The sequence below is a fragment of the Trichechus manatus genome, unplaced genomic scaffold (assembly GCF_000243295.1).
Source record: "Trichechus manatus latirostris isolate Lorelei unplaced genomic scaffold, TriManLat1.0 scaffold00214, whole genome shotgun sequence".
In the NCBI taxonomy this organism is placed as follows: Eukaryota; Metazoa; Chordata; class Mammalia; order Sirenia; family Trichechidae; genus Trichechus; species Trichechus manatus.
The window spans coordinates 1120595-1174233 of record NW_004444150.1 but is presented as its reverse complement, the minus strand read 5'-3'; the positions used below and the strand labels follow the sequence as shown (position 1 = coordinate 1174233).

At 51.1% G+C, this 53639-nt stretch overlaps 1 protein-coding gene across 1 annotated transcript; it reads left to right on the top strand.

The window, feature by feature from the left end:
- Positions 1-25637: 25637 nt before the first annotated feature.
- PAEP (progestagen associated endometrial protein) lies at positions 25638-43230 on the top strand. The gene is made up of 5 exons (XM_004388697.1): positions 25638-25733; positions 27184-27323; positions 27987-28060; positions 41563-41673; positions 43169-43230. The coding sequence occupies exons 1-5, from the start codon at positions 25638-25640 to the stop codon at positions 43228-43230; spliced, it is 483 nt and encodes a 160-aa protein (XP_004388754.1).
- The last annotated feature ends 10409 nt before the right edge of the window (positions 43231-53639 follow it).

Here is a 53639-nt window from a genome sequence, read left to right as displayed (position 1 = left end):
AGTTGTAGGGTTAATGTTTTGATTTGGCTCTTTCTTCTTTTTGGATGTGTGCATTTATTGCTATAAATTGACCTCTGAGCACTGCTTTTGCTGTGTCCCAAAGGTTCTGGTAGGATGTGTTTTCATTCTCATTGGATTCTGTGAATTTCTTCATTTCATCCTTAATTTCTTCTATAACCTAGCAGTTTTTGAGCAAGGTGTTGTTCAGTTTCCATGTGTTTGATTCTTTTTCCTTGCTTTTTCTGTTATTTTTTCCACTTTTATGGCTTTATGGTCAGAAAAGAAGCTTTGTAATATTTCAATGCTTCAGATTCTGTTGAGGCTTGTTTTATGGCCTAGTATGAGGTCTATTCTGGAGAATGTTCTATGTGCTTTGGAAAAGAAAGTATACTTGTCTGCTGTTGGGTGGAGTGTTCTATATTTGTCTATGAGATCAAGTTGGTTAATTGTGGCATTTAAATCTTCTGTGTCTTTATTGAGCTTCTTTCTGAATGTTCTGTCCTTCACCGAAAGTGGTGTGTTGAAGTCTCCTACTATTATTGTGGAGCTGTCTATCTCTCTTTTCAATGCTGTTAGAGTTCATTTTATGTATTTTGGAGCTCTGTTGTTGGGTGTGTAAACATTTATTATGGTTATGTCACCCTGGTGTATTGACCCTTTAATCATTATATAGTGTCCTTCCTTATCCCTTGTGGTAGGTTTTACTTTAAATTCTATTTTGTCAGAGATTAATATTGTCATTTCTGCTCTTTTTTGAGTGTCGTTTGCTTGATATATTTTTTCCATCCTTTGAATTTTGGTTTGTTTGTGTCTTTAAATCTAAGGTGTGTCTCCTGTAGGCAGCACATAGACAGATCATGTTTTTTTAATCCATTCTGTCACTCCCTGTCTCTTTATTGGTACATGTAGTCCATTTACATTCAGCGTAATTATTGATAGGTATGCATTTAGTGCTGTCATTTTAATGTCTTTTTTTGTGTGTGTGTTGTTGACACTTTCTTTGTTCCACTTAATTTTCCGTACTGAGTCATTTTTCTTTATGTATTTTCTCATCTTTTTCCTTTTTTATTTTGTGTTTGCTGAGTCTTTATGTTTTTCTTGTTTTTTATTTTGATGTGTAGGATAATTAGTTTCTTTTATGGTTACTTTAATATTTAGCCCTATTTTTCTAAGTTTAAACCAATCTTTTATTTCTTTACATTGCCCTGACTTCCTCTCCATATGAAAGATCTATGACTACATTTTTTAGACCTCTTTTTTGTTTTAATGTTGTCATCTTTTACATATTGATGTCTCTGTTTTTCCATTTTCAGTGTTTTAGCTTTGATTTGTTTTTTTGACTTCCCTATCTTGGTTTATATCTGGTTGCTCTGTCCTGTGTTCTAGTCTTGGGTTGTTATCTGATGTTATTGATTTTCTAACCAGAGGATTCCCTTTAGTATTTTTTGTAATTTTGGTTTGGTTTTTACAAATTCCTTAAACTTCCGTTTATCTGGAAATGCTCTAATTTCACCCTCATATTTGAGAGACAGTTTTGCTGGATATATAATTCTAGGCAGGCAATTTTTTTCCTTTAAGGCTTTATATATGTCATCCCATTGCCTTCTTGCCTGCACGGTTTCTACTGAGTAGTCAGAGCTTAGTCTTATTGACTCTCCTTTGTAGATGACTTTTTGTTTATGCCTAAACGCTCTTAAAATTCTCTCTTTATCTTTGGTTTTGTCAAGTTTGATTATAATATACCTTGGTGACTTTCTTTTGGGATCTACCTTGTGTGGGGTTTGATGAGCATCTTAGATAGATATCGTCTCATCTTTCACAATATCAGGGAAGTTTCTGCCAATAAATCTTCAAAAATTTTCTCTGTATTTTCTGTTATCCTCACCCTGCCCCCATTCTGGTACTCCAATCACTCGTAGGTTATTCCTCTTGATAGAGTCCCACATAATTCTTAGGGTTTCTTCTTTTTTTTTTTAATTATTTTATCTGATTTTTCCTCATATAAGTTGGTGTCAAGTGCTTTATCTTCAATCTCACTAATTGTGACTTCCATTGCCTCAGTTCTGCCTATGACTTTCTATTGAGTTGTCTAATTCTGAAATTTTATTGTTAATCTTCTGGGTTTCTGTCTGCTGTCTCTCTATGCATTCTTGCAGCCTGTTAAATTTGTCATTGTACTCTTCCATAATCTTCTTAAGTTCCTCTATTGTTTTGTGTGTTCCTTGGCTTGTTCTGCATTTTGTCTGAGCTCCTTCCTGAGCTCATGAAGAGTTCTGCATATTAATCTTCTGTATTCTACCTCCAGTAATTCCAAGAAGTTCTCTTCCTCCAGAAAATTTATTGACTCTTTATTTTGGGAGCCTGCTGAAGCGATCATCGTCTGTCTCTTTATGTGATTTGATATTGACTGTTGTCTCGAAGCTATCAATAAGTTATTATATTTATTTATTTTATGTTTGCTTACTGTGTCCCAACTTCCTGTTTTGTTTTGTTTTGTTTTGATATGCCCAAATATGCTGCTTGTGTGAGCTAGTTTGATTATTGGTGGCTTGAAGCTCTAACGTCCTGTCACCAGGTGGTTAAATCTATTACTAGGTATATGAGCACAGGAGTCCATTTACTTTTCTTATATGGATTCAGCTCAGGTGTCCAGATAGTCAGTCACCAAGTGTGTGGTGCAGGCTCTCACTTACAGTCCTAGAAGGGCAGGGGTGATTGGAGTAGACACAGGTATCTTGCTGCAGTAGAGTGTCATGCACTGATCAAAGCAAGGGGCTGATGGCTGCCCCTGTGTGTCTGGGAGGAAAGCATGTCCCTGTTCCCTAGAATGCATAGATGGATGGGTTTTGCAGCTGGACTATGGGTACCCAGTGCTGTTGGCTGTAAGGACTGGGAGGCACCACTTATTCTTAGAACCCTGTCGCAGGTGGCTAGGTGGCATGGGTGGAGCCACCAGTCCTCAGGCCCCTGATGTGGGTAGGTGAGAACCCTGCTTAATGGGCAGAGGGGTATCAAATGTCACAAAACTGCCACTCCACCATATAGCTGATACAGTGAAGCTAGGCTTCAGGTATATATGCTGTTATACTGTGGTAATGAGGGTCTACACTGTTGAAATGGGCCCAAACAGGACTTTGCAGGAGTGAAAGCCATTCAAAGTCTGTGGACCCCTTATGCCTGTGCCTAGGCAAAGGAGCTGTGCCTGCCCTGAGTCCCTGGCTTAGGGGAGCTGACAGATTATTTTTTCCTCTTTGTTAATTTGTTCTCTCTCCAAGGCCAGGAGAATGGCTTAGGGCACAGGATGGATTCTACTTCTGGCCCAGGGGATGCGGCAATCACTGAAGCCTACCAGGGACCCAGTGCAGAGGGGAGAGGGAGCAAGTAAATGGGAGACAGGTTCTTCCCAAATATGGTGTTTTTTTGATCTGCACAGTAGGTTAAATGCACATACTTATCTTTTGCTGATGAACACCACTTTTTACTGTCTCTGGAGGCCTGAGCAGACTCTCCACCACTTAGTTTCTCCCGAGGTCTAAAACCTGCATTCCAGCCAATCCAGCCCACAAGGCACCGGCTCTTACCATGTCAGGTCTGGCAACTCCTCCCTGCTTCTGAATCATCTTTCCCTCCCCTTGCCACTTAATTTTGCCTTTGATATTCAGGGCTCCTAGATTCACTTGTTTTTTCTGGTCTTTGTTGTAAGTCTGACTACTCTGCCGTCTTGACCCCTCCTCCACCAAGTTACCTTTGACCTCTAATCTGTGCCCTTGACTCCTCCCAGCACTGTGATGAGATAGCCATTCATCACCATTCCCTGGGCCACCCTGTCAGGTGGTTTGTGCCCCCAAAACAGAAACAGGCACCCTTCATTCCCCCAAGAAGAACTAATTCAAAGCAAATGCTGGTTTCTGATGGTTCACAAATTTAAGAAGAAATGGTACGGGTTATGCACAAGACAGGAAGCTTCTAAAAATTAAACATGAGACACTGGCCATTGGTAGAAGACAAGTAACAGGTAATTAGGTGTCATCTGTAGGGTTGTCCTGAAAGCTTATAGGCATGGCCCCACAACTGCAGAAATCCTGATGAAGATGTGGTGCCATAATGGAGATATAGGCTCTTGCAGGGAACACAAAAAGGCAGTGGCCAATCCCGCCGGGAGGCTGCAGGGAACATCCGGAGGCGGGAATGGGTATCCCGTGCTAGGGGGCAGGAAGGGATTTCAGCAGAAAGCAGCACTTCAAGTCTCCGTGGGCCATGGTGGGATTAAGAATTGCAGGTATATGGAGCAGACATAGACTGTGGGGATTAGGCTGGAAGGACTGGAAGAGACACCTGAGGGGCTGCACATTCTAAAAGGGTCCTTGCCAGCACATTGAAACCATGGGGCATTGTTATGAGTTCAGACTCTCTCAATCCCCACCTGGAGAGATTCTGACCCAGCAGGTCTGCAGTGGGACCTAGGTTAGCACACTTTAATTTTTTTTAATAAACTTTCTTATTTTAAAATAGATATAAATTTACAGAAAGATTGTGAAGATAGTATAGAGTTCCTACATACCCTGCACCAAGTTTCCTCACTAATAACATCTTATATTACTATAGCACTTTTATCACCATTAATGAATCAACACGGATACATTAACAGTGACTAAGAGCCAAACATTATTCAAATTTTCTTAGTTTTTACCTGATGTCCTTTCTTTTTCTGTCCCAGCATCGCTCCAGGACACCACATAACATCTAGTTGTCATGGCTTCTTAGGCTTCCAGTTTGTGCTTGCCTTTCCCTGTGTCTATGCTGCCCCTTCAATACCATCGGCTCTTGATCATATGCCACCTCCTGTAATGGTTGAATGTCAACCAAATATTTCTGGTACAGTGACTCTGTGTATTCCTTCCATCTTCTTTTGGTGCTTCATGCTGTGTTCAGTATTTTGCCCATGTTGTTCTTAGATGTCATCAAGTCAGTTCAAACTCATAGTGACCCTATGTACAACAGAACGAAACACTGCCCGGTCCTGTGCCATCCTCACAATCGTTGTTAAGTTTGAGCCGATTCTTGTAGCCACCGTGTTAATTCATCTTGTCAAGGGTCTTCCTCATTTTCCCTGACACTCTCTACCTTACCAAGAGTAATGTCCTGCTCCAAGGACTGGTCCCTCCTGATAACATGTCCAAAGTATGTGAGACGAAGTCTCACCATCCTCACATCCAAGGAGCACCCTGGCTGTACATATTCCAAGATAGATTTGTTCATTCTTCTGGCATTCTGTGGTATATTCAGTATTCTTCACCAACACCATAATTCAAAGGTATTTGCAATGGAGAAGTCATTGGTCTTGCAAAATTCTGTCATGCAATCTCCAGCGTCATTTCTATCACAAAGGCCATATTTTCCAAGTACCAGTCCTTCTTCTTTGTTTCCAACTTTTGCTTTCTAGTTCCCAGTAATTATCATGATTGCATGTTTGATCAATTTCAGACTGCAGAAGTTGGTAAAAAATCTTCAGTTGCTTCATCTTTGCCTTAGCAATTGGTGAGCAAAATTGAATAATAGTAGTATTAACTGGTCTTCCTTGTAGACATATGGACATTTTCCTACCACTGACAGCGTTGTACTTCAGCATAGATCTTAAAATGTCTTTTTTGATGATGAGTGCAACACCATTCTTTTTCATGTTCTCATTCCCAGCATAGTAGACCGTATGATTATCTGATTCAAGATGACCAATACCAGTCCATTTCAGCTCACTAATGCCTAGGATAGTGATCTTTTTGCATTCCATCTCATTTTTGACAATTTCCAATTTTCCTAGATTCATACTTCATACCTTCCATGTTTTGATTGTTAATGGATATTTGCAGCTGTTTCTTCTCATTTTGAGTCATGTAACGAGCAGATGAAGGTCTCAAAAGCTTGGCTCCACCCACGTCATTAAGGTCGACTCTACTTTGAGGAGGCAGCTTTTCCCCAGCTGTATTTTGAGTGCCTTCCAACCCGAGGGGCTCATCTTCCAGCACTGTATCAGGCAATGTTCCGCTGTTGTTCATAAGTGTTTCACTGGTCAAGTTTTTTCAGAAGTAGATGCCAGGTACTTCTTCCTAGTCTGTCTTTGTCTGGAAGCTCCACTGGAATCTGTCCACCACGGGTGATCCTGCTGGTATTTGAAATACTGGAGGCAAAGCTTTCAGTATCACAGCAACATGCAAGCCACCACAATACAACAAACAGATGTGTGGAGGGAGTGATTGGGTGGGACTGTGCAAATGAGGTAATTGTGGCCCACCAAGGGGATTGGACAGTTTGTGCCATCTCGCTAGGCTTCTGGTGAGCCATCCCAGACGCCGGAATGAGAATACACTACCACCAACAAGGAAGAACAGCCAGCGCACCCTTTGGACCCAGGATCCCTGTGGTGAGAAGCTCCTGGAACCAGGAGACAGAGAGAGAGCGAGCTGTAAGTCTGAAGACAGTAAGAAGTGGTGGCAGGAGAGACCGGTTTCCCAGCCCACTGAGCCAAAAAGCTGAGTGTTTTTGGGCAGAGGCTTACCGACAGAGTGGTGTGCCTCAGGGTACTTACTGGCAGAGCTAAAAGAGCTTTGTAACATTTACCTGAGCAAGGCAGAGGCCCAGGGCAAGGGAGAGGCCTACTTGCGAGCATAGCTGGAAAGAGGCTGTCCTTATGAAGAACTATATCCTGAGTGTTCCTCAACCTGAATTGTAACCTGTTACTTCCCTAATAAACCCCATAGTCACGAGTATTGTCTGAGTTCTGTGTGACCATTGCAATGAATTATCAAACCCAGCAGAGAAGTAGAGAGTGCCATGGGAGGAATGGTTTGTGTCAGAAGTGGTAAAGATGGCGGAGAGAGGAGGCATGTCTGACCTCTGCTTCATAGGAATCAGTCTTGGGCTCTTGATCTTGATTCTCCTTCCTTCTTGTAAAGTTAGAGGAGGTCAGACACCACCCCCACGCCATTTTTACACAGATGAGTAATTGATGGTCTGTTTCACAATCGGCCCCTGGTCTTGTTCTAACTGATCTTACTGAGCTTTTCTATCATCTCTTTCCACAGATATAGCCTGTTTGATTCCTGTATATTCCATCCCATGAGGTCCACATGTATACTCACCATTTATGTTGTTGAAAGAAGGTCCTACAATGAAGAAGTTGTTGGTCTTGCCAAGTTCTATCATGCGATCTCCAGTGTCATTTCTATCACCAAGGCCGTATGATACTGAAGGAAGAAGTCCAAGCTACACTGAAAGCATTGTTGGAAAAACAAAGCTCTAGGAATTGACAGAATACCAATTGAGACGTTTCAACAAATGGATGCAATGCTGGAAGTACTCATTCATCTATGCCACAAAATTTGGAAGATAGCTACCTGGCCAACTGACTGGAAGAGATCCATATGTATGCCCGTTCCAAAGAAAGGTGATCCAACCAAATGCAGAAATTATCCAACAATATGATTAATATCACATGTAAGTAAAATTTTATGAAGATCATTCAAAAAGGTGGCTGCAGTAAATCAACAGGCAACCGCCAGAAGTTCATGTTGCATTTAGAAGAGGATGGGGAACGAGGGATATCATTGCTGATGTCAGATAGATCTTGGCTGAAAGCAGAGAATACCAGAAAGATATTTTCCAGTGTTTTATTGACTGTGCAAAGGCATTTGACTGTGTGGCTCATAACAAATTATGGATAACATCGCAAAGAATGGGAATTCCAGAGCACTTAATTGTGCTCATGAGGAATCTGTACCTAGTAGACCAAGTGGCAGTCATTCAAACAGAACAAGAGTGGTTTAAAATCAGAAAATGTGTGCATCAGGGTTGTATCCTTTCACCATACTTATTCAATCTGTATGCTGAGCAAATGATCTGAGAAGCTGAACTATATGAAGAAGAATGTGTCATCAGGATTGGAGGATGACTCATTAACAACCTGTGATATGCAGATGACACAACCTTACTTGCTGAAAGCAAAGAGGACTTGAAGTATTTACTGATGAAGATCAAAGACTAACCCACCCACCTATTGCCATCCAGTCGATTCCAACTCATAGTGACCCGGTAGGACAAAATAGAACTGCCCCATAGGGTTTCCAAAGAGTGGCTGATGGATTTGAACTGCCAACCTTTTGGTTAGCAGCCAAACGCTTAACCACTGCATCACCAGGGCTCCAATGGATTACACCTCAACATAAAGAAAACAAAATTTCTCACAACTGGACCAATAAACAACATCATTACAACTAGAGAAAGTATTGAAGTTGTCAAGGATTTCATTTTACTTGGACCCACAATCAACATCCATAGAAGCAGCAGTCAAGAAATCAAACTTCTTTAAAGTGTTTAAAAGCAAAGATGTCACTATGAGGACTAAGGTGTGCCTGACCCAAGCCATGTTATTTTCAATCACCTCATATGCATGCAAAAGCTGGACAAAGAATAAGGAAGAATGAAGAAGAATTGATGCCTTTGAATTATGGTGTTGGTGAAGAATTTTGAATATACCATGGAATGCCAAAAGAATGAACAAATTTGTCCTGTAAGAAGTACTGCCAGAATGCTCCTTAGAAGCAAGGGTGGCAAGACTTCCTCTCACGTACGTTGGACATGTTATCAGGAGGAACCAGTCCCTGGAGAAGGACATCATGCCTGGTAAAGTAGAGGGTCAGCGAAAAAGAAGAAGACCTCACAACGAGATGGACTGACACAGTGGCTGCAACAATGGACTCAAATAGCAACAATTATGAGGATGTCGCAGGACTGGGCACCATTCCATTCCGTTGTACATGGTGTCACTATGGGTCAGAACCGGCTTGACAGCACCTACCAAGAGCAACACTCTGCCCCTTATACCGCTCAGCAGTGATTAGGGTTAGGACATGACTGCGCTGATGTGTCCTCATTAACGTAACAAACAAAACCCTTTTCCAAAGTGGGTCACATCCACAGGTACAAGGGTTAGACTTCCAACCCTTATTTTTCACAGACACAACTCAAACCGTAACAGTTCAGAGGGCCATCCCTGTGTCCAGTGCAGTGGGACTTGAGTGCATTGCACACAGCGGTGTGTGGGAGGCGAGGGGCGTGCTGTGCTGTGGGGTGCACTGTGCTGAGGGCCTCGCAGTCCTGTGGGGTGGTGGGAGGTGAGGTGCCATCACTCTCAGCTCAGGCGACTGTGATGAAAAGAGAAAGACGAGGGCTTCAAGTTCCTGCTGGGCAGTGTGGCTTGTGTCCCACAGCAGGGGATGGACCCAAGGACAGTGGAGGGGCTGGGGACAGGCTGTGCCCCTGACTTTGCTCTGCTGCTCTGGGCCAGCAGCTCTCTCGTCTGCTGGGACAGCATTGTCCTCTGGTGCCCTGGGGACTAAATAATAAGATGGAGGCATTCATTCGTTCTGTCCCAACGACAATGGTGGGGTCCCCACCTCTGCTTTGCAATTGTGTGAGCCCCTGTGCCTGTGGGGAGCGTGGAGGGGAGGCGGCCCCAGGTCCACCCAGAGCTGGGATAAAGGGAGGCGGCAGACAGCGCAGAGCATGGAGAATGTGGTTTCTCCCCCTGGCCACAGCGGGCAGGCCTGCTTTCTGTGCTGTGGGGCCAAGGGGCCCCAGCCAATTCCAGCTGGCTGTAAGGAGTGAGGGACTTGGGGGATGGGGAGGAAAAGTGTGAGAGCAATAACCTCTGGTGACGATGCCCCCGCCCTTCTGTGGGTCCCAAGTTTCCGAGCCTGGACAGGGTTGGGCTGTCTGAGGCCCACCGGACAGGCTGTGGTCTGAGCGGCCTGTGGGCCCCCGTGTCCAGCTCTCTCCTCACTTCTCCTCACGTCTCTTGTGCCTTTTGTTGCATCTTCTCAGTGCCTGGGAAATGCACCCCCATGGCAGAGCGGTCGGTCTTCCTGCCCCCTGGGGAGTGTGGCCACTCAGAGGTGGACGGGCCTCTGAGTCTGGCTGAGAGCCTTCTACAATCCTCCCGAGATCCAGGCCGGCTACAGCAGGACCGAGGCCAGGGCTGTGACCCTGCAGCTGCCTGTCTGACCAACAAGCATCCAGCACAGCGTGTCTGAGGAAGGAGCCTGGCACTGGGTGGGAGAGCCCCTGGGTGGAACAGGGCAGGCTGGGCGTTTGACCATCGCAGAGGGGCCTCTGGGGGAGAGCCTCGCCTGCCGTCTGCGTTCCAGGAAGTCGTCAGGTGCAAACAATGAAAACCCCCACTGAAGGAAGGGGGCGCCCTGGGTCCCTATAAGTGGCTGCATTCAGGGTCAGTCTCTAAGCACAGTCAGGAGGAGTCCCCGCCACCTGACTGCCATCCCCGTGTCCCTGCAGAATGGTGGTATGGCACCTCCATACCTTCCTGCCCTGAAGGACAACCTCACCACCCACTTCAAGGGCGGGACAGACAGAACCTCCTTCCAGATGATGCTCACGGCTGGGCCAGCACTCTCCACTTCCTGTGGCGAGTGGACACCTGGCGCGGACCAGGGTGCCCGGTGGGGCTGCTCTCACCCAGCATGGCCAGAGCCCTCCATGCAGGCCCTCAGTGGGGGATGGTGGGCTGGAGAGGGACTCGAAGTTCTCACCCCACCTCTACACTTTGCTGTCCCAGTGCTGGCACCACATCCACCTAGGACCCACCCAGCCCTGTCGCTCGGCCCCAGGCCCTCCTTCCCTGCCTCTGTGAGCCAGGCACTGCCATGGTCAGAGCCCAGACCAGGGGGTCTGAATGAGGCCATTTTGCCCCCAGGAGACACTGTCAAAGTTTGGAGACACTGTGACTGTCATGTCTGTGGGGTGGGGGGCTGCTACTAAACACCCTACAAGGGGCAGGATGGCCAAGCTGGCTCTCCTCCCTGGCCTGGGCGTGGGGTCCCGCCCCCCCCCCCAGACCCATCTGCACCTCTCCCTGTAGGCCACCCCCTCAATGAGAGCCCAGAGGCCCTGAGGATCCTCGAGGACTTGGTAGAGAGTAAAGTGTTGGACAAAATGGAGATCCCCACCTTCCACACTAATGAGACGGCCTTTCTCCTCTCTCCCCTTTTTTCAGTTGTCATTGTCACTGCAGGGGCCACTCCACCTGGCCTTGGTGCCCTTTGTTTGTCACTTGCCCTCATCTGTGCAGCCCGGGGCCACATGCTGTCTGCGCCCTGTCTCTGTTCCTGTGGGTGCCTGTGTTTCCGCGAGGACTCAGTGAGGCCCGGGCAGCTTTGCACACGGAGCCCACGCCGCCCGCCGCCGGTCAGTCCTCGGCCACCCAGGCCGTGCTCTGCTGGGACCACCGTCAATGGCTCTGAGTGCCTTTGGGGTTCCGGCACTCTCCCGTGAGCTCCCCCTGAGAGCACTGCAGCTCTAGCAGCCGGGCTGTGCCTTCCCACACCCTCCACGACCCCAGTCCTGTCTCCCCACACGGCGGTGGGTGGGGGGCCCTCCCAAGACTCTCTGGGTGCCCACACAAGGAGACGGTGTCCACAGAAACTGTATTGCAGCTTCCCTGTGGGGGGTAAATTTGTCTTTTATTATTTTAAATAAATATATTAAAAACATAGATGAGAGTGTTCATAAAACCCAATGTTCCATTTGAAGAAGAAAACCAAAGTTAAGCCCTGTGGATCCACTGCCTACTTAATAATGGGATTGTTAGCAGACGCTCTGCCGCCCCGTCCGCCCCCGCCGGCTCCAGCCCTCTCCTCTCCCCACCGCAGCCAACAACGTTCTGAGTTCTCATTCAATAAACACCTTGCCCTTCTTTCCAGTTTTATGTTTGACTATCCTTACACCGCGTCGCTCTTACTGATCTCTATGTAAATGGAAGTATGCTATCGGTTTTCTTCTGACTTCCTCTTTTGTTTGATTTTTAAAAATTAGTTTAAATAGATAATTCGTTCCGAAGTTTCAAAAATCAAAAGCAGAACACAAAACTCAGGAAGCAGTGGGTGGTCCCACCAGTACCCTGCGCCCCCTGGTCTGCTCTGGTCCACTGCGTGCACCCACTCACTCCTCCTCCCCATCGAGTCTGGCTCCGGAGGTCTCTTACTCAGTAAAGACATGCGTGGGCTGAGTCTAGCCCTGCTCTTTTTCTTACACAGAAGGCAACGCTCACTGTGTTCTGCAGCACCTTAGTTTCCTTATTTTAACTTTAACATTAAGTGTTTGACATATGAAGCTTCTTGCTTTTTTTTTCACAAGCGTAATAGTTCACTGAATGGACATGCCATTATTCATAGAACCTGTTAGAAACTGAGAACACCTTTGCAACGAGAAACCTGTGCATAAGCAGGTTCAGCTGGAGTGCAAATTCCCCAAAGTGAGGCTGATAGGAGGAAGAGACTTCATGATTGTGCAGGTCACTGTAGGCTGAAGCTTGCACTCCGAGCAGGACACCAGGCAACAGGAAGTTTGCTCCCTGCTGGAGGGGCGCACATTGGAACAAGTGCTTTGGCAAATATTCCATGGAATCGACCAGCGGTGAACATTAACATACTTTGGACCCAGTAATTCCACTGGTAGTGTATGCCCAACAGAAATGCATATATACATTGTCATGGATTGAACTGTGTCCCCAAAAAGATCTGTGTAGCAACTTGCCTGGGTCATGATTCCCAGTATTGTATGATTGTGTAATCTGATGATTTCCTTATGTGTTGTAAATTCTATCACTATGATGAGATTATATGTGATCTCCTTATGTATTGTAAACTCTATCACTGTGATGAGGTTATACTGATGAGGTTGACAGGATTAGATAGGGTCTTAAGTCAATCTCTTTTGAGATATAGAAGAGAGAAGCGAGCAGAGACACATAGGAACCTCACACCACCAAGAAAGCAGTGCCGGGAGCAGAGCGCATCCTTTGGACCTGAGGTTCCTGCGCTGAGATGCTCCTAGACCAAGGGAAGACTGATGCATCACAAGGACCTTCCTCCAGAGCCGACAGAGAGAGAAAGCTTTTTTCTGGTGCTGACGCCCTGAATTTGGACTTGTAGCCTACCGGACCATGAAAGAATAAACTTATCTTTGTTAAAGCCATCCACTCATGGTATTTCTGTTAGAGCAGCACTAGATGACTAAGACATACGTCCACCAAGGCATGTATCAGAGCGTGAAGTTGTCTAAATGCCTATCGGCAGGAGAGCAGTAAGTAATGGTGGTATAACAGTGCTGCCGAGGACCACACAGCCAAGGGGACTCAAAATCTGCAGCCACACAGGCATGCAGGTGAATCACAAACACAGTGTTGACCCAAAGACAGCAGACACAAGAGCACTTAGATTAGTTTCCCCTTTATGTAAAGTATAAACACAGCAAACTAGCCATTTGCTGTTTGTGGTCTAGTGGACAACTAGTCACAGTGATCCTGTAGGACAGATAGAACTGCCCCATAGGGGTTCCAAGGCAGTAAATCTTTACAGAAGCAGACTGCCACATCTCTCTCCCATGGAGCGACTAGTGGGTTCAAACTGCTGACTTTCGGTTAGCAGCCAAGCACTTTAACCACTGCACAACCAGGGTTCCTCCTATCCCAGGGCAAGGGCCTCTGAATTCCTGCTTTCTCCCTTAAAGGAAAACCCAGGCCCCTTAACATCAGAAGACCTTCCCTGTGCAGGTCAGGCTGGCCCCCTCTGTGCCAGTCACTCACACCTTAGTCAGAACTGGAGCCTGCCCCGTGTACAGCCTAGAGGGTCTGTGGAGGGTGGTCTGTCCCGACGTGAATACCTCAGAGACCCAGGAGTGATAACTGAGTGCCAGAGTCGGGGTTCAAACAGCCAGCGTTCCTTCGCATCGTAACGTGGGGTGGGTGGGGTGTTGACATGGGCTCCTTGTCCGCGTACTTGGCCTGCAGCAACTTCAGGAGCACTCACAAAGAGGGTTCTGGAGTGTTGCCTAAGAGGCCAGGGAAGGCACCAAGTCAGAGGGAACAGCAGAGGCCGAGGCGTGGGGATCAGGGTGGGCTCCAACACCATGGGGCCGGGTGGTGATGGGAGAAGGGAAGGGCCGGGGCTGTTGGCATGTGGGAAACAAGGCCACGGGTTAGAGGTGGGCAGACCCCGCTGGGGCTCGGAGCTATTTCAAGTCTGGGACTTCCTCCTCTCTCAGGGACTCACCAGGAAAGTCACACATGAGTGATGTGGGATTTATTTCCGATCAAAAAAATATTGGACATTCTCAAATATCCAGAGAAGAGAGAGTGGTGTGGTGAACCCGTGTACTCAGCCCTCTGTAAGCTGTGTCTCATCACATCCCACCTGCTTTCTCTGAGCTTTGTTGGAGTAGTTTAGAGCAGATCCCACACATCACAGTGTCACCTGTCACTACAGTAACAGGCCACTCTACTAGGATGGCCTTTTAGAACAGTGCGCCCTTTGCACCCAGCATTAATGGTGGTTCCTAAGCCTCCTCACACCCAGCCCATAGCCACGTTTTGGACGGTCTTCCACAGACATCCCCGTCCCACCTCAGAGATTCTGATGCAGTGAATCGCTGTGGGGCCCAGGCAAGCATCAGTTTCCAAAAGTTCTCCTGGTGGTTCTGATGAACAGTGGAACAAGAACCACTTTCTCAGTAATGCGGACATCAAGGGGTGGTCCAGTTATGTGTCACAGAGGAGAGCAGTAAGGTCTGAATGGATGAGGGCGTGGGGGCAGGGAGATTGATTCATAGGGCATTTTAATCATCTTACCCAAACAGTATTCATAAGGTCTAGAGTTAGCGGAAAGGGAAGACTAAGACAGGCTAGGAAGAAACACCTGGAAATTTGCTTCTCAAAATGAGCCAGTGAAAACCCTATGGATCACAATGATCAGATTCTGTTGAGTGTGTGCTGGCCTTGATTCGGGGGCCAGCTCGATGGCCCCTCACAACAACAACAACACAGTTAGGGAAATGGCATTGGGAATACAAAAGAGCAGATGGATTTGAGGGACTTCTGGATGAGGAAGTCAAGGCCAAGTGGCCTTGCATGGCAATCCCCCAGGCTCCAGTGTGCCGCCCGGCTGCCTGCTGCTGTAACTGGCCGAGTTGTGGAACAAGGCAGAGAGTCCATTTATGGGGAAGAGATACGAGTCCAGGCTATGGTCTGTTGGGTTGAAGCTTAGAAGGGGCTGGGCATGTATGCCTGGGGTCCAGGAGACCCACGTCCATTATGAAGTTCTGGAGGCCCCAGAAGGCAACTGAGGTAGGGGAGAAGAATGAGCTTACCAAGGAAGCCGAGGAGGTCAGCACTAAGGCATGGACAGGAAGAGAGTCCTGGAGAGCGTGGGGCTAGAGGAGAAATGGGAAAGCAGTTCACGGAGGCAGAGAATGGTCAAGTGAAGGCAGGGGCTGGGCAGGGACTTTGTTGAGTGAGTGAGCGGTGAGGCTCCAATGATCTTCTGAGGACTTTGACTGTGAAGGGAATTAGAAAGCAAGGCGGTGGTCACTGAAACCTGCATGGCTGAGCACTCAAAGCCCCCTCGTCTGCTGCTCAAAGTTCTTCCCATCCAGCCACTCCTATAGGACCAGGGCAGTGCCCAGGACACACAGAGAATCCAGCCAGGTATGTGAGTTGGGGGGAGCAGCAGGGAGGAGGGGACCTGCAGAGGTCACCAATTTTCCTTATTGCTCTGAGACTGACATTTCTTTCCAATCCTTTCACGTGCCTTTCAGAGAAAGTTCCTGGGCATGAGTCAGACATACAAAGAATAAGGCCTTGTTGGGTCCCAGGTGGTTATTATACCAAGTTAAGAACACCTGGTCACTTGGTTCCAACAATAATGATATGATCTCCTCCTGCTTCTTAGAACACTGAGGGCCATTGCTTTTATATTTGCAATGTCTTCCTTATCCTTTCTTGTGTTTATTTTTTTTCCTAATTTTTGTGTAGTATGGCTAATTCATTTATTTTCATTCTTTTTGTTATTAGAATTCTTTTTTAGGGCTACAGATTTTCCTTTGAACACCGCTTTAGCTGGATCCCTCACGTTCTGATATGCCATGTTTTCAACTTTATTTTATGAATATTCTGCCAATTTGGTTTTAAATTCCTCCTTGACTAAAGAGTTGTCCTGCAACTCTCCTCTTCTCGCAAAAAAAAAAGAACCACAGTATTACCTCACTCATAAAGACGGGAAACTCCAATTTTGATAATCCTAAAACATGAGTCAAAGCCTCAAAAAATATCCCTTTACCTGGCTTGTCCTCCTTGCATCACGTCCATCTGGATACATGGAGGGAGGCTGGGGGATAACAGGGACAAGTGTTCAGGAGTCTGAGTTCCACTTTTGATTCTCTCCTTGTAAATATTTATCAGCAACACCCTGAATCCCTAATTACAATCTCCAGCCCCGAGACTGAACTGGCACTCACCTGTTTCCCACCCTGCTTGGTTAATTGTCAGATCTGGTTCTCACTCTCTGACTTCATTTGGGATTATTGGTAAACCCCAGAGGGAGGCAAAAACGGAGCCAGTGAAGAACAAAGATGCTATTGTGGGGCAATCGCCAGGAGGCCTGCAAGAGCTGGCAGCCACTGGGTTCAGCCCTGGGCTCCGGAAGATGGCCCAATGCCAGGACTGGGGGAGGAGTGGGAGGAGGAAGTGGTGTCCTGTGTGGGAAGCATCTCTGGCTGACCTCCACAGCCCTAGTTGTCTAGACCAAGCTTGGCCACTAACTGGGTAAATATAGGCTAGGTATCTTACTCTTGCCACCTGCAAAGGAGGGTAATTGATAAGGGGTCAAGAGTGACAATGGACTTGAAAGCACCCTGAAAAGTTGGAGGGGCCATGAGAATGAGCGGCTAAATGTCCCATCCAATATGAGTGAAAGCCATCTGCCCATTCATTTGTCATCCATTCATCTATCCATCCATCCATCCATCTACTCATCCACTTATCCATCCATTCATCCAACCTTCCATCCATCTACCATCCTTCATTCCTTTTCTCAAACACCATTGATGGTGTTGTGTGCCCTGTCTCTGCTGCCTCAACTCTCCCTCAGGGCTCCTTGAGGAGTCAGCCCCTGGAATGAATTCTGCAGAGTGCTCCTAAATCAACCGCTAAAGACTGCAGGCAACATTCAGAATGCAAAAGCAATGGTTTCTGCTATACAGATATGAATTAAAATGGGGTTGTGGGTGATATAACAGATATATGTGTCAAGCAAGGCTGACAGAATCAGCCAGTAAAGAAACTACGATCCCTTTCATAAATTCAGAAGTTTATTACTTACATAGACAGCAGAAACTATGTCAGCAAAGGCTCCAGCCCAAGTCCCTTGTGCCATAGGATGACACCAAAATACAAGGGCCTAGAAGATAGTACAACACTAGAGGTGTGAGACCCTGCTGCTGAGGAGCCCATTCTGTACTGCTGCTAAGTGGTTTTATAGCCTGCAGCTGTGCTGTAAGGGCGTCTGAGGAAGAAACTCTTATTCCTCCTCAGAACCCAGGAGGAGATGAGAAGAAACTATCTCATGACAGCCTGCTGGGAAAATGAGGTGATGAACAGGAAATGTCCTGTAGCAGCTCCTCACGGTCTCCCCTGTGCTGACACTCCAGAAGATCACAGGACCTTTTGCCAAGATTCCAATGAGCTGAGTGTGAGGGCCTGAGATTCAGGAGATACGCATCCAACATGAGGAGTTGGTGTAGATGAGATCCCCAAATAACAAGCCCAAAGGATGAGCATCTGGGCATGAGGAGAGATGGAGGGCTGGAAAAGGAAATTGCCCAGTTGGTGGGAAGAACCCAGGAGTTGAGAAGTGTTTCCAGGGGAAGGAAGAATGTTCATCAGGGCCTTTCTCCCCTGCAATCCCAGACTTGCATCCGCCTGCCCCCTGCAGTGCCCCCTCCCCCCACCGCAGAGCTCAGGGACAGGGCTCATTCAGTCTGAGGCTCATCCTCAGCATCTGTGCCCAGGGGTCCCCACTTTTGGACTGGAGACACCTGAGGTCAAGCAGTGGAGCCCCGGGGAGGGGGTGGGAGCCTCGGCTGGGGAAGCCAAGCTGGGTGGTCAGGGTGAAGCCTGTTCTCACAGGGTCAGGACAGGCTGGGATGAGCTACCGTTCAGTTTTGGGAGAAAACGTGACGAGTCTAATGGCTAGAGGGTCTGGGGTCCGATAGGAAAGCGGAGCCATGGGCTGGCCTTGGCTGGTCACATGAGAGCTGCAGCATTGTTGTCATCCATAGGGCACTCCACTCCTCCGGCTTGATGGGACAAAGGCTGCACTCTGTCCACTCTGGGCCCTCTCCTCCTCTGGGCCCTGCTGGCTCCTGTCACGTCCCTGGGAGCATGGAGGTCTGACCTACTCCCTGGGCAACTCTTCTCAGCTCCGTCCACACATGATGGATGCAGCTGGGCTCCTTCCAGGGAGCTTCATCCTCGGAGGGGCACCTGCCCGACCCCCTGGCCAGGCTCCCCTTCCCACATCTGCTCCCTCCCCGCAAGTGGACGCGGGATTGTGATGTGCCCGCACTCTTGTATTCTTACCGTCTATCTCTGTCTAGTTTATTTTGCAACAAAAAAAAAGCACGTTCCCTCCTCCCCTCATCCTCTTCACCTCAATTTCTTCTCGTGGCTAATGTCCACGTCGTCAAAGATTTCTTCACGATGTGTGATTGTCTGCTGATATTCTGAGAGGAATTCTGAGGAGAGGTCTGCCTTCCCCACTGAGCTCTGGTTGCCACATATCTCCCCCAGGTGGATGGCGAGTGGCATGCCCTGCGCTGGACTGGGAATATGGAGATTCCGCATGAGAAAGCAACCCACCCCTGCCCCCTTCAGGCTGCAGCTGGTCCACAGAACAACTTGATTTTCAAAATCTGCATCATGTAAGTCATCACAGGCCATCATGGGGCACCTCTCAGACTCTCTTTTCTCTCCCGGACGCCAGCCAAGGAAAGAGATGTCCTGCACCCCACTCTCCCATCACCAGGCTGCAGCCACGTGAGGGAGACCTTCACAGCATCTAATGTTTTAGAGTTAGCACGTCCATTTTTGCTAGACAGATCCCCAAAGACCCCGCTAAGAAAATGTCTACAAAGACCATGGCACTATTTACTGAAAACTCCCTCTGGTTCAGGCTCTGGGCTGAGCCCAGAACCTTTCCTTTCTGTTCTGTTTCTCACTACAATCTCCTGGAACCAAATCTCTCATAGGCAGTGTTTTTGTTTCTTTTCTTCTTTTTTAATTTTTTTTTTTTTTTGTACTTTAGATGAAGGTTTACGGAACGAATAGTTTCTCATTAAAAAGTCAGTACACATATTGTTTTATGACATTGGTTAACAACCCCACGACATGTCAACACTCTCCCTTCTCAACCCTGGAGGACACTTTTTTTGGTGAAAATATACATCGCCAAAGTTACACTATTTCAAAAGTTTCTACATGTATAATTTAGTGACATCGATTACATTCTTCCAGTTAAGCTGCTATTCTCACTATCCTTTTCCAAATTATTCCATCATCATTATCTTTAACTCACTTCCCCCTAGGCTTCCCATCAAACATTTGAGTTGCTGTTGTCAATTTGATTTCACATAGATAATTTTTTTTTTTTTTTTTTGTACCTTAGATGAACATTTGCAGAATAGATAGTTTTGCATTGAACAGTTGGTTCACATATTGCCCTATGACAATGGTTAACAACCCCACAACATGTCAGCACTGTCCCTTCTCAACCTTGGGTTCCCTTTCACCAGCTTTCCTGTCCCCTCCTGCCTTCTAGTCCTTGTCCCTGGACTGCTGTGCCTCATTAGTCCCATTTTGTTTTATGAGGCTGTCCTATCCCCTGCTGAACGGTGAGCTTCGGGAGTGACTTCACCGCTGAGCTAAAGGGTGTCCAGGGGACATACTCTCGGGGTTTCTCCAGTCTGTCTGGCCAGTAAATCTGGTCTTTTCTTTGCGAGTTAGAATTTTGTTCTACATCCTTTTCCAGCTCTGTCCAGGACCCTCTATCGTGATCCCGGTCAGAGCAGTCAGTGGTGGTAGACAGGCACCATCTAGCTGTACTGGACTGAGTCTGGTGGAGGCCGTGGTAGCTGTGGTCCATTAGTCCTTTGGACTAATCTTTTCCTTGTATCATGTTCTCTTCATTCTCCCTTGCTCCCGAAGGGTTGAGACCAGTGGAGTATCTTAGATGGCTGGTCACAGGCTTTGAAGACCACAGGCACCACTCACCAAGGTAGAAAGTAGAACATTGTCTTTACAAACTGTGTTATGCCAATTGAGCTAGATGTTCCCAGAGACCATGGTCCCCACAGCCCTCCGCCCAGAAATACAGCAGCTCAGGGAGTTTGGAAGTGTCTATGGAGCTTCCATGACCTTTCCTTGTACAAGTTGTGCTGGCTTCCCCAGTATTGTGTACTGTCTTACCCTTCACCAAAGTTACCACTTATCTATTTAGTACCCCCCCCATCCCTCATAACCAACAAAGATTGTTTCTTTTTGTGTGTAAACTTTTACATGAGTTTTTACTTTAGAGGTCTCATATAGTATTTGTCCTTTTGTGATTGACTTATTTCACTCAGCATAATGTCCTCCAGTTTCATCCATGTTATGAGATGCTTCACAGATTCATCATTGTTCTTTATCTTTGCATAATACTCCACTGTGTGTATGTACCATAGTTTGTTTATCCATTCATCTGTTGATGGGCATCTAGGTTGTTTACATCTTTTTGCTATTGTGAATAGTGCTTCAGTGACTATGGGTGTGCATATGTCTATTCGTGTGACGGCCCTTATTTCTCTAGGATATATTCCTAGGAGTGGGATTGCATTTTGTAGTGCTTTTTCTTGTGGTGCTGATGTTTTCTTTGTTCCTCTTACTCTCCTGTGCTGAGTTCCTTTTGTTTGTGGATTTTTTTTTTTTTCATTTCTTTTGTTTTTGTAGGTTTTGTTTTTACTGAGACTTTATATTTTTCTTCTTTATTTTGGTGAGTAGCTTTGTTAACTTTCTTTGTGATTACCTTGGAATTTACCCTGATCTTCCTAGGTTTGAACTAGTCTAATATTACTTGGTAACGCCTTGCCTTCCTCTCCATTAGAAGGTTCTATACCTACACCGTTTATTCCCTCTTTTATTGTTCTGATGCTGTTGTCATTTACAGATTAACCTCTCTGGTTCCGTGCTGTAATTCTTTTGGTTTTGCATAGTCCTTGAGAGTACATTTCCTAGGTTGGTATCTGGCTAGTACAACCCTGTGTCCTATATTCAGCCTGTGGTCTGAAGTTGTTTGTTCTCAGATCAAAGGACACCCTTTAATAAGTCTTGCAAGTTTGTCATAGGCACTGTTTTGAGGTCAGAAATCCAACCAAGTCATCAATTTATTAGTTTACTTTTCATTGACAGGAAAGCAGGCATAAAAACTGACAAAGTCGTTTCTGCCAAATAAAACAATGGTGATTTTGTACACCTGTGGGAGTTACAAACTATTGTTACTAGTGGCAACTAATTATCATTAGATGTTCTGAGAGTCAAAGTTTCATTCCACAGAATACTCGTTCATTCATCCATTTATCCATTAATCCATCCACCCGTTCATCCATCCATCTGTTCATACGCCACGCATCCATTTATCCATCCATACAGCCATTCATCCATCCACTCACCACATATCTATCCATCCACCATGCATCCATCCACCCATCCACATATCTGTCCAAATATCCATCCATCCATCCATTCATCCACCCACACCCATCCATCCACCATGCATCCATCCATCCATCCACCCACATATCCATCCACATATTCATCCAAATATCCATCCAGCCATCCATCCACCCACCCACCCACATCCATTCATCCGTCCATTCATCCAACCATCCATCCATCTATTCATTAAGAAATACTCATAGCATGGCTACCATGTGGTGCTTCATTCTAGACTCTGAATACAGCAGCAAAATACACACAAACCAGTCCTGGCCTCCTGGAGTTTGCCCTCTAGAGGGGAGTGATAAAACAGTAAACCCTTGAAGCCTGGCTGTCTGGTTACAGGTACAACTACTCACATGAGCATCTGCATTTGGACACTTTTGCATCTGTAGTATTTCATTCTTGTGGATGATTTTAAACTTTAGTGTGTGAGGTGGGGAGGCAGAGACACGGGGGATAGCCATTTTCAAGGACAAGCCAGCCTCATAGACCAAGGTTTTCACCTTGGATGTTAGGTGATCCCCACTAGGGAGATAGTTGCGTATTCTTTGTTTTATACCAATGGCCCATCAAAATCCTAGACACAGAAGATTTGAGACAGTCTTGTTCACACCACGAGCCTTAGATGTATCTTGGAGATGCCTAAAGAAAAAGGGTCTCAAGTGTCCTGAAAAGAACGGCAGAGCCCTCAGCCTGGCCTCCTGGGAAAAGAAGAGCACCCCTCCCTTGGACGGGCTGGCACCCTAGCCACACCAAGCCTATTCCCCAGGAGGCTGGCTCAGCTGTGCCAGTCCCTCAGGTGTGGCTTTGATGCACTGGGCTCCAGACAGTGATAGACTGCCTGGTGGGCTTCCCTGGAGTCACCAAGGACATGACAGTAGGCTTCATGACTTGTCTACAACTCATGCAGTTTGTTCAAAAAGTATACCTGAGCCCCCCCACGGGCCAGGCCCAGGGCTGGCGCAGCCCAGGCCAGCCCCATCAGGCAGCTTGGTTACAGCAGGTCTGCGCCCAGATGGCCTCAGTGGGGCGTGGGTCCTAACACCGAAGGGCTCCTGGTGGGAAGCGCTCCTGGGGCTCAGCAGGAGGAGGTAGCTCTGAGCCAAGTTTTGAAGGAGGAGAGGGGCATGAAGACCTGGAATACTCCAGGGCAGGTTTTCCTGGCTCGGTACGGAGTTTGTTTATTAGAGGACCAAGCGTGGCAGGTGGGCTCTGGCTCCAGGCTGCTCCAGGGTGGCCACAGTGAAGAGGTGACAGCAGGACAGTGTGGGGTTAAGACGACACCCTGGAAACCACGAAACTGCACTTGTATTGGGTGTGTTGGGCAGGCCAGGGTCCCTCTGGCTGGGGACAACATGGGATCTGGTACCCCCTGTGCTGGGCAAGGAGGGAAGTCGGTCAAGGAGGGGGAGGGGACCATCCTCCTTGGGGGAGAAGCCACATCCCAGGTTCTGGGGACCCAGCTGATGGCTCCTGAGGGGAGGGTGGTGAGGTTAACACGAGCAGGCACTTCTCAAGTTCTCCTTCCAGGAAGCCCTCCGCTGGGTGTGAAGAATTTTTAAACTGTTCCTGGTGCTGATGGAGGACGTGTGAGTGCTGCTCAGCAGGGCTGGGTCCATGTCTGCTAGGCACACCAGACGGGGCGGGGGTGTGGGCGGGTAGTGTCTCATCTCCTGGTCTCCCTCCCCCTCACACCTAATCCTCAATTGGCTCCGGGCCACCTGAGTGAGGTTGTGGCTAGCCTCCCATGCCCAGCCCTCTGCCCAGTCTCAAGCTCATGGGGCACAAGGATCCAGGCGCCCCCCGGTTCAGTCCTGGGCAGTGGGCTTCCCTTGTATTGGGGGTTTGCCTGAAGGCACAGTCTCTTTCCAGTGGTGCCCTGGTGGAGACGTCGGTAGGCTGCAGGGGGTCCAGGAAGCACCTGGGGGGATGCCGTCCTTGTGGTCAGCAGGAGGAGCCCAAGCTCCCGGCCAGGCTGCAACCAGGACCTATGTACTAATGGCCCCCAGCATTACCCACTAGGGGCCGCGGTGGCTTCGCAGCCTGCTCCCCACCCCTGCCCCTGCCCTTCCTGCCCCCGCGCTCGTGTTCCCACTCAGGCTCTGTCATTCCCATTCCCGTGGGCGGCTAGTCCACAAACAAGGCCCGCCGCTCAGCCTTCCCTCCACAGGCGGCAAGCAGGTCTACCTGCCAGCCACGTAGGTGCAAACCTACTGCATCGGGTACTTCAAGGCCAAGAGGAACGGCAAGACGGTGCAGATGACGAAGCTTCGGGGTATGTGTGGCATCCACGCATGCGCAGACTCGGTGGCATACGGATGCGGCCCTGTCAGCGCCCCCTTACTTACACTAGAGGGAGCATTTTGCAGGCATCCCACTGGGTGGGCTCAGATATCGTTGTGGGCACAGGGCTAAGAATCCTACTTGAGGGAGCTGAGGGCCACCGCGATGGGCAACTGTGTGGAGGCAGCTGTTACAGGGGAATACGGCCCCTGATGGGGACTAGGTGGCGGGGAAGCTGGTTTAGGGGGAGGGCGAGAGTAGATGATCACTGTTCCCAGAAGCAGGGCACTGACAGGGTCAACTCCTCCTGCCATGCGGGTCCCCCCAGTGTCATGGAGGGACTTCATCATGAAGAGGCCGCAACAGGGCAGAGCTAGCTCCACAGGCCCAGGACGACTCTCCGTAGGGATTCCATGTCAGCACAGCCCCGCCTCTCTGCTCTGGGGTGTTGCAGTCAACACATAAGGGAGTCCACTCGGCCTAGCGGGTGTCAAGCCCCTCAGGGTCTCCTCCCTCTCAGGTGGCTCCTCCCCCCCTCAAGTGGCTCCTCCTCCTCAGGCGGATCTTCCGCTCAGATGGTTCCTCACTCTCAGGTAAAGGGGGTGGGCTTGTGGCTAGAAAGCCCCAAGAGCCCCCATGGTCACCCAGACACTGTCCCCAGGGCTGCCCCCAGTGTACACAGAAAGCAGAGGTCACCCTAGCACCAGCTAGCTCGGTCTGCTTTTGCAAGGGTATGCAAGCATAATTTGACAATAAAAGTGATTTAGAAAGTGGGGTTCATTTTCCAGAATTTCCTCCATAATCAGCCGAGCAGACCCTCGCAGTTTTCATCTGGCAAAGGAGAACCGTGTCCACTCGGGGCCTGCACCCTGCAGCACGTGTTCATCTATGGGCTGACATTCAGGTTTTCTCGTCCTTCAAGGAAGCCTTTGAACAGGTAGTTATACCAGGGTCCCCGACCCCCTAAATGGCACTCAGAGGCCCAATCCTGGGACAAATATCAGAGAAGGTGGTAAGCATAGACTGCCCTCTGAGAGGAAGGGCTGGTCCAGACACCTCGTGACAGACTCCCTGGAAGATCTTGGGGGCCGGTGCCTTTAGGGGAGCCACTACCACCCAAACACAATGGCCACCACAGAGACCTGCTGTGTCCCAGCTGGTGTGCACACTTGGGACGGCTGTGTGAGGGGATCAGTTAGGGGCGGGTCCACCAGAACAATGTCCATGCTGCCCAAGGCCAGCAGTGGGGCTCCCTGGATGGCTCTGTGGCAGACCCAAGGGACTCCTCCCCACCCAGACACAGCTGTGCTGCTGCAGGACAGTTTCCTGGTGTGTCCTTGACCAAGAGCTTCACTAGGAAGTACCCTGACCCTGGTGGTCAGCCTAGAACTGAATCCCACACCCCTCCCATTTCTGGCTCTATCAGGAACTGACTGGGACTGGGGACACAGTGAGGTTCTTGATGGGCTGGAAGGAAGTCAATGACACTCTACCCAGAAGGAAGGCCTCATGCTGTCCTGGAAGATAAAGTCCTCATTGACCTGCCGAATGAATCACATGGATTCACGGAATCCCATGGTGGGCGGGGCCCAGGCCAGTCCTGGGTTGGGAGAACCTCGCTGCTCTCCTCTTATACAAGGCCCTTAGTTGAGTTGTCTTGGCCTTCTCACTCTCTGGAGCTCAGAAGTACACCACCACTGCCACCATGAAGTGCCTCCTCCTCACCCTGGTCCTGGCCCTTGTCTGTAGCATTTATGCTGTGGACATCCCCCAAAGCAAGAAAGATCTGGACATCTGGAAGGTATGAATGTGTGGAGGTGTACACTGTGGGTCTGAGAGAGGGGCAGGAAGGCCCAGGACCTCAGAAATCCAAAGGGAGCGGACAGTGGAGGCCATAGTGTTAGAGGACAATTTTGTCCCCTTGTGTTGGTCAGGACAGTACAGAGAACCAGAGCTAGTAGATGGAGATATATATATATATATACATCTGGCTCTATATCTGGCTGTGTATATATATGGCTATATATGTGTATATATAGAGAGAGAGGAGCCCCGGTGGCGCAGTGGTTAAGGGCTCAGCTGCTAACCAAAAAGGTCGGCAGTTGGAATCCACCAGCTGCTTCTTGGAAACCCTATGGGGCAGTTCCTCTCTGTCCTATAGGGCTGCTGAGTAGGAATCAACTTAATGGCAACGGGTTTGTTTTTTGTTTTTGTATAGAGAGAGAGAGAAAGATTTCAAGGAATTGGCTTAGGCGATTATGTAGGCTGGCAAGTCCAAAATCCATAGATAGGACAGGCTGGAAACTCAGGCAGGAGGTGAGGCTGCTACCCACAGGTGGAATTCCTTCTTCCTGGGAAACCTCAGTTTTCCTCTTAAGACCTTCAGTGGATTGGATCAGGCCCACCCACATTATGGAAGTTAATCTAGTTAGAGTCAACTGACTGTAGATGCCAACCACATCTAACATCCTAGGTTAGCAGGGACGGATTACTCAGTAAGCAAGGTAAACAAGTACAAGTAGTGTTCACACAGGTTAGTAAGTAAGCACAAGTAAGCCCATGCTTACCTTGCTCACTGGGTAATCAGTCCCTGTCAGGGATCGTAAATTGGAAAAGAGGCTTTGAATCTGTAGGAAGGTGCTGTGGGGTTGGGAGAGAGACAGATGCCAGCAATACCTAAGCAGAATCTTAGATGAGGTGAAAAAGTGTAAAATTGTTCACTACAGATCAGTAAGTAAGCAAAAGTAAGCCCATGCTTACCTTGCTTATTGAGTAATTCTCCCCTGTAGATTAGTGTTTGATTGAATAACATGGTATTCATGAATTGGAATCCACTCAACAGCAACACCAACAACATGGCCTGGCCAAGCTGACATATAAAACTGACCATCACATCCTACCCCACAAATGTTAGAGGGACTTGTTCCAGCTCTGACCACTTGATCCCCCAAATGCAGATGTTTTCTTCTCACTTTTGGGGATGGACTCACCTATAAAGCTATTTGCACCTCCAATGGAGCTTACTTAAAACAGCCCCTGGGTTAAGAGAGAGTGGTTGTTCCAAATATGGAAGAACCCCAGCCCAGGTGTTAGCACAGGGTGGGGGCCCTCAGATATGCCTTGAATCCTAACCCATTGCACTGCCACTGGGAGACCTCGACTAGGGGAGAGTCTGCTTCCCTAGACAGGGTAGGGGGTGCAAAAGACCCCCTTCAGCCCCACTGGGGAGTCCCTAACTGTCCTCTCCTCAGCTGGCAGGGATCTGGCACTCCATGGCAATGGCAGCCAGTGACCTGCCCCTCCTTGAAATGGAAAATGCCCCTCTGAGAGTGTACATCAAAGAGATGAGGCCCACCACAGAGGACAAAGTGGAGGTTGTCCTGCTCAAGAGGTGGGTTTGCCCCCCGGGACTGTAGACGAGGGGCCAGGGGTGCAAAGCTGCTCAGCCTTCCTGGGTGGGCAAGACAGGTCTCCCAGGGACACTTCCTGATGGAACTCGGCCCCAGGTGTGTCTCTAACAGAAGATCTGTTGTCAGCTAGTGCCAGATGCCCCAGGGGTGGGGGTGGGGAGGGCCTCAGGAGGTTCCTGGTACCTTCGGCCCAGCCAAAGGGCTTCCAGCTCAACAGGCTGACTGCCCGGACCCTCCTGAGACAGTGTGCGGGCAGGTCAGGTGGGAGGCCAGGCTGGGCACCGCAGGCTGGGTGGTGGGCTTTCCTGAGATGACCCCTGGCTACCCTGCAGTCTGAGAGGGGGGTTGAGGAGTTTGAGTAGCTGGACCATGATGAGACAGGCCCTGTGGAAGCACCGCATCAAAGCCCCACAAAGACAGGGTCAGTTCTGCCCAGGGGGCCCTCGGCCCTGACCAGCACGCCTCGGTTCCCTGTGGGCACCGTACACCCTCACTGCTGGCAGCTCGAGTCCTTGGCCTCAGGCACAGTGAGTGCAGCTCACTCTAAGGCCATCCCCAGTACTGGTGCCACCTGCAGCGCAGACCTGGCCTGCTCCTGCCCTGACAGGGGGTGCACGAACGACCCCCAATACTTTGCTTTCCAGGGACAAAGATGCATGTGTGGAGGTGACTGTCGTTGCCCAGAAGACAGAGGACCCTGCTGTGTTCACTGTCAACCGTGAGTGCCCACCCTGAGCGTTCCCCTGGTCTGCCTGTCCCTTGGTTGGCCCGGGGGTGGGCGACCTCCCCCTCTGGCAGAGGGGCCCCATCAGGGAGTGTAACGCCTCTGTGGCCTGAAGGCCCCTCAGCATTCCAGTGGCAGGAGGGGATAGGGCTGGGGTCGGTCCTGACCACGGTAGGTCTATCCAGCCCTGGCAGGCTTACCAGCTTCCCTGCTTCTGACAGCCACGTTGGGCATTGTTGAGGGAGGGTGGGCAGGCTTGGGCCCCCGCTAAGCCCTGCACCTCCTGGTTAGGGGGGAAAGGCACAGCCCACTGCCCCGTCGTGATGGCGTCTGGAGTCGGTCAGACGTGAACTGTCTTCCACTGCTTCCTTTCCAGACCAGGGAGAGAGGAAGGTCACCGTGCTGGACACAGACTATGAGCGCTACCTCTTCTTCTGCGTGGAGACAGATGCCGAGACAGACAGCCCCGCGGACACCAAGGAGAGCGGCATGGTGTGCCAGTACCTGGGTACGCCCCTGAGTCCTCGCACTTCCATGCCCTCAGCCCTCATTTTGAATGACAGGCGTGCAGAGTGCACCCTGGCCAGAACCTCTCTCTTACGGGTCACGGGGGCCAGAGGTTGTCCGCAGGGCGAGGTCAGGTTGTGGTTGTCTGTGATTAGGGGCAGGGGCGGTTACTGACATCGGGGACAGGCCAGAGTGGGCAGAGGGGGAAGACGCAGGTTGGTGGCCAAGCCGAAGGGCTGCGCTCAGGGTGCAACTTGTCAGTGTGACTGAGGGAACGCTGAGATGATTCCAGCAGCTGCTGGGGACGGGGATGTCAGTGACCTCAGGAGCCACTCAGTTGGAGAGCAACTTTAAAGGGAGGGCAATTGGGCCTCTGAGCCCCAAGACCACAGCTGGGGAACTACAGGGGGCCAGACGCAACCTCAGGAGGGCAGCCAGAGCCAGGGACTGACCCTACCTCCCCCACAGCCAGGACCCTAAAGGCCGACACCGCGGTCATGGAGAAATTTGACGGGGCCCTCAAGGCCCTGCCCGTGCACATCCAGATTTTCCGGGACATCACTCAGGGCAAAGGTGAGCCCCCACCTGCCAGGCCTGCCTGACAACAGCTCGGGACAGCAGCTTCCATTTATCACTGACCACATCTCAGTCCCCCTGGAGGTGGTGGGTGGGGGTGCAGAGAGCTCCTCTGGGGGGTCCTGCCTCTCTCCCTCAGCTCCAGACCCCTCCCAGGCCCCAAGTCCTCTCCTCTCCGGTGATGACCCATTTCCCCTTTCTCTGGCAGAGAGGTGCCGTGTGTAGGTGAACGCTGCTGGTCCCACCTCATGGGGTAAGGTACTCACCCACCCTCTCGACCGGCAGTGCAAGGGGACAGCTCCCTGTGGGCCCAGACAGACCCCGCCTCCCACCAAGGCCCTGCAGGGTGCTGGGGGCTCCCCTGGCAGTCCCAGAAACCCAGGCTGGCTGAGTGCCAGTGTCTCTTGGGTTGGCCTTTCTCAAGCAGTCATTTCGTGTGTCCTGGGCCCCATCGAGTTCCCACTCATCCTTCTGGGGGTGCTGGGGAAGGAGGACGAGAAGCAGTCTTGAAGGTGACAGGCCCCTCCAAGCTGAAGGTGTTGGCCTCACACAATGAGGGCCCCTCACCACGGCAAGGCAGGGGCTGGTGTGCATCTGCAGGTTCCTGGAGTCACAGGGATGTCACTGTGTTCCCCCAGGTCTCTGAGTGTCCCAGGAGTGAGGCTTCTCCGCTGAGAGGGGAACACATCACCCCCACAGCCCCATCCTCACCAGAGGAACCCCTCCCATCAAGGAGTTAAAGTGGCTGAAGACCAAGGATGGCCACTCATCTTGGGACCCGACCCCTATGAGTCTTGGCCGTGGACTTCCTGTTCTGAGCAGTTTCTCTCAGCAATAAAAGGCCCATGCATACTCTCTTCTGAGTCTGTCCTTTCTGGTGTGTGGGATGGAGCCAGTGTAGGGGTGGAGGGCCGGGAAGCAGGGGTGAGGGTTGAGCTCTAGACCAAGCCTTCCCTGAGCACCAAGCGGACTGGGAGCCTGCACCTCATCTGTGTGGGGTGCGTGGGCTTCCTTCCCATTGTGACTAGTTCTAGCTTCATCATCCTAGCATCACATGAACCCTATTCAGGTCACCCTGAAAATCATCATTTTTCACTTAAATTTCTTGTAAGAACAAATTCTCAGGTGCCTTCTAGGCATCTCCCATCCTTTATGGAGTGGGACGTGGTTGGAACATCTGGTGGGGGGGCACCCTGCTGTGTGGATGGAGAAACCCACAGGGATGACCATTTAAGGGCAAGCAGACCGGCTCACCCTTCAGAGCCCCAGGCCAGGCCTGCTTGCTGACCAGCCCCCTGGAAAACCAGGGCAAGAACAGGTTTTCTGGCATTTCACCTCCCCAAGCCCAGCATAAGTGCCTGGTGCCTGGTCCACTCGCCTGCACTGCATCCTCCCCCAAGCCCCTTGGCAACAGCTAGTCTCCTTACCCACCACCCACAAGAGAAGGAGGGCAGCTGGGAAGTCCGTAATTCTTTAATCCACACACTCAGTCAGCAGCAGAGCTGGACGTGGGAGCCAAGCTTCTAGATTCCAAATCCAGCTCAAAACATCCTCCAAAGGGGACACCCAGTCCCAACTCCAGAGGAGAAAAACAGTGAACCAGGAGGTCACAGTAGACTCTAAGACACAGGGGTTGGAGGTGAGATGGCTTGAAGTGACATGTGTAAGTGCTGAGAGCAGAGACTGCACATGGGCAGTCATTGCGGCCCAGCACTGTGAGGTGGTCAGTGCTGTGGCCAAGAGCACTGCAGGTCTGCCTGAAGCCCTGGCCTAGCCTGCCTGCTGGGTGTCCTGGGGCAGCTGCTCTATCCCTCCTTGCCTGCTTCTTATCTCTAAAGTGGTGATGAGAACTTCAGCTTTATGGAGAATGAAAGGAGAAAATACTATCACCCACTTCCAACAGTGTCTGTGTGTAGGAAGTGTCCAGTAGCTGACAGCTACTAACACTACTGCAGCCACTGCTAACGCCACTGTTAATGTCATCGTGTTTACTATCATTGACCCAAGCCTCAAGCCAGGGGCCGACTGTGCAATAGACCATCAATTGCTCATCTGTAAGTCAGAGTTGGAATTGAAGGAAATTAGAACAAGTCCACGAGAACCAAAGTATGACCTTGAGTATATCCCACCTGAATATAAAGACTGCCTCAAGAATAAATTTGACGCACTGGACACTAATGACTGAAGACCAGACAAGTTGTGAAATGACATCAAGGACATCATACATGAAGAAAGCAAGAGGCTGTTAAAAAGACACGAAAGAAAGAAAAGACTAAAATGGATGTCAGAAGAAACTCTGAAACTTGGTCTTAAACGTTGAGTAGCTAAAGCAAAAGGAAGAAATTATGAAGTAAAAGAGCTGAACAGATTTCAAAGGGTGGCTCGAGAAGACAAAGTAATGTATTGCAATGAAATGTGCAAAGACCTGGAGTTAGAAAACCAGAAGGGAAGAGCACTTTTGGCGTTTCTCAAGCTGAAAAAACTGAAGAAAAAATTCAAGCCTCAGGTTGCAATATTGAAGAATTCTTCAGGGAAAATATTAAATGACGCAGGAAGCATCAAAAGAAGATGGAAAGAATACACAGAGTCACTGTACCAAGAAAGAATTGGTTGACATTCAACCATTTCAAGAGGTAGTATATGATCAAGAGTTGACAGTTCTGAAGGAAGAAGTCCAAGCTGCTCTGAAGGCATAAAAACAAGTCTCCATGAACTGACGGAATACCAATTGAGATGTTTCAAAAAATGGATGCACTGCTGGACTTGCTCACTCGTTTGTGCCAAGAAATGTAGAAGACAGCTACCTGGCCAACTAACTGGAGAAGATGCCTATTTGTTCCCATTCCAAAGTCAGATGATCCAAAAGAACGTGGGAATTATCAAACAATATCATTAATATCACACACAAGTAAAATTTTGCTGAAGATCATTCAAAGACGGTTGCAGCAGTACATCGACAGGGAACTGCCAGAAATTCAAGTCAGATTCAGAAGACAGTATGGAACAAGGGATATCATTGCTGATTTCAGATGGATCCTAGCTGAAAGCAGAGAATACCAGAAAGATGTTTACCTGTGTTTCATTGACTGTGAGAAGACATTCAATGGTCTGGATCATAACAAATTATAGATAACTTTGCAAAGAATGAGAATTCCAGAACACTTAATTGCACTCATGAGGAAACTGTACATAGACCAAGAGGCAGTCATTCAAACAGAACAAGGGGATACTGTGTGGTTTAAAGTCAGGAAAGGTGTGCATCAGGATTGTATCCTACCACCATACTTATTCAAAGTGTATGCTGAGCAAATAATCCTAGAAGCTGGACTATATGAAGAAGAATGAGACATCTGGATTGGAGGAAGACCCATTAATGACCTGTGTTATGCAGATGACAACAACCTTGCTTGCTAAAAGTGAAGAGGACTTGAAGCACTCACTGATAAAGATCAAAGACCACCGTCTTCAGTATGGATTACACCTCAACATAAAGAAAACAAAAATCCTCACAACTTGACCAATAAGCAACATCATGATAAATGGAGAAAAGATTGAAGTTGTCAAGGTTTCATTTTACTTAGATCCACAATCAACACCTATGGAAGTAGCAGTCAAGAAATCAAAAGACCCATTGCATTGGGCAAATCTGCTGCAAAAGACCTCATTAAAGTGTTAAAAAGCAAAGATGTCACTTTAAGGGCTAAGGTGACCCTGACACAATCATGGTATTTTTAATCCTCTCATATGCATGTGAAAGCTGGACAATGAATAAGAAAGACTGAAGAATCGATGCCTTTTAATTACTGTGTTGGCAAGAATATTGAATATGTCATGGACTGCCAAATTTGTCTTGGAAGAAGTACAGCCAGAATGCTCCTTAGACACGAGGATGGTGAGACTTTGTCTCACATACTTTAGACATATTATCAGGAGGGACCATTTCCTGGAGAAAGACAAAATGCTTGGTAGAGTAAAGAGTCAGTGGAAAACAGGAAGACCCTCAACGAGATGGACTGACATACTGGCTGCAACAATGGGCTCAAGCATAACAACGTTCATGAGGATGGCGCAGGACAGGGCAGTGTTTCTTTCTGTTATACAAGGGGTTGCTATGAGTCTGAACTGACTCGATGGTACCTAACAACAACAAGCCTCAAGCCTCCCCAGACTTCAGGGCCAGCCTGGGGAGAATATACACAATGGCCGCTCTTCGTGTTTAGAATGTCACCCCCACCTTCATTGTTAGTGGAAAGCAGCAGGAACCAACTCAAGTTGATTCAACCAACTCATCTTCCTAGTTTAAAGGAAGAAAGTTTATTAAAAGAGTTCAACCAACTCAACTTTCTAGTTCAATAAAAAGAATGTTTATTAAAAGGACATCAGCTGTTGGACAAGATAATGTAGACTCATCTCTCTCTGCTCCTTCTTGCTAAGTATAAACTCTAGAACTGATGCCAGAGGAGAACACTGAAAGGTGGAAGAGGAAGGTAGACTGGTTTGGGACCAGGAGGAGGGTATTTTACATCCCCCAGCCACCAGAACAAGGTGATCCATGCCAGCAGTTCCTGACCTCCAGCCTAGCAACAAGGAGCCCTGGTGGCACAGTGGTTAAGCACTTGGCTGCTAACAAAAAAGTTGGTGGTTCAAACCCACCAGCCTTGGAAACCCTATGGGACAGTTCTACTCTGTTCTGTAGGGTCACTATGAGTCATAATCAACTTGACAGCAGTGGGTTTGGTTGGTTTGGTTCAGCCTAGAAACAGAAGCAACCTGGGTCAAGTGAGAGTCCCATCCACAACACCAGCTGAGCCGACCACGGGCAGGGTGCCCCGATCTGAAGCCAGGCTGACCATAAGCGGCCAAGAGGAGCACTCCCCTTCCCCACCAGGCCTGTGACCCCAATGAGTGACACCACTGGCAGATGAGAGAGCTGGTTGGCACCTGCAAGAGGGACCCTGCCACAAAACAGCCCAGCCTGGGAAGCCTCTTTGGGACTCACCTCCCAGCGGGAAACCCAGGGCTGCCTGGCCTGGAAGAACCCGACCTGGCCCTCGGGCAGCACCGGCAAGGACCAGTGGGAGCCCAGCAGCACCAGGTAAACCAGGCGGGCCGAAATATCACCGCAACAGCTCTGACAACTAAACCACCAGGGGGATCACAGCCCACGAGAAGGCCAGGGCCATTACTGTGTTTTCAAGGCGACCCTAGATCATCCCTTCTACAGTGCTGACCAGCCACTTGGTTGGGTGGTGGGTCTCCCTCTCCCTCCAGGGCAGCTGTGCAGCTCATCCAAGGACTCTTTGGTCTTGGGCCCGAGCACTCTCCACGCTGACCAGCAATGGCGTCGCAGCCTCACCTGCTGGGAGGGCCTCCCCAGGAGCAGCGGATCCGTGTCCTTGTATGTGTGGGTGGGGGGATGCGTGACTCCCCGACATCTGCCTACAGCTCTCAGAACACCCGTCCACTGATCTCTGGGGACCTCAGATTCAGCTCTCTGCCCCCAGGAGCCACCTCTTCCTCAGAGGCTGGAGCTCATGCCTGGACCCACAGCCAGACCCTCGCTGCCTCCCCTCAGCCTCTAGAGGCCATTTCTCCCAGTTCTGCACCACGATCGCTGGAAGAGGGCTCTTCCTTGCTGGACGTGCTCTCTGGGGCAGCAGAGGCTGCACACAGGTGCTTCGGGAGCCTGCACCCTGTCTGTGAGGTCTGTCTACCTGCTTTAACACCGTGGTTTTCAGACTGCTAATAAAGACATCTTCTATGGAAGCCAGTAAGGCAACTGTGCCTCTTTGGGCATCCCTGGATTTCCCTGGCCACTGTTCACAGTGAGGGCTGACAAAAGGTGGGGGCCCCACACCTGAGCAGCATCAGAGGTAACGTGGTCCTGCTCCCTGTCTGGGAGGCCGGATGGCAGCACACTGGGTCCTTTGCTTAAGTTCACAACTCACCTTCCAAAAACACAAGGACATTGAGTTGTGTGACAAAGGAGCGTTTATATTCTCTATGATGGGCACATGGCCAAACTGACCTCAAACTAACCAGCACCCATTATTCAGCAGCCCTCACCCACCGCATGTGTGTCCAGAGTCCTCTGTGACCAGAGGACAGGGACCATGGACAGCAGCAGGGCTACACGGGGCCTGTGTTACACGAAGCAGCATGCATTCTAGTGGGGAGATGTTAGATGATGAAAGACAGACAGACAGACAGGTGAGAGATAGATAGGTAGACAGATGATTGATATAGAGATAGATGATAGACAGACAGATAGACAGATGATTGACAGACAGATGATTGATAGATGACTGAGAGATAGATGGTGCACAGACAGATTTGTAGATAGACGAGGGGACAAACGGACGAACTGACAGATGGACAGACAGACAGGTAGATAGACAGATGATTGATAGAGAGATAGATGGTGCACAGACAGATATGTAGATAGATGGACGAGGGGACAAATGGATGGACTGACAGATGGACAGACAGACAGATAGATGATAGCTAGATGAGAGAGACTGGATACCAGCAGGGCTAAAAAGAAAAGGTAAAGTGGGTCGGGGAAAAGGATATGTGGGAACTCTCTGTACTGTCTACACAATTTTTCTGAAAACCTAAAACAGCTCTAAAAAATAAAGCCAATTATAAAAAAATAATGAAATAAGATAAATAAAGTGGCGTGAGGGGACAGGACCAGTGGGGAGGGTGACATTTCATGTGGAGTAGCAGTCACTTGAATGAAGTGGGGAGTGAACTATGGAGACCTCTGTTGGAAGAATGGCGTTTTTTCCAAAGGCAGGGTGAGCGTGAAATCCCCACAGGGACAGGAGTTCAAGTCTCAAGACAGGCGCTGAGGGCAGCACTGGTGTGGGAGCCACGTGGGCAACAGGGGAGCGTTAGAGCGAGAGGTCTCACGGGTGGTTGGCCCTGCAGAGGCAGTCTACTTGGCGTCACGTTTGGGAGCACGTGGGCGTAGTATGTTACGTTTGCTGTGATAATGCAGTTAGGAACGAGGGTAAGTGCAGACAGAGTGAGTATGGGGCCCTGGGGAGGGCTCAGTCGAGGGTCTGTACACGATGCAGACCCCAGGGGGGAAGGTGTGAACCAGATAAGGGTGGACGCTGAGTGTGCAGACTTGGGTGCACCTGGGCTGGGCCACACCCAACGAGTCAGACTCTCGCACACAAGCCCTGCTGCTCCCTGTGGGGCCAGGGTGGCGCTGGTGCAAGGGCCTGGAGAGGTGGGCTTCCTCTCTCACTCTCTCACCCGTGTAGAGCCCTTGACCCTTCATGGTGGGAAAGGGGGTCTCCTGCCCCTGCAATCGCAGGCCTGAGCTCCTAACCCAGCCCTAACGTGGAAGGAATGGAGGGGGCCTGGACCCACTGTCCGGGACAGTGACCAGCTACAGGACACGGCCTGCGTGAGCCAGCAGTGTTTCAGGCTTGTTAATGGCATCCGTGGAACACGATTCCTGGGAATTGTGGACAGGTGCACCTGGGAAGCGCTCCGTGACCACCTTCCCAGGACACACCAGGAAGAACACGTTCCAAGAGCACCCACGGGAGGATGCCGCCTTGTTCTTAGAACCGGCCATTTCCCAAGCTTCCTGGAAAACAAAGCGCTTGTCTTCTCTGGCCTGCCTCCCTATGCTCGGTGACGGAGCATTCAAGGGGCAGGGCCCTGGCCCCTGCTTGTCCTCTGTGTCACCACCAACGCCTTGCTAAGCCGCTTCCTCCTCACCTGCAAATGAGCAGAGAGGAACCCGGAACTCAGAGGGCTGTTGAGAATTAAAGGGGAAACGCAGGCCGTGGCCCTGAGGCCCCGCGCACAGTCACTGCCCTGTAAACAGCCGCAGAAGCGGTGCTGTCGTGGTGGAGCAGCGCTCTGCTCAGTCCCGCACCCAAGATCTGCCAGCTGTCAGGGGCAAACACCCCATGTGCCTCCCCTCCCCACCAAGCTTCCACAAAAACAGGGACTTTGATCCACACACAAGCACCCTGAACACAGCACCTCCCTGAGGTGGCACAGCCGTGGTCACCAGACAGAGCTGCTGGGGACTGACCCCTGCCTGGCAAGCCGCCTGACCCTGTGTCCTGCCCTCACACAGGGGCGCTCCACACCCAGCTGCCTGCAGTGGGACCCCACCTGAGTGGACTGCCCAGGCAAACACGAGGGTCTCCCCAAACCCCCCACCCTTGGAAGGAGGAGTTGGAATCAGTACCGAATCCGCTGGGGTGGGCGGATGGGGTGGACTCTTTCCTGGTGTGGTAACAAGTGGCCGATACAGAGAGAAAGCAGAGGTCAAGGAGGAAACCAGAGCTGCTCTACGAAACCCCTAACCTCCACCCCAGAGTCCCAAGATGGCAGCGGAGAGGCCCCGCCTGAGCAGGTCTTGGGCCGCCTGGAAAGACCTGCCCATCCCGGGGGGCAGGGCCAACACACCAGCCACTCACCATGGGAGAGCCAGCTGCTCATCTCCCAGGACTCCCTGGGGGCACCCCCTCTCCACTGCAACCCAACGCCCGCCCTTCCCCCAGGTGAGCGCTTCACCATTAGGAATGTGAAGCCACAGGTGTCTGTTCCCGCCCCCACCCCTCACCCACCCCCCTGGTGCTTGTTTACACAAATGGAACCATGGAAGACCCCGGGTCTCCAACCTGCTCTGTCTCCCTGGGAATATATGCAGGATGCCCTCACCTGAGGCAGGTGTGTCTCCCTGATTGTCTATTGCAGCTCCCGCCAAGGAGGGACAGGACCCGACACCGATCCATGAGGGGTTGCACCCTTCCCCCCAGGACATGCATCGTGCACACGCCCATACTGCTCCTGTCAATCGCCCACCCGGAGGCCAAAGCCAGGGCCATACCCCGCCTTGATGGTGGTGGGCTCGCAGGCACCCGAGTGCTACTGTCACTGTTCCTCAGCAGGTGGAACCGCAATCCCCACCGCCACGTGCAGGGCTTGCCTGCCCCCTCCCTCGCCCTCACCACTGTCCCTCAGTGGAGCAGGTGACCGCGGGGGGAGAAGCCAAGTGCACTGCCATCGAGTCAATTCCGACTCATAGCGCCCTTAGAGGACAGAGTAGAACTGCCCCATAGTGTTTCCAAGCTGCTCCTGGGAAACCCTAGAGGGCAGTTCGAATCCACTCGACCGCAGTAGTTTTGGTTTGGGTTTTTTGGCTCCAGAGGCAGAGTAAACCAGAAACCGGGGAGGCCATGGCGAGCCGAGGGGCGGGTGGCCGGAACCGGTGAGGGCCTAGGGCAGCCGCCAGTGGGGTCAGGGGTGGCAATGCAAGCCCCTCATGCCGTGAGAGGGGAGCCTCCTCGCCCAGACACAGCTGTGCCCGTGCAGGACAGTGTCCTGGCATGTCCTTGACCAAGAGCCTCACCAGGAAGTGCCCCGACCCTGGCGGTCAGCCTGGAGCCGACCCCTCACCCTTTCCGTCTGTGGTTCCTCCAGGAACTGCCCAGGCCTGGGGGACCTCGCTGCCCTCCTGTATAAGCCCCGGCGGCACTGCCTCGGCCTCCTCACTCTCCGGAGCTCAGACGTGCCCCACCACCACCACCCTGAGGTGCCTCCCGCTCACCCTGGGCCTGGCCCTCCGTGTCGTCCGTGCCATCAGCATCTCTCCAACCGTGAAGGAGCTGGAGATGCAGAAGTTCAGACGACAGGCGTGCAGTGGGGGTGAGTGGCCAGCTGCAGGGTGGGCAGGAGGCCGGGGCCTCAGAAGGCCAGGAGGATCCAGGGGATGCTGAGATTTGGGGGCCCCTGCCCTCCAACCTTTAAGATAGCTTTCCCAGCTCCAGCTCCGTGGCTCCCCAAGATCCAAATATTCTCCACTCACTCCTGGTGAGGGGCCCAGCTAGGTCCTCCTTTGGGCTCAGGAGGAGATTTGCTAGGATATTCAGGTCAACTATGGAGGGTAGTCCCAGTTCTGGGGCTCAGTGCATGCTCCTTGACCCCAGCTCTGCTCCTTTCTCTTCCAGCTGAGAGAGCTGGGGGGAGGCAGGACCCTGCTTCCCTGGATCGGGTAGGGGTTGGGAAGGACCCCTCCAGCCCCACTGGGGAGTCCCTCACGGCCCTCCCCTCAGCTGGCAGGGATCTGGCACTCCATGGCGATGGCGGTCAGCAGCCTGCCCCTCCTGGAGACAGAAGACGCCCCTCTGAGAGTGTATATCAAGGAGATACGGCCCACCCCTGACGACAACCTGGAGGTGGTCCTGCTCAAGAGGTGGGTTTGCCCTCTGGGCTGCGGCCAAGTGGCCAGGGTGTGCCGGGTGGCTCAGCCTTCCTGGGCGGGGCTCCAGGGCAGGGCACCCCCAGGCAGTTTCTGGTAGGACCCAGCTCCAGGTGTGCATCTAACAGGAGTGTCAGCCAGTGCCAGGTGCCCTGGGGGTAAGGGCAGGCCTCAGGAGGTTCCTGGTCCCCTCAGCCCAGCCCAAGGGCTTCCAGCTTAACAGGCTGACTGCCCATACCCACCCGGGACAGTGTGGGGGCAGGTCAGGCGGGAGGCCAGGCTGGGCACTGCAGGCCTGGTAGTGGGCTTTCCTGAGATGACCCTGGCTGTCCCAGAGTCGGGGTGGGAAGATAAGTGTTGTGTGGGGTGGCAAGGCTGTGATGAGAACATGACCCTCAGGACTGCTGTCGTGGAATCTCTATGGCACCCACACATCAGGGTCACCCACACCACCCCCTAGGTTGTTCTCCCAGGCTCCACCTGATTCTCGGTGGCTTTGTCCAGCTGGGGAACTCCATGGCGTAGAGGCCACAATGAGGGCAGTTAAGCCCTGGGAGGTCCAATAATGGGGACAGGAGCTCCCTCTGTCCCAGGTACCTCCCTGGCTCCCAGTCCCCTCCCCTCAGCCTTTGTTTTATTACAGTGGAGTTTGAAAACAAAATGGCAAATGCTGTACAACCCCGTTTACACGAAATGTCTAGAACAGGCAAATGCACAGAGACAGAGAGTAGAGGAGACGTTTTCAGGTTTTGGGGGTGAGTGGGGACTTATTGCTGAAAGGATACTGGGTTTCTGTTTGAGGTGATAAAAAAACTTTTGGAAATGGATGGTTGCACAACACAGTGAACCTAATTAGTGCCACTGAAGTGTACATATAAAATGGTTAAAATGGCAATCTTTTTGTTCTGTGTCTTTTACCACGCTTTTTTCAAACGGAGTTTGAGCAAACGGCTCACAGGCTGATTTGCTTTCAGGGAGAGCAATAGGTGTGTGGAGAAGATCATTGCCCAGAGAACTGAGAACCCTGCTGAGTTTGAGATCAGCTAATAGTGTGCCCAGCCACAGGTGCGACAGGGGTGGACACCCTCAGCTGGGGGCTCAGAGGCATCCAGGAGGTGCTGGTGTGAACTTAAGTCCAATCAGTCCCAGGCACAGCGGTGGGGCCCAGAGAGTGGCATTGCCTTTGAAAGCTGCCCAGGTGATGCTAATGTGCAGCCAGTTGGCATCCACTGGCCCAGGTTCGAGCAAGCCCCCTGCTCAGCTCCAACTCTGGGAAGCTTCACCCACCCTGCAGTGGCCACTATCTCTCCCTTATAAATGTGACTGCATCTCACATGGCAATTCTCTGCTCCTTCCATTCTGTTGCTTGGAGTCCATGTGTCTCCCCGAGATCAACATGGAAACTCCATTACTTAACCATTTTGAATCACAGTATACAAGGTGGCTCATCTAAGGTAGTCATCTGGGACTTTGGATGAATGGATGGATGGATGGATGGATGGATGGATGGATGGATGGATGGACGGATGGATGGATGGTGGATGGGTGGATGGATGCATGGATGCATGCATGGATGCATGGATGCATGCATGGTTGCATGGATGCATGCATGGATGCATGGATGCATGGATGGATGGGTGGATGGATGGAAGGGTGGGTGGATGGATGGATGGATGGATGGATGGATGGATGGATGGATGGATGGATGGATGGATGGATGGATGGATAGGTGGGTAGATGGATGATTGAATAGATGGATGGATGAGTGGATAAATGGAAGAGTGAATTAATCTCTCATCTAGGAGGCAGAGGAACATATATGGCAGAGAGCCACAGTAACTACTAAGGACTTTTCCACTCCTATTTGTACTTTGGTATCTATCTGTAAAGTATGTGGGGCCATTGGAGGGAAAAGGTCCCCATATACATGTGCAGGTGTTGAAGACTCAAAAGAAGCACCTCATGAAGTCAACACGAGACAGGTGTGCATTGTCTAGAGCATGATAGGGGAGCAATTGAAGAGGGTAGCAAGACTGGTGATGAAGCCGCCTTTCAGCCCAGTGGCTGAGATGGGAGGTTCCAGCTCATTGTGCAGGAAGACCCAACCAGCACACATCTCCTGTGTGAATGGAGAATTTGGAATTTATGTCTGTCCCTGTCTTGGTTTCTTTTCTAGACCTGGATGAGAACAAAGTCTTCATGCTGGACACTGACTACAAAAATTTTCTGTTCACTTGCATGGATAGCACCATCGCCCCTGAGCAGGACTTAGTGTGCCAGTACCTGGGTACGGGTCTAGTTCCTGGGCTCTGGTGGGCAGTGGGCTTGGAATGCAACCTGGATAGCTGGTGTGATGGTTAAGATTGTGTGTCAGCTTGGCTGGGCCATGATTCTCTCTGTTTTAATGTAATCTCTCCCATGATTGAATATACTGTGAGTAGCCAATCAGTGAAAGGGAGTCTCCTTGGGGGTGTGGCCCGCATCTGTATATAAGCAGACCCTCTGGCTTTTTGCTGTTTCTGGATCCTGCAGCTGCTTCCTGTCGTCTCATCTCCCCTTCTTGGGACTTGAGCTGTCAGCTTATCTGCCGAACCTTGGATTCGTTGATCTGCACAGCCTGTGAGTGGGAGCCCTGCTCTCTGACCTTCCAATCTTGGGCTTGCCAGCTTCTGCAGCTGTGTGACTTGGGAGAGGCCTCTACCCTGATCCACGGGCTTGGGACTTTCTAGCCTCTACAATCACGTGAGCTGTTTCCTTGATATAATCTCTCTATATATACATATTTATACACGTTACTGGTTTTGCTTCTCTAGGGAACCCAGCCTAAGACAGCTGGTCTGCATTATAGATGGCAGGCAGCACAGCTGGACCACGTGGCCCTGGGAGCTTGTGGAGGACAGGGAGGGACAGGGTCTGTCCAGGGTTACCTCAGGACTCTCAGGGAGTGTTATAGGCAGTGGACGTGGTGACAGGGCTCTTGAGGACAGCTCAGACATGGAGGGAGAACAGATGAGGCTGATGTGGGCTGCAGGGAGGACATTCCAAGCAAGTCGCCCGCAAGTTCTTGTGACTTGTTGGTGTGATCATAGTTAAAAAAAAAAAAAAAAAAACCTGTTGCCATCAAGTTGATTCCAACTCATGGTGACCCCAGGTGTGCAGAGTAGGACTGCTCCATAGGGTTTTCAAGGCTGTGACCTTTCAGAAACAGATCACCAGGCCTGTCTTGTGAGGTGCCTGTGGGTGGGTTCAAACTACCAACATTTCAGTAATTTAGTACTTAACCGTTTGCACCACCCAGGGACAATCACCCAGGGTGATATAAATCCAACAACCCTTGTTCGTGGAGATTTTAAATGGTTTCACCCAATGGGAAGTCAGATATGAAAATGTTTTTCCAACTGTATTGTTCCAAAAACAGACATAAGGTGAGCTTCTCCATTATCTCAGTAGCCGCGCTATTGGACATTCCCAGTATCTCCAGCTAACCATGGGACCTGGGGCTGCAGGGACGCTCCCAGACCTATCAGTCAGCACCCTGGGCTGTGCAGTGAGACCGGATGTTTTTTGGGAGAGGCTGCGTGTGCACTTCCTCCTGTGACTGTATAGACACTGCTGGAGCGGGCAGGCCCAGTGCTGTCCTGCGGGAGGATAGGGGCAGGGAGAGTGGGCTGAAGAGCAAGTAAGCTGATGGAGCCCTGACTTCACCACTGGGAACTGCAGTGGGCCAAACTCAACCTCAGGAGGATGGCCAGAGCCAGGGGCTAACCCCACTTCCCCTACAGCCAGAACCCTGAAGGTCGACACCAATGTCATGGAGCAATTCAAGGTGGTCCTAAAGACCTAAATGCCAATTATCCTTGACTTCACCCAGAGGGAAGGTCAGTGCCCATCCAGTCACGCAGGGTCCTGGTTTCACTTTGGCTTATTGGTTTATCAATAAGAAAGCTAAAATGACAGCCCTGGTTCCCTGTTGGCACTTTTTAATTGAAGAGCCATCTTTCTCCTGGGTGTGTTACGTCCCTGTTCCCCACCAGGTGCCCAGGGAGATGGTGGGTGGGGGTCCCACCTCCCTCCCAAACCCTCCCATCCCCTGGGCTGTCAGCCAAGTCCCCTTCTTTTCCGTGATGACCCGTTGTCCCTTTCTTTCACAGAGAGGTGTCACGTGTAGGTGAGCGCTTCTGGTCCACCTCATGGGGTAAGGTACTCACCCATCCTCCCGAATGGCAGTGCACGGGGAGAGTACCCTGTGGGCCCGGACAGACCCCACCTCCCACTGAGGCCCTTCAGGGTCCTGGGGGCTCCCCTGGCAGTCCCAGAAACCCAGGCTGGCTGAGTGCCAGTGTCTCTTGGGTCGGCCTTTCTCAAGCGGTCATTTCATATGTGCTGGGCCCCATCGAGTTCCCACTCATCCTTCTGGAGGTGCTGGGGAAGGAGGAGGGAGGATAGTCTTGGAGGTGACAGGCCCCTCCAAGCTGAAGGTTTGGGGGGGCCGGGGTTCCACCTCACACAAGGAGGGCCCCTCACTATGGCCAGGCAGGGCTGGCATGCATCTGTGGGTTCCTGGAGTTACAGGAGTGTCACTGTGTCCCCCAGGTCTGCGAGAGTCCCGGCAGCACAGCTCCTCCGCGGTGAGGGAGACACATCACCGCCCCCCAAGTCCTCACCAGAGGAACCCCTCCCATCGAGGAGTCAAAGCGGTTCAAGACCAAGGACGCCACTCTTCCTGGGACCCGACCCCTCTTGGTCTCAGACATGGACTTCCTGTTCTGGGTGGTTTCTCTCCAGCAATAAATGACCCGTCACCCTCTCTTCTGAGTATGTCCTTTCTGGCTTGTGGGATGGAGCCGGTGGAGGAGTGGAAGGCCAGGAAGCAAGGCCAGGATGTACTGTTCCATGGAATGGGCCCATGACATTTGGGGGTGGCACAATTGTTAAGAGCTCAGCTGCTAACCAAAAAGCCAGCAGTCCAAATCCACCAGCCACTCCTTGGCAACCCTATGGAGCAATTCTTCTCTGTCCTATTGGGTCGGTATGAGTCAGAATCGACTTCACGGTGACAGACTTGGTTTGGTTTACAGGGTATAAACCGGTTGCTGTAGAGCCAACTCCAACTCACGGTGACTCCATGTGTATCAGATGGGAACTGTGCTCCACAGGGTTTTCAATGGTTGATCTTTCAGAAGTAGATCACCAGGACTTTCTTCCAAGGTTGACTCAAACCACCTACTTTTCTGTTAGTAGCTGAGCGTGTTAGCCGTTGATACCTGAAAGGTACACAGATCACCTCTCCTCATAACCTGTTGGCCAGAAGGTGTCATATAACCTCACTCAACCACAAGGGGGCCAGAGAGTACAATTCTACTGAGGAACAGACAGGGACTTTCTTAAGCTGACAAAAAAACAACCAAAATCCTTAAAGCTAACATCAGACTTCAGGGCAAGACACTGGATGTTTCCCCCTTAAGACTGGGAAGAAGGCAAGGTGTGCTGTCTCATCACCCCCATTCAGCACTACACAGCACGGAAAGCCCCAGCCAGTGCAATGAGACAGTAAAAAGAAAGAAAGACATGCATGTTATGAAGGAAGAAATAAAACTTTCTCTGTTCACAGATGGTATGATTGTTTATATAGAAATTCCGAAAGAATCTACAAAAAAAAAAACCCTTAGAACTAGTAAGTGAGTCAGCAAGGCTGCAAGTTACAAGTTCAGCATGGGAACAACAATTGTGTTTCTCTACACTGTGGGGGCAGTCCTGGTGGCCCAGTGATTAAGAGCTCAGCTACTAACCAAAAGGTCGACAGTTTGAATCCACCGGCTGCTCCTTGGAAAGCCCATGGGGCAGTTCTACTCTATCCTGTAGGGTCGCTATGAGTTGGAATCAACTGGACGGCAATAGGTTTGGTTTGGTTTGGCTTGGACCACTAGTGGGATTGTTATCATTGTTAGGTGTCATCAAGTTGTTTCCGACTCATAGCAACCCTATGTACAACAGAACAGAACACTGCCTGGTCCTGCGCCATCCTCACAATCGTTGTTATGTTTGAGCCCATTGTTGCAGCCACTGTGTCAATCTATCTCGTTGAGGGCTTCCTCTTTTTTGCTGACCCTCTACCAAGCATGATGTCCTTCTAGTAGGGTAGGCTGAGTAATGCCCCCTCCCCTCAAAGATGCCCACATCCTAATCCCCAGAACCTGCAAATGTCACCTGACATGGAAAAAGGGACTTTGCAGATGTGATTATTAAGGCTCTTGAGATGGGAAATTGTCCTGGATTATCCAGGTGGCCCGAAGTGTAATCACAAGGGTCCTTAAAGAAGGAGGTAAGAAGGTCAAAGGCAGGAGAAGGCTTTGTGACAACAGAAGTAGAGATTGGAGTGATGTGGCCAGTAACCAAGGAATGCTGGAAGAGACAAGCGATGATTCTTCCCTGGAGCCTCCAGAAGGAGCCATCACTGCCCACACCTTGATTTTAACCCCTTAAGACTCATTTGGAGCTTCGGACCACAAGAACTGTAAAACATACATTTGTGTTGTTTTAAGCCACTAATTCTGTGGTAACTTGTTACAGAAGCAAAAGGAAATCAATACAACTAGCAATGAGCCACTGGAATTTGAAATTAGAAACAACAACAACAAAAAATCCTTTTGCAACAGCACCCAGTAAATGCAATGGTATACACCACTGCCGGAGGGAATACAAAATGTCACAGCCACCGTGGGGAGCAGCTTGGCAGCTTCTTATAAAATCAACCATACACGTACCCCATGGCCTAGCAATATCACTCCTGTTCACCAAGAGAAATGAAAACTATGTTCACACAAAAACCTGCGCAAATGTTTATAGCAGCTTTCTTTGTAATTGCCCACAACGGGAAACAATCCAGTGAATGAATAAGCAAGTGGTGGACACCTGAACAACCTGTGGTCCACCCACACCCTGGAATGCTACCCAGCAATGAAAGGGGATGAACTATCGATGCTGTAACAGCAGGGATGACTCTTATGTGGATTTTTCTGAGTGAAAGAAGCCAGATCCCAAAGAATACATGCTTTATGGTTCTCTTTATGTGACATTCTGGAAGAGACAAAACTCTAAGGATGAAAAGCAGGCAGTGTGAGGGAATGTGGAGGTGATGAAATGGTTCTGTAATTAGCTGTGGTGGTGGGCATAAGACTGTGTGAACCCATCAAAGCCCATAGACTGCACACCACAGACAGTGAGCTTCACTTTGCGCGTTAGAAGCTCAGCCAGGATGTGAGGTCACCCGAGACAGAGGGCAGATGATTGTGACCAATGAATTATTAAGGTTGAGTCGCATTGCCCCACTGAAGGGGGTGGGGAGACAGAGGTGACCTAAAACCTAAAAGGAAATCAAACCCCTTGCGGTCCGGTGGATTCCCACTCATGGCCACCCTATAGGACAGAGCAAAACTGCCCCCTAGCGTTTCCAAGGCTGTAATCTTTACTGAAGCAGATCACCAGGTCTTCTCTCCTGTGAAGTGGCTGGTAGGTTAGAACAGCTGGTCTTTCAGTTAACAGCAGAGTGCTTAACCACTGCACCACCAGAGCTCCTGAGCTGACCTAAGTAACTTTGAAACAGGGCTTCGAACTGGTTCGTTTGGGTTTGAACCACTGAGGAGAATTTGCATTTTTAACACATTCCCAGTAAGTTATACATAAGAATCACCTGGGGATCTTGTTAAAATGTAGATTCTGGTTCAGTATATCTGGGGTGGAAATGCAAATTTCCGGGATATGTACAGAAAACAGCAGGATTGGTTGAGCTTTTTGGCTAAAATCTTCCTATCCATACGCTGTCCTATGATAAGAGGACTCAGCACCATCACATAGCCATCTTGGGAACGCAGGTGGCAGCGTTGCTTGGTGGTAATAAGGTCCCTCTCCTCTCTGCTCACTTCTCTCTTTTATATGTCAAAAGAGATTGACTCAAAATACATCCTAACACTATAGATTGTGTCCTGTCTTATTAACATAACTGACTCTAATCCTGCCTCATTAACATCATAGAGGTTAGGACTTACAACACATAGGATAATCACATCAGATCACAAAACGGAAGACAACTACATAATACTGGGAATCATGGCCTAGCCATGATTTGGGGGGAACACAATTCAATCTGTAACACCCACCCAAAAGACCTTTTGAACTTTGACAAATTAATTTCATTCAGTATCCATGAGGTCACTCCCTTTTTGAAAGGGATTGATTAGGCAGGCAGTGAGGAGGAGCCCTGGAGAGCATCCTCTGTGGGTCAGGATGGGGAGGGGCTCTGGGGCCATCCTCTGTGGGTCAGAGATGCTGGTGGAGCTGGTGTCCCGTGATGGTGGGTGACGGATTCCAGAATGCCAAGGCCAGGCAGCACTTCACCCTCAGATATAAGGTGGGGGTACTTACCGACCATCCTGCCCTGCAGGTCTGTGATGATGGCTCATAGACCGTGGTGTTCCCAGGGTGAGAGAGACCAGCAGTCCTCAGAAAGGGCACATTTAGGATTGATCCTGAGCAGGTTGTTCTGATCACCTCCTTACTCCATGGTGGGAGAGGGGTTCCCACCCTGGGTTCTGGGGATGGCTGAACACACAACACCCAGCCCTGGACAGATGAGCAGACAGCATTTATTACTTACATATGCTCAGAGCCCAGGGACACGGGACATGCCATGCAGAGACACACAGGGCTGCTCTCAGGAGAAGAGTGAACACCGGGGGCTCAGGAGGCAGGCTTTGTAGTAACAACAGAGTGGAGTGTCCCTGGTTCCCATGGAGGGTGTGATTGGCTTGTCTGAATAATTCCATGGCTGGCTGAAGCCCACTACTCAGGGCTAAGCAGGCCCTGCGTCTGGTCCCTGTGATACGGAGGGGACTTCATCTGCAGGAGCAGAGTGGGCAGTTAGGCCATTCGAGGACCTCCTGGTTCCAGATGTCAGGGCAGCATGTGGTAGTGAATCTTAATTTCAGATCTTACACCAAACAGGCCTAGAGTACACAAGGAACACAAGCATGTCTTGACCCCCAATTTCATTGACTTGCATGATCAGAGAAAGAGGGAGGAAGGGAAAGAAAGAGAGGAAGGAAGGAAGAGAGGGGGAGGCTTGCACGTTGTTGTGATGCTGAACAGGTTTTAGCAGAGCTTCAACAGCACCCCCTCACAGCTCCCACCACACGCAGAATGACCTCAACATCCTGCCCCTGGCCCAGAGCCAGGACGGAAGGAGGGAGGGAAGGAGAAAGAAAGGGAGGAAACTGGTAAGCACCTAGTGTACACCAGCCGCTCCATGAAGAATCTCCGTCCCTCCCCCAGGTCTGGGTCTAAGCTGCTCACAGACCTGAACTCCTTCCTGTACTTCTTCAGAGACAATGTTTTTTGGTGGTGTGTTCACTGTTTCACAAGTTCTTTTCATTTCCGGTTCATGCAGGTTTCGCTACTTTATTCTACAAAGGACTTAAGGCCTGAGTGCTCTTTTCTGAATCATACCCAATGCCCACCACCCAAATGAGGGCAGTTTAATAACTGCACGTTTGGCTTTTGATGGAAACTCCCACAGGAAGGATCTGAAAAGTTCTGGCACCAGGGACACCCACGCTTTCTCTGACCACGGCCCTCTAGCTCTGCTTGGTCTTCCTGCAGGGCCCCGTCTCCCCTCCCAGGGGCCCGGTTCTTGGTGAGAGTGGCAGTGCCAGGGGCCAGGGGCTGGGGGCCACTGTGAGTCCTCACCCAGACAGAGGATGGCTGCTCAGGCCTGTCAGCACTCACCTTCTGTCCCTGTGACTGGGGAGCACTCACCTGGCCATTGCTGACCAACACCAGGGTCACAGGAAGCCGGACAGTGGGAACGCAGCTGGCTGTGGGTGATAGGGGGCCAGGGGTTGTGGTCTGGGACCGCCAGGGTCTGCGGCCCCTCATCACTGGGGTCTATCATCCCCAGGAGCTGGAGCTGGCTCCTGGGGATTCTTTGGGTGGAGGAGACAGCATCTGATGTAACACTATCTGCTTGTAATTGGTGTGATGGGTTCCTTCCGCGGCCGAGGCGAGGAACTGGGGCTCTGAGGCTGGAGTCCGCCTTAGCAGGTCCCTGTGGGAGCGCCTCCATCGCTGGTCCAGAAGGTGTGCACTCGAGGGGGACAGGAACTCCTGACACCGTGCTCCATGCAGCTACTGCTGTGGGGGCCAACCCTCCAGGCCATGGGCCCACAGTCGGCCACAGACACCAGAGGCACCCCTGGACCCTCTCCCACCTCTCGTCCAATCCTCCTGCCCTTTACTGGGCAGCTGAGGGATCACGCCCAAGTGCAAGCCTAGTATGCCCCCTCACAGCTCCCACCACACCCAGAATGACATTGACATCCTCCCCCAGCCGGAGCCTGCTGACCAGCTCTGCCTCCTGGACAACCCCACAAGCGCCATTCCAGCCTCCCACACACGCTCCACGCCCTCCAGCCCTCCTGCCAGGCCTCTGTGCCCACGCTTGCTGGACATGACCAGACACCTCTGGGCAACAAGAGTCTGAGGTTTTCTAATGTGGTTGTGGGCATTTCCACTTAGACAACATCCCAAGAATTCCAATGTCCTCTTAAATTCTCCTCTCCAGCCCCAGGCTCTCAGACACCCAGGAGTCAAGGGGAGGGGGAGGAGCCCCAGGTAGCCCTGTAGGGGGAGCTACAGTTGGGGGAGCAGCCAGGTCTGCCAGGTCTCTGAAATGACCTGGCAAGAAAGACCCCAAAAGGGTGTAGTGCAGAGAGTCATGGACCCCTTGGAAGTGTGGAGAAAGCTATGGGCACGGAACATATGATTGTGCATGCATATGTGTGCACACACCTGCACACAAGCACACACTCGTGTACATGCGCACATACATGCACGTGCATGCACATGTACACACACTCACACCAACACAGAAACATGCACACACATGCACGTGTACACACTCACATACATGCACACATGTACACACACTCCCATACATGCACACATATTCACACACTCACATACATGCACATGTGTACACACACTCACACACATGCACACGTGTACACACACTCACACCAGCGCAGAAACGTGCACACACGCATGCATGCACACACACACACACACACGCCCCATACTCAGAGTAACTGCTGCTGTGGCTCCCCCACCTCCACCTCCTGAGGGACAAGAAAGTTTCACACTAGAGCAGCAAGGACACGGGTGAAGCCTCAGATGGCATCATGGAGACACAGCCAGGGCTTTGACACGGGACTCCCCAGCTCCCTCATCCTTCCCCATCCTTTCTGTCCAGATGTGAAAGGGACGGCCCTGTATCCTGCATCTGGCACCTGCGGTGGCAGGACGCTGCCCCCTTCAGCAGCCCCAGAGCCACGTGCTCTCTAAGTGCTCGAGGAGGGCAGGCAGCACCTTGGGTGACCTCTGGGACCTCGGAGCCATAATCCCTTTGGTCTCCCTGGCTTTAGCAGCTGGCTTTCTGTCGAGTCCTGAGCTGGGAGAGGACGGTGGCAGACAAACGGGCTTTTGTGGTTCTGGGCGCCACACTGGGCGGGTGGGAGTGCAGAGCAGCTGGGGTGGGGGTGTGTGTGTCCCAGCTCCAGACCCCACAGCTTCTCTATGGCTCTGCTGGGCTCTTAGAGTCGGGAGTCTTGGGATTAGCAGCAGAGCTGGCCACACAGACTACCCGGCCCTCAGCCTGGGAACAGCCAGCCTCGGCTTGCCCGGGGGGCTGGCACCCAGCAGTGTGGACCCCAGAGCAACTGAAAGCTGACTCAGGTGGGGCCGAGAGCCAGGCCAAAGACCCCCGGCAGAGTGGAGACCTCTTTCCCAGGCTTCTTAGGCTCGTGGGGTCACAGCCTGTTGGGAGCCCTGGACAGCCATAGTTGCCCCCCAGAAATGTGTGCATAGCCCCCTTCCAAAACTGAGACATCTCAGGGGCCCTCGGTCCTCAGAACCCCACCTGGAACCCAGGACATTCCTGTCCAGCTGCTCCGGGGCCCTCACAAAGACCTCTCAGTGTGCAGACATGGCTCCATGTGCCCCTCCCTGAGTCCCCACCCCTGACCTTTCCAGAGCGTTGGGCTATCACTCAGGATCCCCCAACTCTGCAAACGTTTTGATTCTGGGGGGGAGGGGGATGTGCAGGGACAGGGGAGTGGTCGGGGGGGTACTGTTTACCTGGGGTGGCGCTGGTGCTGAAGCCCCAAGTAGAGGGCAGGTGCGGCCCTCACCACAGCGTCCCTGAAGCCCCAAGTAGAGGGCAGGTGCGGCCCTCACCACACCGTCCCTGAAGCCATGCTGCACCGTGAGGCTGCTCCTCAGCCTGGGGCTGGGCCTGGCCTGAGCTCTGCAGGATCACAGCCAGGTGCCCATGCAGCCCAGCTTCCGTGCCGAGCAGGTGGCAAGTGGGGCTGGGGCATCGAGGACTGCTGGGAGGGAGGGGCTCCCACGCGCCCTGAGCCCGTCGTGGGCCTGAGGCTACCTGCCCCTCACCCCCATCTCTCAGCACCTTGTGCTGGGGAGAGCAGCCCTATTTTGCACAGGAACGCTGAAGCTGGCCCACTCTTCCCCGAGAGCAGTGGGCCTGACATGTCCCCCAGGCAAGCCCAGGAGACTGACAGCCTCAGGAGGCTGAGAGCCGCGGACACTGGAGACTCGGTCCTTCTGCTGAGAGGGGCTTCTAACAGAAGAAGAGGAGCCCCTGCCGGTCCTGCCCTGTGCCCCTCTGTGCACACCTTGAGGCCAGACGCTGGCAGAGGGCGAAACTCAGGCCAAAGTCCCACGGCCCCCACCTCGCGCTTAGACCTGACCTGGGGAACTAGCCCCCAGGGCTGCAGCCAGGAAAATAAACTCAGCTCAATTCCAGATTGAGAGGACTTGGAACTCCATCAAGCTTGGTGCCACCAACTGGTCTGTTATCGAAGAGGGAGGCTCCTACCGTGCTTCATGTCCGAGATCCAGCTCCTGGAAGAAGGCAACCTGAACATCACCTACCTCCACAGGTGAGGCCGAGCCCGCGCAGGCAGCACCCTCGGTGCCCACGGCTCAGCCGGTAAGTCCTCAGAGACCCCAGGGCCAAGCCCCACAGCCCAGCCACGGCCCCCGGCTCCCCCAGGCTCAGGGTGTCCTGTCCGACACACATACACACACACACACACACTCTCACACACACACTGTCAGCAGCTTCCACAGGGCGGGAGCAGAACTCCAGGAGCGCCACCTGCCAGGCCCCAGGCTGCCCCCAACAGAGCCCCTCTGCAGCAGGTACCTCTCACTAAGAAGACGAATTTCTTTCTAGAAAAAATGGGTGATGCATAAAGGAATTCTTCACTGGGGAGAAGACCACCATCCCAGGCCGCTATGAATTTGAGTGTGAGTCGGAGTGGCCATGATCCATCCTGTCCCCCTGGGTGGGAGGAAGGGGGCTCAGACAGGTGTCAGCAGGAGCTGGTTGTTGGGGTGGGGCTTCAGAAAGAGATGACAAGGTCACACATTAGTGAAGTGAGGAGGAGCCTCCAGCAGGTACCTGGGCGGGAACCAAGGTGTGCCACGGGAGACCAGACAGCGCCACCCTTTGAAATTCAAAACCTAAGAGTATCAGCCCCCAAGCCGTGCTCCCCAGACTCCCAGGATTCCCCAGCGGACTGTGGGGAGGGCCCCTTATCCTGACCCCTCCCGTGGACTAGAGCGGAGGAGCTGATTGGGAGGAGGGCAGAGGGGCGGGTGCCAACCCAAGATCTCAGCACCTTGTAAGACTTCCCTTGGGGAACAAAAGAGGTTCCAGTGTTTTAAACTCCATTTTGTAAGCCACAGTGCTAAGGTTGAGGGACGGCAGATCCCCACGGGGTCCTGAAGGGGATGGGAGCTACCACCCCAAGAGGTTCCCGACACAGGTTCCTGAGCTCCTGCTGGAGCCTGGGAGACACCCAGCAGCAGAGCATGCTGGGATTGCCATGGTTACAGAGCTCCCCCCGACCCCTCCCCTCCACACCCCCTCTGATTCTTGCCCTCACGCCCCTTCCCTGAGCACAAGCTCACTGAGGGCGCGGCCCCCAGGACGGTGTGCTCACCATAAACTCTTATTGAAAGAATGAACGATGGAATGAACGAGTGATGAGTAAGAAGACATGGCCTGGCCCTTAAGGACCGAGGTCCAGTGAAGACAATTCATGTACAAGAGGGAGAGACAGAGAGAGAAGGAGGGAAGGAGAGAGAGAGGGAGGGAGGGAGAGAGACGGGGGGGGG

What these genes read in the sequence shown, in the direction of transcription:
- PAEP (XM_004388697.1), top strand. Translation starts at nt 25,638, where the DNA reads ATGAAGTGCCTCCTCCTCACCCTGGTCCTGGCCCTTGTCTGTAGCATT. An exon ending in AAGATCTGGACATCTGGAAG is followed by an intron (nt 25,734 to 27,183) that starts GTATGAATGTGT and finishes TCCTCTCCTCAG; the next exon opens with CTGGCAGGGATCTGGCACTC. An exon ending in CTTAGTGTGCCAGTACCTGG is followed by an intron (nt 41,674 to 43,168) that starts GTACGGGTCTAG and finishes CTTCCCCTACAG; the next exon opens with CCAGAACCCTGAAGGTCGAC.